The sequence below is a fragment of the Dermacentor andersoni genome, chromosome 2, assembly GCF_023375885.2.
Source record: "Dermacentor andersoni chromosome 2, qqDerAnde1_hic_scaffold, whole genome shotgun sequence".
NCBI classification, from domain to species: Eukaryota; Metazoa; Arthropoda; class Arachnida; order Ixodida; family Ixodidae; genus Dermacentor; species Dermacentor andersoni.
This window is the reverse complement of record NC_092815.1, coordinates 155714809-155786897: the sequence shown is the minus strand read 5'-3', so window position 1 is coordinate 155786897 and position 72089 is coordinate 155714809. Positions and strand designations below refer to the sequence as shown.

At 45.4% G+C, this 72089-nt stretch overlaps 1 long non-coding RNA gene across 1 annotated transcript; it reads left to right on the top strand.

Annotated features, from left to right (window-relative positions):
- Window positions 1-33393: 33393 nt before the first annotated feature.
- Window positions 33394-44743, top strand: LOC126540092 (uncharacterized). Its single transcript, XR_008614546.2, has 5 exons — window positions 33394-33828; window positions 34591-34681; window positions 38826-39011; window positions 40830-40991; window positions 44638-44743. It is a non-coding gene; the product is annotated as an uncharacterized lncRNA (long non-coding RNA).
- Window positions 44744-72089: the final 27346 nt, after the last annotated feature.

The window sequence follows — 72089 nt, the reverse complement described above, 5'->3', positions numbered from 1 at the left end:
GCCATTCTGACAGCTTTCAAAGGCTCTTGCTCATCTTATGAAACTTCTGTAATTTGCCTCGGTGCGGAGCCTCGGAGAGATATTTTGAGGCTAGTATTTTAAAGTTATAATGACGCGAGAGCTTGCTATGCTCGTCAAATTTCTGTATCTTGTGCAGAAGCAGTTGGATCTTGTCTTGCAAATTTATTGTAGCTTCAAAAAATCGGATTTCACTGCCTGTACTGGTAATTTTTCATTGTAAAAAAATTATTTACCGCAGACATGCTAACTACAAGAACTATTTTTCGTACATTGGACAATCTGCGTATAGATTTCGCTACTATATTCAATTCATTCTCCTGACATCGTAGTAATACTAAAGAAAAATACGTCATGAGGTTTTACGCGCCAAAACCACGATCTGATTATGTGACAGGGCGTATTGGGCAACCGCGGATTAATTTTGATCACCTGGGGTTCTGTAAGGCGCACATAAATCTAAGCGCACGGGTGTTCTTGCATTTGGTCCCTATGGAAATGCTGTCGCCTTGGCTTGATTTGATCCCGCAGCGTCGCGCTTAGCAGCGCAGCATCACAGCCGCTAAGCCACCATAGCGGGCCGTTGCAAAGATAACAACACCTCATACACTTTTCAGTAGTCTCTTCAGCGGATCAAACTGCGTATACAATAGTGTTACGCGCGTGCTCACTGTTAAAGAGGTAAATATGTTGAACCAGTGACGTATGTTTCTGAGGAGCTAGAGTTTTCTATCAGGCAGATTGGTCTTCGAGACGAGCAAGGATGCCTCAACGGCTTAGTTACAGTTTACTTGTCCCGCTAATTTACAGTGTTGCGCCCTCTGCAGCATTACGCAGGGCGGCCATTTCAGTTCTTTTTGCTCGACATTACGATAGTAGCACTCATCCAGACTTCCCGTGCGGATCCCTTGCAGTTACGCCCTTAGAGATGCGTACGCGGCTTTCTGATGGATCACGGTATTTCGACCGAGAAAATCGTGTGTCTTTTAAGTGCCTACGCAATAATGCATGGCCTGTTTTAATGAACAGTGAAACCTGATCGCGTAACTGCAATAAAACTTTCCCTTTTCTAATGTTTGCTTTCTAGCAGTACAGATATATATATATAGTAAGAAACGTCTTGTGCAACCTTTAATTATTCATGTTTACTTCAACAAACAAGTAATCCTCGTGCAACGCTGTCATGGCGGTAGAACAGAGGATAATTCCAGCACACTATATACTTCACTTGAGTTCTGGTGACATTTTAGTAGCACAGAAGCTAAAGCGTTCGTTGTTGTCACTCGTGAAGTGGTGCTTCTTATTACACTAGCAAAGAAGCAACCAATTCGTAAAATCAGGTCGTAGTGTTCCTCACTTTCTAGTGACGAGCGTTGACGAATGTTTAGTAAGGGCAGGTAAATGATCGCTACGTCTAGTCTGACAATGAGCATGCCCTAATGAATTCTCACACGCAGTCCAGCGTCCCTACTGTAAAATAATCGCTATAGGAAACGATTCTGCATGTCCTGGCGGAAGTCGTATCTTGGCCGCCGTGGTGTCGTAATCGCTGCTGCGTTGCGCTTCTCAGCCCGAAGACGCGGGATTTAATCTCGGTCATGGCGACCGGATTTTAATAAGGACGAAATGAAAATACGCTCGCTTACCGTGATTTTGGTGCCCGTTAAGCAGCCAGGTGGTGAAAATTATCCCGAAGTCCCTCACTACGGCGTGGCTCAAAATCAAATCGCTCTATTGGCATGCAACACCCCCAGAATTTATTAAACTCATATCTTCCGCAAGTATTAAGAAGGCCTGCGCAGCAGAGATCACAAAACAGATATACCAGTTCAATTAAGGGATTAGGCGTCCCTAACGGCTGATAGGTGCCGTGCGAAGAGCGCTCAGAAAACACCTGCGCAGATCACAACGAAGCTGGTCCTCATTGGCCCTTTCGCCACAAAACACCACAACAAAGATCGGGAGAGAGAATCTGTACTCTACTGTGCCTATAATAGCATTTGCTACCGGTATATAAAATCGTAGCGGCCCGAAGGGCCGAATACTTTGATCAGCGTCAAAAATAACAGCCTGCTCGCAAATAGGAAACCACTGGCATAGCTATTTTCGGCTTTGGAACCAGATATGGAAGCGAAAACTGCAAGCTCTGTAACCAACCTAGTCTAGCTGGTCTCGAATCACGCTGAATATCGCTGCCAACCTGTGTTTCTTTTTCAGATTCATTCTACATGCTGTCTCTTTACGTACAGATTCTTCTGAGTCGCACCTACGTTTCTTCTCGCCGCGACCCCGCATTCAAAGTTCATATTTCAGGAAAGAACGGCCCAGCAAGAAATATATTCTTGAAAGATCTCCCAGAATAAGATGGTCCAAGTAAATATCACCCCGAAGGGATAGGTCTCGCGTGCAAAGTAGGAAAAAATGGCCCCAAAGGCGAGATGAAAGCAGTAATAAATGGTGTAATTTCACCTAGTCTGACAATAATAGAATCTAGCACATCGCCATACGTAATAAATTCCCATGCGAAAAATCTTTTTCTGCGGAACACTAGCCGAAAGCACGGAATGGCAGAATGGCATCACGGAAATGCAGAAAGATAGATCAACTTTTCGAATGGCGTAACTTTGTGGTGAATACCTCCGCCTTATTTCCTATGGTGTGAAATGTCCAATCGGCTACTGCAGATAGAGGCCTCTGTTGATTCCCGACGGCGAAAAAAAATAGAAAGAAAAGGATTTGTAGGCGACCTGACGCCATCACAACCAAAACTACGGTACCATTCTATACAAGAAAGTTGATTCTCTTCTTTTTGGAGGACATTAAGCTTCGTCTTTAAGAGTGGAACTCGTTAGCATGTCTGTCTCTGTCTGTCTCTGTCTGTCTCTGTCTGTCTCTGTCTGTCTCTGTCTGTCTGTCTCTGTCTGTCTGTCTCTGTCTGTCTGTCTCTGTCTGTCTGTCTCTGTCTGTCTGTCTCTGTCTGTCTGTCTCTGTCTGTCTGTCTCTGTCTGTCTGTCTCTGTCTGTCTGTCTCTGTCTGTCTGTCTCTGTCTGTCTGTCTCTGTCTGTCTGTCTCTGTCTGTCTGTCTCTGTCTGTCTGTCTGTCTGTCTGTCTGTTACGCAATTCCAGCAGCCCGAGTTGTCTTCCTGCTTGGGCCACTTGGTATGTGCTAAGGATCGTGATGCCGTCGTGTTCGTTCCATTGCTGTCATTCCAGCTCTTGATACTTTGCTCTCGTCGTGCCGTTGTCGTCACGACTTCTACCCCGACCATGAGGCCCAAGGTATTGCACGTAGCGCGAGAATAGAACATGCTAGTGCACTCTACCTGAGCGAGTCTGCTGCTGCCGAGATATCGCTGCACCATAGTCGGCCGGCCTATATAAATGGTGGCTACAGTGACTACCTCTTCGCTCCGCTTTCCATTCGGGGGCACCTCACTCATCACCGATGCCAGCAGAGACTCCCACCGGCTCCACTAGGCGCAAATTTCACTTTTACAGGCACCGCGACGCTACAAGCACAACATTCGCTATTCATTCAGCGACCACTGCAACCATGATGCTAACGGCATTGGGGAATTCACCGCAAGCACCTGCAGGGGAGCCTTCCGATGTTCTGTGCTCGCACTTTCCGCTGATGCATGACCTACCGAATTTTTACAGGAGCAGCTCTGCCATCAGGTTTCTTCAGCTCGACATCGCTTCTACGTCTACGTCATGAATTGCCAACACTTGCGCTATTTTCACGCAAGTCCCGAGGGGCCAGATGGTGTGCTCTCGGAGCTTCGACTTCTACGGGCCCGAGAATCTGGGAGAACCTGCGGCAGGTACCGATTTCGCACTACGGCATCACTGTCACTGTGCCTGGCTCACAACCTACGCTGCTGGTGCTGCCTGCTGGTACATCTCTCTCAGATTGCATGAACCCGACACTACCAACGACGACACCATCTACACACTTTACCTGGACTTTACCATTGAACGCTATTTCAATCGCGTTTCGCTGTAGGAAGGGAGCCCTGTAGCGGCGCGACTATCGCCTCCAAAGCCGGCGGACAAGAACGCACACGTGCAGGTAGCGCAATAACAGAACATGCTAGCGCGCTGGACCTGAGCCGGTCGGCCGCTCCGGATATCTCGTTGCACCATATGGCTGGCGGTCTATATAAACCGTGGCTACGGTGGCTCCCTCTTGGCGCCGCCACCCACACCATGATGCCAGCTTTGTTCTAAGGCACTCGGAATGCCGTCGTCGAGACGTCATCGTCATCATACTGTCGTCATGCATCCGTTGTAAAACATCCATAGTGATGCCGTTGCGGTTCTTCATCGTCGCCATTCGAGCTTCGTGATCTGAGTGTCGTCATGATGCCGTCGTGATGCCTTCTACTATCGTGATATCCGTGACACTCCGCCCAGCATGTTGCATCGTCGTTATTCCTGCTTTTTCATCCCACTACCGTCATGCTATTGTCATTACACCATCGCTGTCACGCTGTCGTTTTAAATTGTCATCACTTTAGTAACGTGATCTCATTTTAATTATCCCGCCGTACTCATACCGCCTTCGCCGTTCGATCGACGCCAATCTTTATATGTCCTTGTATGGTAATCATACTGTCTTCATTCAATCGTGATTGTGCCACCTTTGTCTTGTGGTTATCCTGAGACAGTCGCTATCACGCCTCCATCAGACCGTTGTCAAATTGCTGTCGTAGACGTGCACTCATCGCCACTGCAGCTTCGTCCTCAGAGACTCCTCATGCCCTTGTCATGATACAGATTTCCGGTGCAATTATCTTTACTTCATTGTCACACACAGTCGTCGTCATTCTATTGTCCTCATGATGTTGTCGTGCTATCGTCTTAACTGCGTCGTCACCGCACAGTGGTCATCATTTATCTGCTGTCGCACCGTCGTCAGGACGCTTTCGCAGTCTTTCCATCGTTATCATTGTAACTTCAACATCTGACTCTCCTCATGCCGGCATCGTTATATTGTTGTCGTCATGCCATCGTCGTCAAGCTTTTGTTTCGCTGTCGTCATCGTCATCACTTCAGTAACGTCGTCCCATTACTGTCATGCCGTCGTCGTCATACTGTCGTCGTCATGCTTCTGTTTCACGATCGTCATCACTCCAGTATCGTCATCCATTGTCGCCATTTTATTGTCGTCATATCGCCTTCATCGACCAATCATGGTAATGTGTTTTTCGTCATTGTACCGTAATTATGCTGTCAACATTCAGTCGTGATCATGACGCTGTTGTCGTGCCATCGTCGTCATTGTGTTGTCGCACAGGTTCTATAGTGCGCCTGTTGTAATTCCGTCGTCACCATGCCGTTTTGGTTGAGCCATCTTGTCATTCCCACTTCTTGATCCGGTTGTCATCATACTGTCGTCGTCTCGAGATGGTCTTCATGCAGTCATCATCATCTCGTTGTCCCCATGTCGTCGTTATTCCGTCGTCATAAATTAAGAATCAATATCTTTCTAATCATGCCGTTGTTGTTATACGCATTTTGCCGTTTGATCGACAAGATTCTTTTTTTTTTCATTCCATCCTCACTGGATCCGTGTCGTAAATTCATTGTCATGCTACCATGCTCATGGGCAACATTGGCAAGCTAGTACCAAAGCAAAGTTGGATGATATTGGAGTATGTGGCATATAGCCGAAGCAACGAAAGTCTCAGAATTACCACTGCACGTGGTAAATAAACTTCACTTCAGAAAGATTGTCGCTACATTGCTCTGATGCTACTCGCGTTACCCTACACAGTCATTGTAAGATGCGTTCTGCCGTAATTTTTTCTTTTGATAACAGCACGAGCTGTGGCTTCTTGGAGCTTTTATTGTGACTGCGCGATGGCCGCACTTGTAGTTTGCCCTCCTGTCATTATCCATTAAGCTTTTCCTAATTTAAGCAAATTAAAACCTAGGGCTCTACGTGTCAAAACGACAGTGTGATTTTGATGCGCGCCTTAGCAGGCGACTAAAGACTAATTTAAAACACTCATTGACCTTCCACGTGCACCTTAAGTGCACGAGGGTTTTCACATTCCGCCTCTACCAAATACAGGCGCCGCGGCCATGAACAAACGAGAGACCTCTAATGGCCACTAGGTTAAGGCCGCTCTCGCACCAGTCATGCCACCGCCGACTTGAGTTCACACCCAATTTGCGTATTCATTTCCTGTAATTTACTAATTGGTTCCTCGACGAGACATTTCTTTTCTTTTTTTTTTACTTCGGGTAATTTTTTCTACAACTAGGTTTCTCCCGGAACATTTTCTCCCTGGAAATTTTTTTCTGGGGACAATATTTCAGGGGCACTTTTTCTGAGGACATATTTTTCCGACACCTGAAGTTCGCCTATGTCATACAACTTTTTTGTTTCAAATTTCATATTATAATGCAGGACCAATGACTGGAATCATCTACCTTCCTTTTGATGTTTCAATTACTGATGCTTCCAACTTCAAGAAACCCCTGCTCGAAGCTTTCTGTGTATGAAAAAAAAAAGAAAAGGCACCCAACTCCTATGTCTAAGCGTTTGGGCCTTTGGAGTACTGAACTAAAGAAATAAGGAAATGGCAAGCACACAGATGAAGCCTATGTGTGTGCTAGGTTATTTTGCACGATTTCAACCGAGTACTGATGAATTGACGTAAACTAAAGTGAGCATTTGCCAACCTTTCTTTCGACGAAGCTAGGGTGCAGGTTGTTTGTAGCTGTCTTGCATTTTTCCTGCACTGCGTTTCCAGCACGGCTCGGTGCAACTTCACCTGATTACCGCGGTCAATACAAGCAGTGCAACAACTTCGAAGCGCAGGACAGTTCTCCCTCATCGAAAAGTTGCAGATTTCAGTGCAGTCGCGAAAAAGATTAACAATGGTGAACGAATAATGGAAACGTGAACCGATGCAGAATGTAGCAAACAGTACAAACGCCCTATTAGTATTAGTATTTTTGAAACGTTACACAGAAATAAAGAAAAATGATATGCAGATCCAATGCACATCTTGGAATCTATGTGAAGCGAAGCTTTAGTGAACCGATTAGTTATTTGTTTTATAAGTAATGGCGATGTGTACAATAGTGTTTACTTTCGTCCTGTGTTATTTATTGTTTTATTCCACCACAAAGGTCGGAACTTTATTCTCAAAGAATTTTGTGATATGTGTCACATTGGGTCACAGTGGTACATTACCCCTCTCAAAGGTTGGCCAATAATTTGGGACATGCCCAAGGGTGCATACCAAATGATTTAATCAAATAAATTTGAATAAATAAGAAGACTCTTTATGTATAATGCGCTATTCCTTAACAGGTCTGTGTGCTATAGAGATGCCGGTAAGGCGACATAATATCTTCAGGTTTTGTGTAAGAATCTTGCGTGTAAGAATCTGTCTTTGTCTTTACGTCTTGATGTAAGAATCTCCAGGTTTTATGTAAGAGCTTTTTGCGTTTCGTTTGCAGCTTTAAATAGTACGCTATGCGCCGCACGGACTGCGATAATATTATCGGGCTTACGTCTATGTTGACATCGGCTGCCACTAGTTATCACTATGCCGCTTGCGCGATTCGTAATTTTCAACTTTTCTGAAAGCTAAGACTGTCCTGCGAAAATATACATCCTAATACTCTTCTCGGAAAGCGCCTTCATGAATGGATCCTCAAAATAAGCGTGTCTTCGGAGAACTTCACTTGGTGTAGCGACTTGCCAAAGAGTTGTTAGAGTGCCCACTTTAAAAAGATTTCAGTACTGTGCTGTTGTCATAATGATGAGAACAATGTTCAAAATAATGTTTGCGAGGCACTCCCTGTCCCACCAGGAGTGTTTCAAGACATCGACGCTGAGCAGGACGGACAACGAGAGAATCTTTAAGACAGGCTTTCAGGTCTCTGTTGAAGTTAAGAACTAGAGGAAAGCAAGGACAAGAAAAAGCAAGGCATTCGAGACGCCTTCGGGAGAAAGAAGTTCTGGAGAATAGACTGCAGGAGCGTTCTAGGCTGCCTTCATTTGAAGAAAAGTTCTATAGTGTTGTTTTTCAGAACCAAATTGTGGACACATATGCCACATTTTCTCTGTAAGCGCAAGTCTATCTAACCATAAAAAAATACAAAATAGCATGTCTGCTCCGAAACATTTCTGTACACAATAAGCTCGCCAAAATAAAGAAGGCTGCTTGAGATTTCAATGGGCAGTTAAAAAATTTTTTTTCTCAAGGAATGACCAAAGCCACAATTATTCTTGTGGTTCAAAAGAAAGCCGAATGCATCTACAACAAGCCAGAACAATTTTCAGCAGGTACCTTGAAACTTTTTCTCAAAAATGTTCCTTAACCAAAGTAAGAAAGGTTTACAATTGATATGCTAATATCTTCAGCTAAATATATTTCATTATTGTCCTGTGAAATTTGGTAGGTCAATACAACAAACTCATCAAAACCAACCTCGAAATTTATTTATTTATTTATTTATAGAATACTGTCAATACTCCATGGGGATCTTTACAGGGGTGAGCAAGAAGTCAATTCAATGGAAACTACTACAACGTTTTACAGAAGAAGAGCACATAATGATTGGAGACTATACAAGAATAGCAGTAGTATATTCATACATAATAAATACACACAACGAAGTCAATGTACATCAACCAGCAGGGAAACTAGAGAAAAGAATGCAGAGTAGAAAGCATCATTCAAACACAAAATGCACAGAAAAAAAGTGTAGGAAAGTGCTTTCCTATCCCAAACTTAATCGGGATGGATTGCATGTTGAAAGCAATTTAATGAGTTATATGGACAACTTATACGCTAATACAGCATGCTCAAATAATTGCAATATTTTATCTGGCATGCGCTAACGTAGCACAGTTAGAGGCAACTAAATTCGAACACGCCGGTCAACTGCTTAACTGACCGAAAAGGAAATGAACGCTTGTGGAAATGCGTAGCTTTACATTAATAAACAAAGAGAACCAACGCTCAATTACTGTAAGCATTTATGTCTTAGTAAACAGAATTTAAGGGGAAATAAAGAAATAACTGCACGGTCTTCGACATACAAAAGTAAGGAGCGTGTGTCCTGTTTGCTTGCATAAAACTCGGTGCTCATATTCATTCTACACTTATTTATCTATATCAGTGCAATATGGACTTACTAGCGTAGCCTAAGCAATGATGAAAAGCATGTAGACGAACAAAGGATTTTTATGATAAGGGAGCCAATAGATTCATGCGAAGCTTTCCGGCTGTGCCTGCGTCGCTCCCGCTTTTGGACGCAGAACACCGCGTGAACATTGACGCTAAAAGTCAGCTGCAGTCGCACATTCCTTCTTACAAATTGTCTACAAAAAATTCTGCAATTGTGCCACTCATTATCTCTTGAACTGACATTAGGTCAACGTCTTCTTATGCTGAAAGTGCCGAGCCTGTTCGATTGCGAGTAGTAGTACATCGCGTGAAGCCACCAGTTTAAGAAAGAATTTTGGAGGTCCCAAGTTCTAATTTACACAGGCGTTTGGCATTATGTCCACATACAATATTGTCACAGCTAGACAAAAGGCGTATTAGGTCCAGGCAAAAATGTTTCACAATCATGATTAGAGAAACGAAATATTTATCTGGGAATAATAACGACATAGCATAGCTCGGTGACTGCAGTGATCACTTCGCCAAAGCATATTAGGGACGTTAAGCTTTCCAGAAATAAAAAAATAGGTGAAACTACGCCATACAATGCTTGCGACCTCATGTTTCCGATGCTGTTCTTCCCTTAAAGAAATGTCAGTTAATTCTTGATATACCGATGGGGAAATGTTCCCTCACTATGTTATCAATTATGTCTTATCAGTTTCTATGCTCACACAAGATATATTGAACAACACTACTGTTAATTATTTCGCAACAAAACATCATTAACGATAATATTGTGGCGCACTGCTGTGTAATGGTTGATTGTCAGAATATATAATATTGGTGTTTGCATGTGTGTGACTTAACGGCAGCTGAATCAAGAGGTTCGTTTTCTCTGTTAGTAACGACCACAAAATCGGAGTCTGCAATCAGTGAAGTAAAAGAAGTGGAAGGGTCCACTATGGGGGGGAGGCAACCAGCGCCAGTGCGTGATGCTATCTCAATGTGACGCATCATGCATCAGCGATGATGCCTAAAGAGTTGTTGAACATTCAAAGCAATCGTTCAACAATATTCGTGTTAAGAATTTCGCCACAGAAAATCGGTAACATTAGGTTGACGTGTCCATATCGAACGAATGGCAGCGCGAATTCACGAGGATGAGAAAGCAACACACACAGCGCATGTGCGTGTCACCTCCTAGTCAGTTCACGCTGTTATTCGTTCAGTATGAATTAAACCAACTAGTCCACCAACAAACTTCAACAAAGGCGTCATGTCGCTTTGTAACTATTGAGCGTGAGTATATATTACACGTGTGTGTGCGAGATTATCCGAAAGAACGGGTCGTTTTTTCTTGTTAGTGCACCGACGCTAAGTCAGCAGTTAACGGCACCAACCAAAGTATTGAGGAAGCGCCCCCTCAGTGATAGCAGCCGACCAGCGCTGGTACCCGAGGCTCCCTTTGGAACACGTGCTGTCTACATTCCACTTACTCTGTTTAAGTCGAACCCCACCACCGATCACAGCACCTAAGCCTATCTGATGCAGCGAAATTGCTTAGGCAAGCTCTGCAGTAACCGAAGTAGTGCAAAACAAGTAACCTCCGTTCTATATAACTGAGTGATACCGCCTCAACATAATATGCTGTTCGAATCCACTAAAAAAGCTTCGATTTACGGTAATACTGGTCCATAAAGTGCCTTGAAGCACGTATTCTGCATGCACCACCGAAAACCCGTGTCAATAATTGATGTGACGTACATAGTAAATCTACCCATTTTATCTCGCACAGGGATGGCTGACACCGCGGCTTGCAGCTATTGCGGCGACGAGGAAACAATCGCTCATGTTCTAATTCCCGCAGTACAGTGTGCCAAGACAATCGCTTTCCGTCGTGCTGAACCCATTGAACGATCGGCCTCTCTAAGAAGAAATAATTTTACAACATCGAAGGGGCTCCAAATCGCAGCAGAAGGACGTAGAGTACGGCTGTGTCCGCTGGCATGCCACCCAGGTAAATCAGTACTGTGTCCCGAGCACCAAAATACCCCCAGGTGCCTGATAGGCCATGCCTTTGAGAGAAAAAAAAAATATAAAAAAGTGAAGCCTGCTGTTGTGAAAGCGGTTTTGTTTATATGCGAGGGGAAACGCCGTTCCGCTTGTCTGCTATGCGTCCAACGAGCGCGCGATTTTCTCTGTAGACCCAAGAGGAAACTAGCACGCGATGTGTTTGCTATTGCAGTTTGTGTCATTCTAACAGCTGCCATTGTCAGCCTCTTTCTTGTGTTGACAATTTCGTTTTGTGTGTGTATGTGTGTGCGTGAAAACTTTTATTGTAGTGAGGCGCGGAGGCTCGACTTTTTAAGCCAAGGCTTCCACGTTGGAACTGTCAGGCCAAGCCCTTCAGGGACATTATGGGGCATCTGGACGGCCCTCAGTTGGTCTTGAAACAATGGGCTTTGAATCTTTTTTTCGCACTGTGTCCATTCTTCAACGAGGTTGGGGAGAATCGCGGGACACCTCGCCAGCATATGTCTGATTCCAATGATGCCATTACAGTCGTTGCAGTACATCTTAATCTCCCTCTCTGGATATATTTTATTAATGTGGTACGGCGTGGCATACGAGCCTATTTGCAATAAGCGCAGTGAGACTGCCTGAGCCCTGTTCAGTTTTGAATGTGGCAATGGAAATTGCCTGTGTGCTAAATAGTAATATTTGGTAACGTCATTGTAAGTTATTAAATGATCTCTAGATTCTCTGGCTTGATGGTGAACGGCTCGGTTGTGACTGCCACGGTTAGCAAGTCCTCGTGCCAGGTCATGAGCAACCTCACTGAGGTTTACCTCAGTCGTCGACTTTCCCCATCTGCGCAGGAAACTATCGGATTTCAGTTCTCATAATTCCAATGTTTTCGAAAAGTTTAGCCGCAACTCTAGCTACGTGGCCGTTATCAAACCACTTTATAGCGGATTTCGAATCACTGTATATGCAGGCCCACTTCTTACCCCTGATGGCTAGAACAATTGCCGCTTGTTCCGCCACCATGGGGTCCTTGGTAAAAATAGTAATAGCGTCTTGCACCTTCCCTTCATAATTTTATACCATGGCCGTATATGCTTCTTTTCCTTTCACCCAGGCAGCATCGACTATAGCTGCCAGTTGGTTCTGCTGCTCTATTTCCTGCAAGAGTAATTTAGCTCTTGCCCTTCTCCTGTTGATATTATATTCTGGATGCACGCTTCTGGGGGAAGGTTCGTTCTGTTCTTATTCCTAACTTCAGTCCTTAATTCATCTTCAGCCTCTATTGGGCTCCTTGATATATTCAGTTCTACACCTATTGCCCGTAATATCTTCCTGCCAGCTCGTATTTTTGTCAATCTTTGGTGTTGCGCTAGCAGCTGGGCCTACGCGATTTCTTCCATTGTGTTGTGCACCCCTAGACTTATGAGTGTGTCAGTTGCAGTGTTACTGGGTATCCCTAGGGCCACATTAACAAGCTTCCTGAGCATCACATTAAGTTCCTTAAGTTCTGACTGCTTCCATTTGAATAATCCAGCCACATAAGTGAAATGACAGAAAGAAAAGGCGTGTATATTAGCCTCAAAGCGCTGTATTCTCCTAACCCTCTGTGTCTATTCGTAATTCTCCATAGTAACCTACTGACTTCATCTGTTTTATTCGAGATATGTTGTATTGTTGTATAGTTAGCATTGTTTCCTTCTATGTGATACCAAAGAACGTTGATTTTTTCAACTAGCCTGATTGTGGATCCTTCATTAGTGTATAAGCACACACTTGGCTCATCTTCCAGAATGTAACCTCTAGGTTTACGACCTTTTCTGCAATGTTTAATGACCAAGCGTTTTGATTTGGCTGCCGAGCATTTCAACTCCATGTCTCTCAATGTGTTCTTTACAACATATAATCTTTCCTGTAATCTGGTCTCTGTCTGTCTTACTTTACCCTTGTCACTCCATATGGTTATGTCGTCGGCATATACCACATAATGCATACCCTCAATTTTCTCCAGATTTCTTGCAACCTTGGATGTTGCTAAATTGAATAGCATGGGTGAGAGCTGCAACTGAGTGTGTGTCCCTTGTGTGTGTGATTTGACGTAATAGCAGGGCAACCATGCGTATTAAAATTTACCCTATACTGTTTAAAATACGACAGCCAGCACGCCATAGCGTGCGGCTACTGCATTTCGGCAGGGGGTTATTAGGCAGAGAAATTTGCATCATCGAAATTTTATGAGCAAATTTGCCCACAAAGAAATACACTACAATGAACAATATTACAGAGCTTGGTATCTTGTCTCTGCAGTATAGACTGCACGTTTTATTGACGCATCCGTGCACAACAGACCTTCTTAGAATTTCTGATAGCAAGAACGTTTTCCTTTTTCTTGCCTCCAAAAGCAAATTGCAAGCCAAAACAAGATGTACTCTTCCGAGGAGCCAATGGGTTTGACGTACGACTCAAGCTTATCGGGGAAATTGACCACTGACTGCAGGGGGGGTATTCCGTAATAGTCCAACTAGTGGACTGTCCATTTCGGCCGCTGCAGATTGGATGCAGCTGTATCAGGGAGGAAGAGGTGAGCGGTCCTAGCCAATCAGAAGCGGCCGAAATGAATAGTCCACTAGGTGGACTCTTGCCGAATAGCCCCCCTGGTCGCGATAAGCCATGTACTCGTATTGAGACAGTTCAGCGTGTGGTTGCAGTGGCGCCAGGTAACTCGTTAGCGAGGGGAACCCGCTGCCTTGCGCGAGTGTGGCGCGAGGAAACGCCCTATACAAACATTTATTGGTGATTTATTGAGAAATTTCTTTAGTGCCGTGAATCACTAGGGCCATAGACGCAGCTATGGAGAAGCTGCCACGCTGCATGACCTTTAATTGTGGACCTACATGCAAGGGAATTTCAGTGGAGTGGCTGGTGCGTGGCCGGAAAAGAGGCCTAGAACCAGAAGTTCTCCTGAGATAAGGAAACCAAGGTTGCTTCTTGCATGCATGACTCGCTAGAAACTTACTACTTGCTGTCGAGATGCAGGGATGAGCGCAGTCATTGTCATTTGGTATTACCTTTCTCTCGATGTGCTGATTCTGTGCCCTGCAGCCCTTTGAACTGTCTGAAGCTATGTTTATAATTTTCGCGGTGTCCTCCGTACTCTAACACAATAAAAAATGAGGGCTGAAGTTCTGAATCTATCTTAAAGGAGCTTTTTGTATGTATATTGCGTGTTCCATGCGCGACGTGTTTCTGTAATATGCGACTCCGTAATTTGTCTGAAGTGTATCATTCAGCGACCTAACAGAAACGTACGATATCATTTCTTTCATATTCGAAGGTTCTGATTTGTTGCCAGGCTCCTAATGGAAAATGTTTCAGAATCGTCTCTATTAACTTGGATGCTCAAGTGCATGTAGGGCTGTGTTTCGCACCAGTTGCGTGGGCCACGTAATGTCATTGCACAAATTACGATATAGTTCATGTCCTTTGTATGTTTCGCCCTCCGAAGAAATGAGTGAACGTGAAAACAATTCTAGAGAAACAGGACTGATTTGCGGTCACCTGCATAGTGATGGCTGTAAGCAAAGCCCTGCCGCCGAGCAGCGGCCGCACATTCGTCACTTGAACTGTGGACTCTCCCATGATCTTCGTCATCGGCTAGCCTAGTCGGTGTGCGCAGCGCTTCGCCCGCTCTCCTATTACTTACGAAATTTTCAGTTGAGTGCAAGTTTGCGCTTTGCGGAGTGCAGTTGTGTGTGTGTTGCCCTTCCGAGTCAGCGTAGTGCGGTTCCCTTTCCTCTCCTCCTTGTCCACATGATTGACCGATGTGCAGCTGTCGCCACGCGCCAGAAAGTTACGAAACCGTCAACAGGCTCTGCTGTTTCCTGTAGAACTTTCTTTCACTCTACGCTGCACCGGCACCGCTTGCTACCAGCAAGAATATTCTTGCGACACGTGCCCTGCACCTGCTTGACCTTAGCATGTTAGCGGCCGCTGTGGACAGACCGCCTTATCGAGTTTTCGCTTTTTAACGAGTCTTGCCTAGCTGTATGGTTTATTAAGTATTGTTTTTTCTTATTTTCTTCCCAGGCAAGATTCACCCCAAGTATCCCGGGCGTCATCTCTAGTGGCTGTATATAGGGTTCTTTACCTATTTTCGCGAAGCAAAAAATAGATGGCAAGAAATCCAGGGCATTTTTTGGTTTTGTTTTGTTTAGACGCATTATGAAAGCCAAAAAAACAATCAAAAAGAATACCGGTTGCGCATCAACCAAGTACAATTGGCAGTTTGTACGTGTACAACGTGTTGTACAACGTGTACAACGTGTACGTGTAAGGGTGGTATATAGCTCAGCCATGCCCCTTCGAATATTTATTCCAACCGATACTGAATGAAACAAAAAAGACATACGCTTAATAACTTTGATTGTCTAAACCGGAATGATTCGCTGAAAATTGGCAGTTGAGCTATAAAACAATCAAGAGTTAAACAACCTAAACGAAGCCGGAGGTAAAAGGAGAAATTAAGGGTAACAATTTAAAGAAAAATCTATGTATTGCCACTTCACCACCGGGAATGTCATACACAGGAAATCGCAGGTTGAAACACGTAGCCTACTGTGCCCTTAATATAAATTATAGGGTTTTACTTGACAAAATCACGATTTGATTATGAGGCGCGCCGTAGTGAGGGACCGAATAATTTGGACCACCACGGGTTCTTTAACATGCACCTAAATTTAAGTACACGAGTATGTTCGCATTTCCCCCTATCGAAATTCGGCTGCCGTGGCCGGGAATCGATCCCGTGACCTAGAGCTTAGCAGCCCAACAGCATAGCCATTCAGAAACCGTGGCGGGTAACTGGCACTTTATAACGTGCTCGAATATTGACATTGCACAAACCACCGGGAATTAGACTTTTTACTTCTCTGAAATGTTCAAGTTCCCTATCACCGTTGAATTCTGCAAGATGAATGTGTCGCACAAAGCACAGTTCGAGCTTCCTGAAATCAATGAAGCGGTGCGCTAAGGCTCTTCTGCTAATTAATGCACCTGTTTTCGATATTTTTAAAGGAAGTCAGCGCGCAAACAGGGTGTTTTCTCATCCAATTCATCCTTGAGGATGTAATTTGCCTCATTGTGTGGTTCGTTTACAAAGTGAGTGTGAAGTTAGCAAAGAGAACTTCTCGTACACACAGCAATAAAGCGTAACCTAAAACGGCAGTATCACACATGACTTCGGACACGAATAGCCTCAAGCACATCATGCGCAGCTCGGAAATGAGAGAGAACCTATTATCCTGGAGAGCAAACTCCAAGAGCGTAACTTACAACTGCACGCACCGCAGCTCTAATTGAAATCTGCACTGAACCGATTCCAGGCACGCAATATATGCAAATAAAGTTCAAAAGAGAAGTAAAATTTGTGAGGCAGCTTTTCATCGCCTACGCAGTGAAGCCCTGCAGCTTCCATGCACTTTAGCTTGCAGGAAAGCGTGGCACGTGTCAGGAACGACGCGGGTACTGAACGCAGTTGTTCACTTGTCTCGTTTGTTTGTTTTGCAATGGGGGTGTTCGCCTAGCAGAAGGGTAACTAGATATAGGTTGTAGCACTAGGCGTAAACAGGTCGGCGCTATATCGTAACGGGGAAGCAAGCTATCGTAACGGGGAAGCAAGTACTTCTCGTCGTCTTCTCTTGCACCAGCACACCAGCACCATGCCCACTGCCCAGTGCCTTCAGTACAATCACTCCCCACCGAAAGAGTAGCCATCCTGGCGACTTAAGGACAGGAGAACACAGGGGGGTCATGGCACTGCTTTTGAGCCGGGAGACGTGGACAATTTCCTGGCCCCGACGACGCTGGTCGGAAGGCGTTTCCAGTGGCTCGATGAGGTAGTTGACCGCGGATGTTTGTTTCAGTACCCGATAAGGACCGTGGTACTTGGAGAGCAGCTTGGAGGAAAGGCCTGGAGGAGTAGAGGGCACCCACAACCAGACCAGCGAGCCAGGCGCAAAGCACGGAGCCGTAGTGGATGAATCGTGGCGAAGTTTTTGGCGCCACTGGTCCTGGGATGTGAACGAACGAGCGAGCTGGCGACATTCTTCGGCGTAAGCAGCCGCTCTAGAAACAGTCGTACACTCCGAAGCATCTGGCCGGTAAGGTAGAATCGTGTCCATAGTGCATGAAGGCTCGTGTCCGTAAAGGAGAAAGAAAGGGGAGAACCCAGTGGTGCTTTGCGTGGCGGTATTGTAAGCGTAGGTGACGAAAGGTAGAATGCGATCCCAATTCGAGTGGTCAGATGAAGCATACATGGCCATCATGTCACCAAGGGTGCGGTTGAAACGTTCGGTCATCCCATTAGTTTGAGGATGATATGCTGTGGTAGTGCGGTGAATGATGCGACACTCCTTTAGCAATGCTGAAAGGACGTCAGAGAGGAAAACGCGACCGCGGTCGCTCAGTAATTCTCGAGGTGCTCCATTGCGTAAAATCAGATTTTGAAGGATAAAACTGGCGACGTCTTTTGCTGTGGCAGATGCTAGGGCTGAAGTTTCAGCGTACCGCGTGAGGTGGTCGATAGCAACAATAACCCAGCGGTTGCCGCTTGGAGTGTTGGGAAGCGGACCGTATAGGTCAATGCCGACGCGGTCGAACGCGCGCGCGGGGCATGGTAAAGGTTGCAAGGGGCCGGTGGCATGTTGAGGTGGCGTCTTGCGCCGTTGGCATATGTGGCATGACCGGACATACTGGCGAACGAAGCGGTACATACCGCGCCAGTAGTACCGAAGCTGCAGGCGAGAGTATGTCTTTAATACACCAGCGTGGCCGCATTGTGGGTCGTCGTGGAACGTGGCGCAGATGTCGGAGCGGAGGTGTCGGGGTATAACAAGCAACCACTTACGGCCGCTGGAATTGTAGTTGCGGCGGTACAGCAGGTTATCCCGAATGATGAAGTGCGTGGCTTGGCGACGAAGCGTCCGAGAGATCGGTGCTGGCGACTGGCTGGACAGGAAGTCAATAAGCGAAGAGATCCACGGGTCTTTGCGCTGCTCTGATGGCATGTCGGAAATGTTGAGGGCGAAGGCACCGCAGGTAGAAATAGACGAGTGGACAGGGCCAGAGGGCAGGGGTGACCGGGATAGAGCGTCTGCGTCTGAATGCTTTCGGCCTGAGCGATAAACAACGCGGATGTCGTATTCTTGTAGGCGCAATGCCCAACGGGCAAGCCGACCAGTTGGATCTTTTAGTGAAGATAACCAGCATAGGGCATGATGGTCGGTCACGATGTCAAATGGACGCCCGTACACATAAGGACGAAATTTGCCGATAGCCCAAATGATGGCCAGACATTCCTTCTCAGTAACTGAGTAGTTCGCCTCGGCTTTGGTAAGGGTGCGGCTGGCATACGCGACGACGTACTCTTCGAAGCCATCCTTGCGTTGTGCAAGAACAGCGCCGAGCCCGACACCACTAGCGTCCGTATGGATCTCAGTTGGAGCAGAGGGATCGAAGTGTCGCAATACTGGAGGCGAGGTGAGAACGCGTCGTAGTTCTTGGAATGCGTCGTCGCACGCCGAGGACCAGGCTGATAGGTCAGAACGGCCGGTGAGAAGCTGCGTCAAGGGGGCAATGACAGAGGCAAAGTTACGGACAAAGCGTCGGAAATAGGAGCACAGGCCGATGAAGCTGCGAAGCTCTTTCATGGTGGTTGGTTTAGGGAACTCGGATACGGCGCTAAGTTTTGTGGGGTCCGGAAGGATACCGTCTTTTGAAACTACATGGCCGAGAATAGTAAGTGTACGAGCGCCGAAGTGGCATTTCTTCAAATTTAGTTGCAGTCCTGCAGTAGAGAGGCACGCAAGTACCTGCTCGAGGCGGTTGAGGTGCGACCCAAAGTCGGTGGAAAAAACCACAATATCATCTAAATAACAGAGGCACGTTTCCCACTTCAGCCCTCGAAGAATGGTGTCCATCATTCGCTCGAAAGTGGCAGGCGCGTTGCAGAGGCCGAACGGCATGACAGTGAATTCATATAGCCCATCAGGCGTTACGAAGGCTGTCTTTTGACGATCGGCCTCTGCCATTGGCACTTGCCAGTACCCGGAGCGCAAATCGAGCGACGAAAAGAATTCCGCTCCCTGCAGACAGTCCAAAGCATCGTCGATGCGCGGCAGAGGATAGACATCTTTACGCGTTATTCGGTTAAGGCGGCGATAGTCGACGCAGAACCGAATGGAGCCATCTTTTTTTTTAACGGGGACAACCGGAGATGCCCAGGGACTGTTAGAGGGCTGGATGATGCCACGCTCCAGCATGTCGTCAACGTGCTGGTCGATGATACGGCGTTCAGCAGCCGACACACGATAGGGACGCTGGCGCAATGGTGTTTGCTGACCGGTGTCGATACGGTGAACGACTGCGGACGCTCGACCCAAGGATGGTTGGTCAATGTCAAATGAGGAATGAAAACGTTGGAGGAGTTTGATGGTTTCTGTTTGCTGCGCAGGTGTGAGTTCTGCGTCGACGGCGCGAGCGAAGACGTCTACAGGGGCATCAGTCGCGGCAGGATTAGTGACGGAACAAATCGGAAGTGATGCCGTGTCGCCAAACATGGTGGCCGGGAGAACGCTATCGAAAGCTTCAGCGGTACCCAGGCACTCGCCGCGGAGTAGGGATGATGGGCAGGCGGACGGATTGCACACGTAAAGGGCAGCAGAACCGTCGCAAAAAGTGACGACAGCAAACGGAAGTAGAAAGTTCCGGCGGCGCGCACAAGTGGCCGACGGTGTAAACAGAACAGATGAGTTCGCAGCAGAGTTACATGACACAGGAACCAGAGCGGCGGAGAAAGGTGCGATATCGATGTCAGAGGCGGCAACAACTTTAGGAGAAGAATGGTCGTCATGGTCGCAGCACGGCACGGATAACGTAAGTTCGGCACGAGCGCAGTCGATAAGAGCTTGATTGACAGATAAGAAATTCCATCCAAGAATAACGTCGTGTGAGGAACGAGGTAGGACGACAAATTCTATAACATACATAACGCTTTGAATGACAACCCGGGCTGTGCACGACGCTGAAGGCTGAATGCGATGCGAGGTTGCCGTACGCAGAGAAAGAGAGGTAAGGGGAATGGTCACTTTGTTCAACTTGCGGCAAAGCTTCTCACTAATAATAGAAACGGCGGCTCCGGTGTCGATAAGTGCGTGTACGGTGACGCCGTCTACGGACAGTTCAATTTCGTTCACCGGGTTAGAATGAGGCCTTGAAATGTTCGACGTAAACGCAGTTCTTGCCTCTGCAACTGCGACTGTTAGTTTTCCTCACGGGCCGGGCTGGGTCGGCGAACCATAGGGGAAATGGATCGGCGACGTGGGGAAGGTGACCGGCGTGCATCGAAAGGGAGGCGACTGTAAGATGAGTCCGGAGGAAGGCTAGATGGGTCCTGACGCGGAAGTCGAGCAGGCCTGTAGCTTGAGGCGCCCCCACTGGCAGGTAAACGGGGGCTGCGACGGCGGCAGAATCGTGCTACGTGGCCCGGAAAATGGCAGAAATAGCATATTGGCCGGTTGTCAGATGTACGCCACGGGTTGACGACAGGGGTTCCAGCGGCCGAGTAAGGGACGGCCATCGGGCGTGAAGGTGGCGGCGGCACATGGAAGGTGCCAGTGGCCCGGTAGGCATCAGGAGCCGGAGGAGCGTAAGGCCGGGCAACAACGTCAGCGTAAGTGAGCGGTCCAGCTGCAGGCTGCGGAGGAGGGGCAGATGGCAGCGCCGCGGCAACTTGGGTCTGAATGACGTGGCGAAGCGAGGGAGCCAAGGTTGTCGACGGCTCGGGTGTGCTGTTCGCCAGAGAGAGTTGGCGTGCCACTTCCTGACGGATGAACTGCTTTATCTCCGGCATTAAGGCAGAGATATCGGCAGCGTCGCGGCCGAAATCCAACGGAGATAGATCCGTGGTGTCCTGCTGAGCAGCGCGCGTTGATGCACGCTGCTTGCGCAGCTCGTCGTAGTGCTGACAGAGCTGTACGACCTCGGCAATCGTCCGCGGACTCTTCGCCACGAGCATCTGGAAGGCTTGGTCATCGATGCCTTTCATGACGTGCTTAATCTTGTCAGCTTCGTCCATAGATGAGTTGACGCGCTTGCATAGCGAGAGCACGTCTTCAATATAACTAGTGAAGGTCTCTTCCTGGCGTTGAACTCGACCACGCAAGCGCTGCTCAGCGCGAAGCCGGCGAACCGCGGGACGGCCGAAGACCTCCGCCAAAGTTGCCGTGAAAGCCGACCAGGTGGTAAAATCGGCTTCATGATTGCGGAACCATAGGTTTGCCACGTCAGTCAAGTAAAAGATGACATTTGTGAGCTTGGCGCGGTCGTCCCACTTATTATAGGCGCTTACACGGTCATATTCGGCGAGCCAGTCTTCCACGTCGTGGTCGTCTGTGCCGCTAAATATAGCCGGATCGCGCTGCCGGATGACGCCAGAACAGACGATGGCGGGGGGCACGGGAGCGGCAGCCTGGGACGGTCCCGGTTCATCCATTGCAACAGCTGGTGGTAGCGTTCGGCTGCGGAGTTCCAGGATGTCGAAGAGAAACCCAGCAGCTCCACCAAATGCAATGGGGGTGTTCGCCTAGCAGAAGGGTAACTAGATATAGGTTGTAGCACTAGGCGTAAACAGGTCGGCGCTATATCGTAACGGGGAAGCAAGCTATCGTAACGGGGAAGCAAGTACTTCTCGTCGTCTTCTCTTGCACCAGCACACCAGCACCATGCCCACTGCCCAGTGCCTTCAGTACAGTTTATACATTTATTTGTTTGCTTCTTTCAATTATAGGAAGCTTTCGGCGGCATTGGTGAAGTATAAATTTTACCTGTTTACATTACAAAGTTTTACGAATTTGTATTAGCAGTGGGCCACGCAAAATCTTTCGCAAATATAAAATCACTTGTAAAAAGGCTACACGAAGTGCCTCTGTAACATCTAAACGCGCGCAGCTAATGTCAACATCCCTTGATCTTTGTGTCAGGTGCAAAGCATAAGGTCGGGCCCAAGCGTCCATGCCTTGGCTTTGTTAAAAAAATACGGTTATGCAAATTCTATGCGCTACTCAAAAACAGTCAGTTTTCGGCGAGTTGTGTGTGTGAAATATTTTTTACAATGGAGCTGTTTGAACCTCGCTGGGTTTCTCTTGACGTCCTCAGGTTCGCTGGAGAGAGAGAGCTGAGAGAGAATGAAAAGTATTAAAATAGCATCATGCACCATAGCAACGTGGCGATGGTGGGTAGAGCCTAGTGGGGGAGTAGGAGCGGCGCGGCGCATACACAGGTGGTGTGACATCATTGCTCTCCGATAAAAACATGTGTGCTCGATTCGCTGGTCCTCTTTCACCCAGTGGAACAAAAATTATGCGTGGCTCTGCTATCGCAAACATCAGAGACCAATGGAGCTGGGGGAAAGCAAGTATTGCTAAACCGCACACTTTGTCTAACATTTGCTGGGCTTCCCCCAGCTCAGCTGGTGTCTGGTGTTTGCGATAGCGGAGCCAAGCATAAGTTTTATTGTAGCTGCAGTGGAAGAGTACTTGTTCTTTCCTTCACAACAGAAAACCTAAAGAACTATCTGCAGCATAATCCTTAAAGCTGCAAGCAAATCTCTGAGTGGATTGACCTTACAAGTCTAAGAACATTTGAAATCCTCTCATATTGAGCGATAAATTGAACAGAAAACATTTCTTTAGGACAGAGAGCTCTTGCTAAGAAAAAGAAAACTATTAGTTAACTCAAGAAAGCCACAAAATTTATTCAATTTTGTAATCCGCTAATCATGGAGACAACATGCGACACGTGAAAAGTTTATGCCCACGTTGTTTAAGTATTCACAGGGGAGCAACCTGAAGCAGCGTTCACTTGTTTTCTCTACACTTGCCAATGGATATTTCCTAGACACCTGCCGCAGGGGATGATATTGTTTTTGTCCGCACACATCCTACCATGTAAACACAAGCACTAAAGGTCTTTGTGGAATATATCACAAGTGATGCTTCAGCAGAATATTTTGCACAAACTTTTGCATAAACGAAATAGTATTTGAAATAACCCTAGCCTAGTTACCTGGATCTCTAGTCTTCTTTGGGATAGGTCGCAATACGCCTGTTTTATTTTAGTCAAATCACATATGGTGGTCCTTATCTCCAGTGTTCCGCAGGGTTCTCTTTTGGTCCACTTCATTTCTTCGTGTATGTAAATGACCTGCCTGACAACGTCAACCAAATTTCCCCTTTGCAGCGGTGACTGCGTGATCTATTACACTATTACCAGTAGTGAAGGTCATGTCGTTCGGAATGGAGAATTTTGCAACTTTTGTACCTGGTGTAACAAGTGGCAGATGAATATTACTTTTCTCCAGGACTGTCTAAATGTCCTTCTCGACACGTACTACACAAGTGGGCCTTTGGTGTTGTTTCAATGGCTTTCTTCTGGAAAGAGTATCTCAATATACGTGCCCTGGCATGTTCTTCGCACACGATTTATCATGTGTAAACATTTTGAAACAACCTGTTATAAAACTCTAGCACGTCTAAGTTACCCAAAGCGTGTGTGGGCCAACTAGGAATACAATTGTGCCATGTGGAACCCAGATTTGAAATTCGACATAACAAATCCGAATAATCTTACACGTCTGCATGCCAGGACTGACAGACAAAAATGTAGCTTTCTCCCCCGATACATCAAAATGTGGAACCAGCTGCCCTTTCACATTCTAAATTGGTCATTTGACAACTTTGTTAATGCAAGCACTGCTTGCATGTGTTCTGATTCTGAGGACTATGCTTAGTATATATCGTGTGTGCGTGTGTGCGTGTGTGCGTGTGTGCGTGTGTGCGTGTGTGCGTGCGTGCGTGCGTGTGTGCGTGCGTGTGTGCGTGCGTGCGTGCGTGCGTGCGTGCGTGCGCGTCCGTGTTTGCGTGCGTGCGTGCGTGCGTGCGTGCGTGTGCGTGCGTGCGTGCGTGCGTGCGCGTGTGCGTGCGTGTGCGTGAGTGCGTGCGCGCGTGCGTGTGCGTGCGCGTGCGTGTGCGTGCGTGAGTGCGTGCGCGTGCGTGCGTGCGTGTGTGTGTGTGTGTGCGTGCGTGCGTGTGTGTGCGCGTGCGTGCGCGTGCGTGCGCGTGCGTGCGCGTGCGTGCGCGTGCGTGCGTGCGTGCGTGTGTGCGCGTGCGTGCGTGTGTGTGCGTGCGTGCGTGTGTGTCTGTGCGTGCGTGTGTGTGTGTGTAGTTGTGTGCGCGAGCGCGGACGTACATATACATACATATATATATATATATATATATATATATATATATATATATATATATATATCCATGAAACAGAAACAAGAAAGACGACAGGACAAGGCGTCTTCGTCTTTCTTGTCTGTTGTTTTGCGCTAAACAAAGTATTCATGGATTCGCACCATCTAGCCCACAAACGCATTGTGCTGAACTATATATATATGTATTAACGCAATGCATTTTAACTTATATTAATTGCGCTTGTGTTTTCTTTTGTGTTAGCTACCTTTGATTTTCTTGTACCCCACTCGTGCAATAACACTCTTAGGGTTGCAGTACGTATAACTAAATAACCCAGTAAGTATTTAAACCACTATTTCCGCTGTCTAGATATCAGCTGCACTTCTTGAACGCATTAGTAGCACTCTTGAGTGGTGCTAATGCCTAGGAACATAGAAAAAATGAGAAAAATGTTATCCGGAGCAGGCCTGCTTAAGCACCCCGCAATTGTTACACAGGCAACTAGAGATAGTCGCACTCGCTAAACTTGATTCGTATTGCTACTGCAATAAAGGAAAGCAACTTCCCAAGTTCCTAAGCTGAGAAGAAGCACTTTTCGTCTTGCAGGAGAAAAGATGCAAATAAAGAACCGTCATTTCCATTAAAAGCACAGCAGCTGCAGCCCAGAAAAGAAAAAAAAAACAATTGCGGAAGCAGGTGCTCGTCAACAACTTTATATGGATAAAACCGAAACAGCCGGTTGCACGACGTTTCTCAACCGGACAAAAGCAGGTAAAGCATTACTGAGAGGTTGAACGAACGTCCCCATGGCTGCAGACGCCTTCGCACCAAGGCCTCATGAATAATGTATAGACGAGCGCCGTGTGGAGAAGCGGGATATATACGTCAGGGATGAAATGAAAATGAAATGTATATATGGACACTGACATGAAAGGCACCGGTGTACAACAAACGGCGGAAGGCGCACAACACAACGACATGAAGCCAGCTACCAAAACCTCTCATCATCTCTGTCCACTTCGAATACTTAGGCGGTCGACGGCAGCCGACGTCCTTGATGCCATCGAGTGTGCATCGCCAATCTGCCGAAATATCAAAGGGCTGTGCTTCCGGCATATCACGACATTTCCGGCTGGACCCTCTCTTTCGGTCCGTGAAGATTTTTAGTGCGTAAGTGGGCCCTGGATGAGGAGTTGTCCGTAATCTATGATGAAAAAATGCCTGCGCATTAACGTGTCGAAGTAAGAGAAGTCAGTTCTCAAGAAGCCCGTGTAGTGTTATTTTATTCGTCAGCTAATTTCTTTATCTATATGAGAAGCTTCTGCATTCCCAGAAAAAAATATATACACTAACATGCACACTTGCATCAATGAACGAGGTCATTGGTTGTGCAAGTCGACATTTGTTATTCTTGAAAAAAAAAAAGACGGCGCTAGCGAATGCAACCCCAGGAACTGAAGTGTCCACTGCGTGGAAACGTTAGCGATCCAGTGCTCGCAGTTATCGATTAATTCACGCTCGCTTTACGACCTGCCAGCCTCCTAGCAAGGTCAGCTGGTAAAGCGGCCGTACCGGTAAGGCGTGGGCCCCGGTTTTGAATGCCAGACCAGGACTAACTTTTTTCAACTGCGAATATTGTTTGCCGAAAAACCCGTACGAATTTCCTATGCAACTTCGCGCTACAAATCTAGTGGATGTGAACTTTGCTCGTTCACGCGTTGAAGCAGTGTTACAACCTGAAAAAATCAGTTCTGCGGGAAGCAACTTGCCAAGTCCCTCAGTTCAGAAGAAGCACTTTTCGTCTGCTGCTGCCACCGTTCCAAAGTTGGTTCCAATGTCTTTCACGGTGGCAAAGCGTGACGGACTGACTAAGACGAAAAGGAAAGACCAGGACAAGCACTTGATCTCGTCGATCCTTTTACGTTTTCGTCTGCAGGCCGCGCTGGGCGCATCATAATGGAACTCCAACTAATGAGATCGTTACCATTGTCATCAATACTGGGTCTTGGCTACAGTTTTGGTAGTTCGGCCGCTAGCGGACATAGTGATAACTTTAGATTTGAGTGAATCGAGGCGCATATAGGTTGTGAAATGTGTGCGCAACGTGTTTATTTCGTAAAACGCGGTCATAATGAAAAATTGATGATTATATCGCGGTTACCGTGAAGCTGAGTCAGCTTTTAGGTACACAAGTTTTCATTAAAAGATAATTTACACAAACCTGTTGCGCAACACTGCACATAGTATGGATGCTCGCCATTATTTAGTTATGATGATATGGTTGGCGTACAAAAAGATGAATTCACAAGAAATATTTGAAGCATATCGCATAAAGAAACGCTCAAATGCGTGCATAATATTGCACCATTCTTGGTCGAATAACACAGAATATACCGTTGTTGATATTTCTAGCAGGTACTCGCACCGCAGTGTTGACATAGTACATCGAATTCAATGCACTTTACCGTTCATTTCTTACGATTCCGTCCGTTAGCCATTCAAGATGATCAATCACCAACTTACACAACAGGTGACCTTGTGTTCTTTCTTTTCCTATTTTTGCTTTTTTTCCGCATGCGCTTCCCATGTATATAATAACGCACAAACAAGAAGTTCAAGAGCTTTTAGTTCGGCGATTTTTGCGTCTGCTCAGTGGCGTCCGCGCTTCAAAATAGTCCGCAAAATAGTCAAGAGGGCTCTCGGGCTACCCATCAGGACCCATACCGAGGATCTCTTGAAGCTAGGGGCACATAACACCGCCGAGGAGATTGCCGAAGCCCAAGAACGCACGCAACTCAGTCGCCTGGCGACCACAGCGGCAGGTAAACGCATCCTCGAAGAGCTGGGTTACCACCCTGCGGAATTCTCGATGGTCAGTACCCCGATCCCTAGGTGCCTTCGAGACAAGTTCGTAGACAAGTTCCGTGTGCCCCGAAACGTCCATCCCGTCCACAACGAGGGCAGACGCAAGGCCAGAGCAGCAGCCATCCTCAAACAGATCAAGCGACACGACATTAGCGCAAGCTTCGTCGACGCTGCGGAGTACAGTGACGGGAAGACCTTGGCCGTCGTTGTGGTCGACTCGAGCGGAAACATTTCCAATAGCGCCTCGATTCGCACTTCAGACCCCGGAGTCGCCGAGCAAGTCGCCATCGCCCTCGCCCTGCTAGACGGTCGTGGGTCCGAAATCTATAGTGATTCCAAAACGGCATTTAGGGCTTTCCAAAAAGCCTGCATCGCCAAGGAAGCTGTTAGTCTTCTTAGCGGCTCGAGTCCACATGCTCTCAGAAACCATTCAATTCAGTGGCTTTCCGCTCACGTAGGATCGGTCGAGGGTGCTCCCCCGAACCTCAATGAGTCTACCCACGAGGCTGCGCGTGACCTCACCGACCGCGCTTCCTCTATAAGGAGCACTGACTCCCCTCCTCTCTACAGTCACAGGGACGCTCCCGCTACTCACAACGAGATTATTAAATATTTCTACACGTCCAGAAGGGTCTTTCCACCCCCTCACCCCAAGTTGAATAGGGCGCAAGCCGTTTCGCCTAGGCTCCTACAGACCAGCACATATCCGTGTCTGTCCGCTCTCCACGAGGCTAACTCCGACGTGTATCGCGACGACGCCTGCCCGTCCTGCGGCCAGACCTCCACTCTACCTCACATGCTCTGGGAGTGCGGGTCGACATACCCCAAGTTTATGAAAGAGGAGTGGGACTCGCTTTTGCGTAGCCCCGCTCTAGAAAAGCAAATCCTGGCCGTCCGGCGCGCCCGCGACCGAACCGGTGGGCTAGACCTGCCGGTCCCGACGTGGGACTAGGCGGGTGCGCGACGAGTTCGCGTCCTCGCCGGACCTACAATAAAGTTTATTCACTCACTCATTCACTCAAACTCATGGACACTTATTGAAATTATGAGCCTATCTATCTATCTATCTATCTATCTATCTATCTATCTATCTATCTATCTATCTATCTATCTATCTATCTATCTATCTATCTATCTATCTATCTATCTATCTATCTGTCTATCTGTCTGTCTGTCTGTCTGTCTGTCTGTCTGTCTGTCTGTCTGTCTGTCTGTCTGTCTGTCTGTCTGTCTGTCTGTCTGTCTGTCTGTCTGTCTGTCTGTCTGTCTGTCTGTCTGTCTGTCTGTCTGTCTGTCTGTCTGTCTGTCTGTCTGTCTGTCTGTCTGTCTGTCTGTCTGTCTGTCTGTCTGTCTGTCTGTCTGTCTGTCTGTCTGTCTGTCTGTCTGTCTGTCTGTCTGTCTGTCTGTCTGTCTGTCTGTCTGTCTGTCTGTCTGTCTGTCTGTCTGTCTGTCTGTCTGTCTGTCTGTCTGTCTGTCTGTCTGTCTGTCTGTCTGTCTGTCTGTCTGTCTGTCTGTCTGTCTGTCTGTCTGTCTGTCTGTCTGTCTGTCTGTCTGTCTGTCTGTCTGTCTGTCTGTCTGTCTGTCTGTCTGTCTGTCTGTCTGTCTGTCTGTCTGTCTGTCTGTCTGTCTGTCTGTCTGTCTGTCTGTCTGTCTGTCTGTCTGTCTGTCTGTCTGTCTGTCTGTCTGTCTGTCTGTCTGTCTGTCTGTCTGTCTGTCTGTCTGTCTGTCTGTCTGTCTGTCTGTCTGTCTGTCTGTCTGTCTGTCTGTCTGTCTGTCTGTCTGTCTGTCTGTCTGTCTGTCTGTCTGTCTGTCTGTCTGTCTGTCTGTCTGTCTGTCTGTCTGTCTGTCTGTCTGTCTGTCTGTCTGTCTGTCTGTCTGTCTGTCTGTCTGTCTGTCTGTCTGTGATAGATAGATAGATAGATAGATAGATAGATAGATAGATAGATAGATAGATAGATAGATAGATAGATAGATAGATAGATAGATAGATAGATAGATAGATAGATAGATAGATAGATAGATAGATAGATAGATAGATAGATAGATAGATAGATAGATAGATAGATAGATAGATAGATAGATAGATAGATAGATAGATAATCTGTCTGTCTGTGTTCATGTTTAACCATATTACCTGACCAACGCCAGATTAGGCCACCGGTACTCCATAAGTTCATCGGTAGAGCACCGGACTACAGTGCTGAAAGAACGCGGTTCAAAACCAAACGTTGGACCGACTTGGGGCACTAGGTAGATTAAGTTGGAGTAATGTGCCGCTATACAATGAACTACTGGCACGGGAACTTAGGTCCCTGGGTCAGGGCAATCAAGTGCTTGCGCACTTCTGTGAGCTGTTCGATGCCAATGGATATGTGCAGCTCTTCAACGAACATCTCACAAGCCAAATTCGCTAACAGATTACGTGCCTCTCTTGAATGGCAAAAAAATTATTTACAATTTCTCCTGTACATGGTGGGATCCAATCCGTGTCATAAAGACTTGAACGATCTTGCTCGGAATTACTTTGCGTGGTAAAATTAATGCCATTTTATGCCTGGCTGGATTATTACCGCAAGAAAAAAACTGAGCAGCATTTTTCATTGCTCCCATTGGTAATTAAGGTAGTTGATTATTGCATGGTTTCACCTGGGACGATCGGCGGCCAGTCTTTCTATCGTTCGGTCGCTGGTCGGCTTCTCGCCGAGTAGATTTCCATTGACAAAAAAGTTAATAAAGTACGTCCGGCGGCGGTATTCGAAGCTCGGTTCTTAGCGCAGCAGCCCGAGTCTCTAACCATTCGGCCTATGCGGCACTTCTTTTTCTGCATTTCATGTATATATGAATATTTCCATGCGAACATTATTTACAGTACAATTAGGTACACACGCGAAAAACAAACGCACATATGCTATGCAGTGCAATGAAATTTCAAAAAATCGGGCAAGCAACGAGAAGCGTGCAGATGCGAAATACGCTTATAAACGGGAGAGAAGCTTCCAACCACACTAGGAACTTGAGCAGCTAGGGATATTATAATTATTTTTCATTCAGTTAACGACTAATAATTCATCATTTTAGCCTTTAGTCGGTTAATCGCTTTCGTTGCAAGGGTTTTTATCGAATAATTGATTAATCGAACCTTTTCCCGGGCACTTTTCAAAAGGTTGAAAAACAGTCATCTACTTTTGTAAGACAGTGTTCTAATGTTTGAGAGGTGGAAGCAAGTTTTAAACACAAGTGGATATAAGTTTGATAAAGTACAATTTCTAACTTGTTAACGATTAGTTATAATTGGCACTAGGGGCGTTATAAGAGATAAACAAATCATGCTATAATGTGGCGCTTAGTGCAGAATCCGATAACATGCATTGTGCTAGTGAATCCCAGTGCAGTACAGGTAAACAAGCAATAAGAAATAATGACAGATTTAATCAGAGGTGGAATCCACTGAAATTTGCAAGCAATTGCAATATGCACAGTCGACAATGAATTTACTGTGTTAGGATTTTAAGCGACATACTCTTTTCTGCACGGCAAAAGAATGGCAATCGAACGCGACGTTTGGGTGAAACCGAACACCTTTTATGAATGGCCACCCAACCAGCGCGTGAAAATAGGCGCTCGGAAGGTATAGATTTGCTGCACTCGACACTAACTCCATCGCTATGTCAGATAAAAGCTCCAAACCGATACGCATGCTGAGCCACGTCTTTAGTGTAGTCGGCAGTGGCCCGACGATCAGTGGCCCGGCTGCCTTTCTATAGTATGCCTCGAATCGCGAGGGCGTTTCAAGCCTCCGGCCTCGGGCGGAGTGGCTGCGTGTGCGGGAAGAGCGGAGAAGCGCTCGGCTCGCAAGCACTGCGGGAAAAACAGTCGACAGTCTTTCTCACCCGTCGCAGCCGCGCCGTCGCTGCTCGTGGCCCGCACTCTATACTACGATTTCAAAGTTTTCGCGCCACTCCTGCCAAACTCTCCGAAACGAATAATCGAAAAGGTATAATCGATTAAGCCTATTAAATCAGACGTGAACACCAATGAAGATAAATGGTGCTGCGGGATGCATTTAATCGACTAATCAAATAATCATTCATCAAAAGAAGTATCTGTCAGTCATGCGGCTTCTTCGTAATCACATGGTGTATTACTGATTGTTCTTTTGGAAGGAAGGAAACGGTTACCGTAAGATGTTCACTTCTGTCGCGCCAATGCCAACAAGTGCTTTGAGATGATGGCCGCGTGTTCACGATTGTGATTTTCGTACTATGGTACCTACACTGTAAAAAATTTCCGTAATTATACGGAGGATTTCCGTCATTATACGGAGAACTGCAGTGTAAAAATACGGAAACTATGTCATATTTCAAAAATACGGCAAAATCTGCCGTTAATATACGGAAAGTGCTCTCCGTTTTCACCTTTACGGACATTTTCACTGTAATCATATGTACGGCTATACACTGTTTTGGACGAAACAGACGGAATTCCGTATTTTTGTTATGCGAACATCCGTATTATTGTGAGAAAACTTAAGCTGTCTGAATGAGCGCTCGTACTCGTAAAGTTTCAGCTAACAATATTTTATTGAACACGCAAACTGTACGCATTATGAAGATGCGTACAAAATGTGAGAGCTAGCCTTCTACCAAAAGCTGCAATAACAGATCGTATAAATATATATACGCATCTTCTATTGCGGTCGCAGTTTGCCGCGCATATGGGCCTCGCTGATCATATGCGCAAATATATGCGTGTTCTCGCAATGTTCTCAAATTAAGCGCTTTGTAGTTAATAACACAGCATATATGTTTAAGTGAACGAAGAGCCGTGGACATACGTGCATACGTAAACAAGCTTGCAGCATTCAGGTGCTGGTGCACTGGGAATGACATTGGTGCTCTGTATACGCCAAAAATTGTGTGCACTCTAAATCAGTACCGAAACGCAGGGAGTGGTATAATGACCGTAACGGCATTTACATTTTGCAGCAAATGGTCTCGAAGGGGGCTGGCGGCCTATAGATCCAAGTACAACGGTCGGATGAAATTTTCGAATGCGGCAAGCAATTAACCCAAGTGTCAAAGGGCATTGCTGAACTGCAATGTAGTTGGTTTAACTCATTCCCATAATATTTACAAAATATCTCGTCTCTGACAATAACTGCCCATTCATTGAGACAAATCAATTACGCATAATCTTCACTGTTCATGTTTTAATTCTTGCGATAAGATGTAATCGCAAACATTTGGCGCTTCATCTTGAACCAAGACCGGTATAAGCGCGCTCGTTCATGTACGGTAGAATAAAGAACGCGAACATGCACCGACATGTGTGTAAACTACTGGAAGGTGACTGAAGATGAAGGACCTATTACCGTGCTAGTACTGTGTGTACTGTCAAAAAGAAGAAAAAAATAATACGGAAAGAAAGAATGCCCAGTGCCGAGATGTAACGATTCAAGCTTTATTTCTTTTTGACCTAGAATACAACACCATTAGTTCCATGTGCTTTATATATGGGTAATGTTATGACACAACTCATTATTTACCCGTTCATTACATGCACCAACCAGCCCAAATTATCACTATACTACTTCATTGCAGCACAGGGGTTAGCTATCCCCAGTAGCGAACGCTTTGGTTGACCTCCCTGCCTTTCTGCTTCTTGCATTCTCTCTCCCTTTGTATAAAACGCACTAACTTGTGGGAGAGAAAGTGTTCTCCTCTTTTAGAATTCAATTGTCAAGCAATTATATTGCAGTTCCAGTAACTGTATCGACCGGGTCCCGGTCGAAGAAACCAACAGCAGGCGTTTCAAGACAACAGTGAACTGTTATGTTTATTGCGCTGGGCATTTTATACCAGAGCGAGGGAAAGGGGGTAGTGGAAATAGAGGGCAAGGAAAGGCACGTGTCGTTCCAGCGTGCCAAGATAGCTTGTGCTCGTTGAACTGATACGATACAGTAACTAGAGCACAAATGCGAAAACGAAACCGATTCTCCGCGCTCACAGAGTGCGGCACCAGGGGGCAGCGCGCGCTGCGCGTCCGTTAGGAGTGGCGAACGGAGCTGCACATGTGTAGTTAGCCGGAATTTTTCGTGTCGTGTTGTAAAAGTTGTTAATTTGCCGTAAATATCTCTTGATTTGTACTCAAGAGTGAAGCAAGACTCCGAGGAAGAGAGATTGACGCATCGGGAGCGAAGGACAGAAACGATGGATGGTTACGCTGCTTGGGTCTCGGCACGTTCGAATTGGCAAAGTTCCGAATTTGTCGCTGTGTTTTGTACGCTTGTGCGCTCGTCATTCGCCGTCATCGCGCGGAGATATTTGCGCTGTATGTCTTTCACTTCGTGTACAAAACTCTGCACGCTGCGGCATCGAAGAAGTTGTCCTGTGTTTGGGTGCACGTATGCGCTTGGACACGGATATATCCTGCTTGCTCTCAACGGGTGTTCAACAGTCTACGCGCACTCGTAACTTGCTCATGAGGTAAGTCCATTTTAATCTTATTTGGTTTGCATAACGTAGGTGTTAAAGTGATGTGTGGTAAGCCGGGGTCGCGAACAGAAATATTGTTCCAAAAGACCACTATGCAACGTCTTAGGGCAAAACTGACGCATGAATGGGGAAAGGGATCACCCTATCTTTTCAGATCGATTCCAGTCGTAGCGCGATCGGCTCGATCGCAATTTCCGTGAGGTACTTCTAACCTTTTGCTCACTCGCGTTAAAAGCGTCGAATAAAACCATATAAAACTGCGTTCAGTTGCGCACTTGTATTGACGCTTGTATTGGCTTGAGAGCATACTGTATCCGATACAAGAACTTCTGTTAAAATACGGAAATAAACGTTCGAGGCAATAGCAGTCGCTCACTACCTGTGATCGTTACTTTCTTGCTTGGGTGCACGTTTTAATTGTGACCAGAAAAAAAAAAGTTCTTTGCTCTGGCTGCTCTGCTGTGTTTCCTCGGTGCAACTTTTTGCAGTGCAGCAAGACGTGTTGCTTCGAATGATGTCTGGGCAGTCAAGGCATTCGTGTCAGTAAGCAAGCAGTAAACGGGGTATCAGTGCGAAAAAAATTGGACATACAAGAGAAGCGAATGGTATCATCATTGACTCTTTTATTTTACGAATAATGCAGTTGTATTACTAAAGCGGAGAGTGGATATGCATGAAAGTCAGATTGTATTGATACACAGCAAAAACAAGGTAACTTATCGTTACTAATCAATCCTTTTCTTTTACTGAAAGGCAAGTTGCTGTTGTGCTGGAGCTGAGAAGAGGTCTGCTGCCTGCAATGGGTCCATCTCTCTCAAGTTATCGCAGTATTGTAGCTCTCAAAGTGAGTGGATTTTTTTTTCTCTTAGCTATTTGCCACCTGAATCATGACTGCCACCTGCCACCTGAATCAAGCTGTGTAGGTGATCACTGTTAGTGACATTGGAGTGCTGGTGGACAAGCACTCTTTTATGATTGCAACGCATATGACAGAGTGTAGCTGTGGCAGTATGCGAAGGTGTTCATCTATAAGCCAAATTAGGTTCTTTGAGGTAATATGTTAATATATTGATGACATTGGATTGTGGTCTAGCAGGCAAAAATGCTAAACAAGGAGAAGTAATTTTAATTTGCACTTGGTAAGATGTGCAAGCAATTCAGGCTGTTACACATGAAATGGGACATTTGTAGATGTCTTCTACAATGCTGCAGTCCTGAATAGCTTCAGAGTTTAGTGATACCACTATAATTTCTCTGTAAAGCATGCAGCAGAGTTTAGCATTGGGGGAGGCTGGCATCAACAGGCGTCTCCTTACTTAGTTAGTTAAACGGGGTTTAATGGCGCAAAAGCGGCTAAGGCTATGCTGCGCCAAAAATGAGGTGTTTTAAAATCCAGTTAATGAAGGAAAAGGCTTTGTTAATAATCTATATTTTATGTAAAAATCCAGTGTCGTCTACAAATTTACGAACGTCACATAATGGGACTAGCGGATCATCACCTAAAATTAGAGCAGGGTGTAAAGGTATGTGTAGTTGACATAATTTGTGCAAAAGTGTTCGTCTGTGTGTTTCAGTCTGCGTACATGTGAGTAATATGTGCATAACTGTTTGTGGCTGTTGACATTTCTCGCATGTTGGTGTGTCTTCTTTCGTAAGTAAGTAATTGTGTGTGAGGTGTGTGTGCCCAATGCATAGTCGGCATAAAACTACATTGATGAACCGCTCCTGATGGTAGCATGACTTCCACTCGCCATCTATGGGTTTCGTGAGATGTAGTTTGTTGTCAGCTCAATGGTCCCATTCGCGTTGCCATTTCGCCGTTAAGGCTTTTCTAATCGCGTGGATGCTATCTTTGTATGGAAGTGTTGTGTTTGTTATCTCTTTGTTCGCTGCCATCGATGCATATCTATCGGCTGCTTCGTTACCCAGTATCCCAACATGACTTGGTACCCAGCAGAAGTGGATTGATCTCCCATATTTGTTAAGCGCGACCATGTTTAGTATGTCCCCTAACAGGGGTTCACACTCATATTTTAGGTTTAGAGCCTTCAGTGTACTTAAGGAATCAGTGTAAATGACTGTGTTTTTGTGCTTGCCAGTTATAATCTTTTTAACTACAACCCATACAGTGTAAACTTCAGCAGTGAAAACAGAGGCATGTTTTGGTAGACGAATACTTCTTTCCCAATTTTCTGTTACGGCCCCTACACCCACGTGTTCTTTTGTTTTGGACCCATCAGTGTAGAATTGCATGTGATTTTGATATTGGTCCTGAAGAGCACGGAATTCTTGTATAATGTGGTCGTGAGGAGTGTCTCTTTTCCTTAAATGTGTTAATGTCCAGTCGCACAACTGCGTGAAATCCTACCACGGGGCCAACCATTCTGGTTTCTTGGCAACCTGGAGGACTTCGTGGGGAATTTCATAATCCCGACACTATTGCTCATGCCGCAGTACAAGTGGCCTAATCATGTTTGGTTTATTTGTGTAGTGCAAGCATGAGTTGCACTATGTGGCGATGTTGTAGCATATGTGTTGCGGTGATGACTGAATTCTGAGTACGTAAGGAAATGTGAGGAATGCTCTGCGCTGCTGTAATGAGGGTTCGTTACATTCAACATATAAACTTTGAATAGGTGACGTCTACTTACTGTGAAGTTCAAATGAGGTGTTACTGTTAGGGTGACTATATATAATTTATGGTTTAATTCTAATCTTTTATGAGGCAGACATAGTTTACCCACTTCGTTAAACAATAGAGATGTAATATCTATGTATACAAGTATTACCCATTCATTTATGCCATTTGGACAATGGCAGAAATGCATGGGTAATACTTGTGTACATAGACATTACATCACTATTGTTTAACCAGGTGGTGCCCCTGCATGCTAAATTTTACAGGGCTATTATTAAGTAATGTCAACTTTTGTTGTAACATTAAGGCACCTTTTATATTATTACAGATTACCACCATTGTGTACCATCATAGTGTGATATTTACACTAAATGTATTTGACTTTGCTATAAAACCCTGCACAGTGGTGCATCATGAAATGTTTTTCTATAGTTTCTGGCCTCAGAATGCACTTCACGTTATATTCTTGTTTGCAACAAAACTATAATGCCGGTTTCTCTCCTTATATTTTGTGGCACTTCAAGCTGCGGCAAACTAAACCACTGGGCAGCAATACTGGAATCGCTACTGCGTGTGGAGCTGTCTTCAAACACACACAAGGAATACATAATTGCTTTTTTAGCGCAAAACAATGGACACAAGAAACACGACAGAACAAGGCGCTACTCTCAACTGACATCACTTTATTGCGTCCCTCCTTTGTAGACAGCAGAATCTAGAAGAACATGCGCTGTGAACACCATGTGCAGGAACCACCAACATCTGATCACAAGAGCACACTCATACGACAGAATCCAAAAAAAAACCATATTGAGCACTGTACAAGGTTAAAGAAAGCGCACTAATGCACTGCGACCCCAATGACTGTATGAAGAAAGCTTCCGATAACTCTCTGGCGGTGGTATCACGGCTCTTTTTCAAAATCGTAGTATCACGAAACATTGCGAACATAAGCGATCCATACCAACAGGCACAGGTTCCCATGTGGCTCAACATTGTAAAATATGGAAGTGCAAAGCCATGTTTTGTGATACTATGATTCTGAAAAAGTGCTGTGATACCACCGCCCGAGAGTTATCGGAAGCTTTCTTCATACAGTCATTGGGGTCACAGTGCATTAGTGTGCCTTCTTTAACCTTGTGCAGTGCTCAATATGGTTTTTTGGATCCCGTCGCATGAGTGCGCTCTTGTGATCGGTTGTTGGTGGTCCCTGCACATGGTGCTCACTGCACATGTTCTTCTAGATTCTACTATATATAAAGGAGTGACGCAATAAAGTGATGTCAGTTGAGAGTAGCGCCTTTTGCTCGTCGTCTTTCTTGTGTCCATTGTTTTGCGCTAAACAAAGTATTTATGGATTCGCACATACTAGCCCGCCAATGCATTGTGTTGAACGCAAAGAAATGCTGCTTTGCCTTCTTTGACTGTGTTGCGGGCACTTCTGAAGTACTGTCTGTCCAATAACCTTGGTGGCATGGAAGTGCCGTCCACTTCTATGCGTTGCTTTCTGTTTCATTGTGGCATCACATCACATTATATTCATAATGTGTATGTACTTTTTCTAAGAGACCCATATTCCTATCCTTGTGTTATATTTGCTGTCGCATTATTCATGTGCAAATGACCAGTGCTCCAAGTTCCATTTTATCGCAAAGTAAACTACTGGTACCTAAACAGTTCTGTATATCAGAAAACCAAAGCCGAACTGCTGAACACTATCAAGCAGCAGCCTTAGTACAGTGTCAAGTAGTCAGATTTTATTGGTTATGCAGAGGCGCACAGCGTACCTCTTTATTACTTGCTGAACAATTAAGCTGTGTGAAAACTGAGTATTTATGTAGCTTCAACCACATGCTATTGGCCATTGTTTCTGCCCTCAGCAAGTGTGGAAGATTATCATGGCATTTCTTTTTCTAACTCTTTTTCCTTATTACAGTGGGATTACTGCATGTGTAAGTAGGAAACGGATCACATAGGCAATCAAAAGCCAACAATGTGTAAACTTGGAACATTGATTGTACAGTTTGATGACCCAGAATAAGTAGAAATACACCATAAATGATTGACGATTAACTTTTACTTGACACAGGGCTAGAGCATACAGTAAGCATACTGTATGCTCATACGGTGTCACATCAATTTAAATTTTAGTGTAGCTTTACAGTGTACGCTTCTATTGTTGCATTCTGTCAGAGGGATGGTAATGTTTCGCGTGTCTAGCAACTAGACTGTCTATATACCGTAGTAAAAATGTGCGAACTGTATTTTTTAATGATTTGATAGAATGTGTAGAACAATAAAGCCATACAATCAACGCACAGTGATGTGACTTTCTCTGCACATGTTGCAGGTTCAAAAAAGTATGGTGGAAGCTGTTGCCAAGGTTCCGACCAGAAAAGACAGCCAGTATAAAAGGGTCCACACCACTGATCTCTACTACAGGGGATGGACAGCACATCGAGCACCCTCGACTGAAGCCAACCTTGTCCCGGAAGTTGGTGCTTCACAACTTTGCGGCAGCACTTCGTTTACACGGGTGTGTGGCATTTCTTCCCCTAACATGCCTGCCTGATGTGCCATAACCTACCCAAGCAGTGTTTCGAGGTGTCCAGAATTTTTCCATTGCAGTGTCTGCAGTGTAGCTAACATAAGTGGCGTGCAATGGGGACACTGGTAAATGAGAAAAAACTTGATGTAAGAGAACACTATCGTATACGGGTTCAGATTGTCATAAAAGCGCTTACCAGACATGTAGAGATCTCCTAAAATGCAAAAAAATCACAAAGAAAAGTTTTTCGGCAGCAATATTATCTGATCGCACGCACTAGTTAGTCCACCATATGCCCTGCTTCCAGGACAAGCACCTGCATGACACCGCATTTCCACTGGCTTCACCTGCATCCGGTGCGGTATGCTGCATCCAGCAAAACATTAGAAATCACTGGTGCACAGTGTTTTCTGTCCCCTTTCTCGACACCTACTGAACACATGGTAAACTGTTTCCAAAGCAAAAAAACAGAGGGAAAGGGCTCTGAACACATTGCATTTTAAAGTGGCTGGTACTGGGTAACGCAAGTACTGTGGCATAGTAGATTTGCACCAGGCAACCTGGGCGCCCAAAAAGGCTGCTGTTTACTTGCAAATGGCCAACGTATTGTGAGCATGTTGAAGTTCTTTTTTTATTCTCATCGCTTATTTAGCTAGTGGAGACAGCTTTCACAACTGGAGAAGAAGCCTTGGAAGCATGAAACACTTCACAAAACCAGCTTCAATATAACGTGTCTGCATCACAATTTCATGGCTGCATGAGTGAACCCTCTGGTTAACATGTAAGAGTGTTCATGATGTTTGCCATGCATTATCCACTTTATTTACAGGTCAACCCTATCTGGAGATTTAAGCTGATGTTGCGTTTAGAGAAATTATGGCCGAGAGCCAGCTTTTGAGAATAGAGATTGAGCTCGACAGATTAAACGCCAGAACAAGTCGTTGAGGATTTCAGATCAAGAATCTTCAAAGGCCAGTTCATTTAGTGGTGTTAATATTCTGCTCAAAGTTGTTGATTGTTACGTTCATATGGTGCCCAAACATTGCAGTAACAACTTCACTTGGAGTACATAGCAAGGGTGTATTCGACGTAAGCTGCTGGCTTTTTTCTGTGTTTTCAAAAACTGGTTTCTTGTTCAGTTTAAATTTTCAAATTTTGCATTGTTTATTAGGTGTTGTGTCCTGTTTCCTTTTCCTGCAGCTTCTTAGTTAAACATCTGAATAGTGAACACAACTTGACCTTTTGCTTGATTTTCTAGATTACACACCCTCGATGCAAAAAAATTTCACTTCAAAACTGCTTGTACTGTACTGAAAGAATAACTTGAAGCAGCCATAGCCACCAATAACACGCAAGAGATGATTATGAAAATTGTAATATTGTTTTTTGATCTACAGGGTGTCTTAACTATCGTGCACCAAGATTTAGAAATATGTAAATGCGATGTAACTAGACAAAATGAAGGTAATGTTGTTTGCCGTCGCTTGGAGATACTCTGATTATATTTTGCATTCTGCCTAATTACATAATTCTTAATTAGTTAATAAATATCTCAAATAATTAAATGAAATGTGTCAATGAAAAGTTGTAGAGCAATATGAAAGCCTCCTTATACACTTTTTTGTTACTGTTACTCATTGTGTGCTACATAAAAGTGTTTTTCCAAGGAATAAGCCTGCAAATACACATAAAGTGTCTTGAGTGGCCAGTCATGTGTCAGTTTTGTGGTGCAAAGCCACGAATACACCTTAAATGGGTTCTTTTAAGAAAAAGACTTGGCTCAGAAAATTATCCTTCTTTATGCAGCCTGTGGAGACAAGGTTTCTTAGACATGGCCATGGCCCTCAAGGAAGATGCCGAGGCCACAGGCAGTTCCTCCAGTGACCGTGAAAAGGTCCCCTGGGGCACAAGTCTAATTTGGCACCCCTACCTTTCTCCTGCAGCTTTTCTGTCTACTTAGCTAACCAGGTGGGTCAGTGATGGCAAAGGTAAAAAAGAATCAACAGCTTCAAACGTAGAACTTGCTCAAGCTCAACGCATTTTTGATGTGAAGTTTTTCCCTTATCATTTATCAAAAAACGGGTAATAAGTATATGATATGGTCTTCATACGGACACCTCTTTCCCACAGAGAATTAGCAGTAAAAAAAGCAGCTTATGAAGGCTTGAATATTAGCTAGGATGATGTGGCATAGATAGGATAATGATTATGAATGTTTCTGGTAAAGGTAGTGGTAGTAGAGTGAATAATCAGTTTATATATAGATTAAAAGACATTTCGTTCCAATGCCAGAATTTTAAATCATCCCAAATAATTCTTGCGTTTGATAGTCTATGCGCATTGAGTGACAGTGCTTCTTGATGCTTGCTTCTTGCTGACATCATTCTTATGCTGCATAATTCACCTGTTTAAATTCCCTATTTCTCCCGTTCAAGCAACTTTACATTCATCATAACATACCTTGTAGATGAGTTCCAGAAACTTGCTGATGAGATTAGGGGGCGGCGTGCACCCCAGGCTTAGATATGCATTCAAGAGCCTCATATCTTGCAAATGTTATAAATACTCCTGCTAAGCAAGTTCTTGGTGTCATACAAGGTTATTTGCGAATATGAATTTGCCTAAATTTAGAAAACAGTCAATCTAAAGCATGTCAAGCAATATCGCTGACAGTACACACACATTCCAACGGAACTAAATACAAATAAATATAGCACCAAATGCAGCATCATTGGCATGATGCCATTCTTTCAGTGGAATAAAATCTGTCCTGCGTTGTAAATCTGGAATCCTTTATAATCCAGACTACTAAATGCCTCATGAGGGTTGTGACGTAAAATATGCATGTATTTATTCCTCGTTTTTTTACTTTAAGACCCGATAATGCTTAAACAGCAATGAAAGAACTGAGATCACGGTACTTAATACTTTATATTGCTCCAGAAATCCGTTTTTCTGCCGATCGCAGCATTTGACACTAACAATTTTTGACAGAAAATGTGAGACAGAAGGCACATAACACTTAAGGTGGTGCTATTCACTTTGATTGTTTGGGAACAAAACTCATAATGTACATGTTATGGCCCTACGTGTCATTGCCTTTGAACAACAAAAAGGTAGGGGGTTTGCGTTTTGCAAAACTGCATGGAGGTTTTTACTGTGTGCAATTAAAATTAGAAACCTTCACAGCTGATACTAAATGCATTCTCCACAGCTTTAGGTTATACAGGTGCACTACTTTACATAGAACACACTCTTACCTCATCACTGCCCACACTCTTAGGCAAAGTTACACCCTTTGGAGTGCCCCTTCTGCCACACAATGATAATCGTCATCTGCCTTGTTGCGTTTCCTTTCTTTAACGCTGCGAGCCCTGTACTTTCCAGTAACGAACGGCATGCACATTATCAGCATGATAGCATTCCCGAAAGGAAAGTAGCGGGCGTGGCGTTTTAAAGAAAGGAAACACATCAAGGCAGATAATGATTATTGTTGTGTGGCAGAAGGGGCACTCCAAAGGGTGTAACTGCCTAAGAGTGCAGGTGGTGATTCAGATTCTTCAAAGGTGTTTCATTGTATGGGATGGCACATCGCTCTTCACTTATTTGCAGAATATTGCATTCCGATTGTGTCATATGAGATGAATCCATTAGAGAGCTTTAACTTGCCCTAAATTTATTACAGCTCTGTACTGGCAAACTGGCAGCAGCTTGCAGTGCTTGTGGAAAAACAATTGTGACTGCCATATTATATGTAACTGCTAGTGCACAGGCATCGGCAGCAGCAATGGTTAGGGTACACTTGTTTCTTCTGTTCTGGGGTATGCATCCTCCACGAGAAAGTAGTTTTTTTCGTCTTCCTCTTCTACCACATTGGAATGTGAAATGGGGTGTAATTTGTAGGGTATACTCTTGCATAAACTTCATGAGCATTTATTCTTGTCTGTGCCACAGATCATTGTTGCTACCACTATAAAAGCAGTTTACAGCACCCGTAGGGAACAATCTGTGAATCTTTAACGAACAGTAAGGATAATGAATAATCGAATAATTTTTAGTAATTTTCAACAAATTTAACACTCTTTGCTTTCCACTGTGGTGTTTTTCAAACTGTAATGTTGGCACAAGGTTTGTCTGCAGGATGTCATTTTGTGTGAATGAGTGCACTTGTGCGCATAACACCTCATCGTCAACAATCTGTTGCACAGAATGTCATTAGCTTTCGTATGCATTGGTCACTATCGGCTGCTCCTTTGTTAGTTGGAATGTAGCATTTATGTAATGCACATTTGATGTTCTAACAAAAAGCATTGTGCCCTCTTATCTTCTAATTCTCCTACTTGATGCCTAGTGCTATAATAGCATGGTTGACACCATGAGAGTCAGTGTGGTGTATAATTGTGTCTGGTGAGGGGGGGGGGGGTGTACATTAACTTCAGCAACTTTTCCAGACGACTTGAATCAATATTGTGGAATGCTGGTTTTTTTTTTCAATCACTGTTACCAAGTTTCACTTTGGTTGTGGCAACAAGTTTAATGTAGTTCGCTAGCACTCCTGCCAACACATATAATGTGCAGGCATCTGTGTTGAAAAAAAAGACCAGCTAATGGTTTGCGAGGAGCTAAGGTCCATTTAGACCATTAAATTTTGAGCTTGCACCGGTGGAAATAACTGGTGAATGAAAGCACACCCAGGAGAACTGACCATAATATTTTCTTTCAATATAATAATGCTGAAGCTTTGAACTGCATATGAACTGACTTGTTTAAAAAATGACCCATTTCCTTGTTCAAGTAAGACAAAGGTTCCACAGGAAGACAGAAACTTGAAGCCGTCAACAGCAGCATGAATATAAACAGCGCTCGACGTTTTGCAATCTTGCACCTGGTTATCATATTGTCCATCCCATTTTTTTCCACAGGCTGTTCTTTACTGTTTTATGGTCATACCCAGTTTAATTTTAATGTCCCTATTTTTTAATATTTCGTTAATATATCTTTTCTTCATCGCCTTTTAGCAAAATATATATTCGTAATGTGCCTTCATTTACCATTTGCAGTGATCTTAACCAGATGCATCTTGATACAAAATTTATTTTCCTTAATTCTTCGTTTTCCTTTTCCAAAAGTGCAAACTGTTTATCTTGATACCTATTTTGTCTTCTCGGAAGATTAGGTCTACTGGATTAATGACTGCTTACATGTGTACATCATTTTATGTTTTGGTCACCCCTACTCTTTGCAAGAACTGACAGTAGTGCTCATACCCGCTCCATCACAATCACCACTGCTAAGCACACCCTTCCTTCCTTTATTTTAACACTTTGGCTTCTCCTGACCTATTATATGCACCAGTTTCTTCCCCAATGAGGCTAGGGGCCAGTGAGCTATGCACAATCCAAAACAACACAGCCAAGGAAAACATTTGCTACCCTAATGACAAGCACCTATGTCGAAATGTTGGCTATAGCAACATCCCTTGTTCCAACAATGTTGGTCTACTTACATGTTTTTCTAACACAGAAGTTACTGCTTTGTCGTGTTCTGTGATTATACTTTTTTGCCGCTTTCTTTAGGATGGATATTCACGAATACTATTTGTTTCTCCTAACAGCAGCAAGTTTATCCTTGCAAGCATTTTGGGTCAAGAACAACTTTCACCAGGAAGAAGTGCAAGACGAGTGATTGAAGAAAATAAAGTTGCTTCTGTGATCTAAGAACTTGAGGACTGAAATGTTGCACCTTTGTGTATATATGCTATGCAGTGCATTCATATCACAAAGTGCAAAGTGTTTTATCTCTGCGGCCATGTCAGTGTGTTGGCAAGACAATTTTCTCAATGGTGACCTGCTGCTTTGTCTATGAGCTGCCTTCATGACATTTGCATTTAAGGCGATGTACTGTCGTGGACAAAAGTACCCTGGAAGTGCGAGCGTTGACCAAATTGCATTTCTGTTCAAGACCGCTGAAAACAGTGGGTCATGTATGCACATTCCAAACGCAGATGGTAGCACGGCTGATCCCAGCAAATAGTGCGCCATAGATTCGGTCGACTCTCGCACGTCCTGGGCAATTTTGTTCCCAATGGCACATTCTTCGAACAATGGATATGCTCTGCAAGATGGAATACGGGAAGCACCTGTACTTTAACGTATATAGTACAGATTTAGCATACGGAGTCTTTCGTTTTCTGAATACGGCAAGCACCTGTATTTTAACGGTTATAGTACAAATTCAGCATACAGTGTGTTCCGTTTTCTGAATACGAGACGCACCGTACTTTTACGGTTATAGTACAGATTCAGAATACAGAGTCTTCCGTTTTCTAGATACAGAAGCACTCGTATCTTGTATTACGGTCTCTCTTTTACAGTTCTCCGTTCTACGGAAATGACCGTTCTTAATTTACGGAAGAGTGTTCGGTCACAAATTACCAGCAAATTTTCTGTAAAGTAAGGAAAATTTTTTTTACAGTGTACCTACAAGAAGCGGGAGCTACATATCGTACGCAAACCGACTAGCTCTTCCAGATGACTGCCACGTGTTAATGCATATGATTTCCATACAGTGGACCTATTCCCACCAGAGGATCACCCAAGAAGCTTGTCCGCGTGTTGATTATGACCACGAATTGCAATCAATGAACATATTCAGAACGGGAGGTTGACCCAGAAGTCGGGATAAAATGACACAAGCACGCAACTGGTTATTGGCCAAGAAATGGGAGGTGCATACTGTGCAAGGACGTTTAGAAAGAAAAATAAAACTTGTAGGACGCTTGAGTTTCACCTTTAAGAGTGGAACGCGATAGCGTTCATCAGTGCACGTCTATAACGCCCTTCATTAGGTTAAAGACAACCACCAACTAGCTAGGTAACCTTAGTATCCACACCCAGCGTCCGAGGCCACTAAGACAGGCCTCGGACAATGATGGCAGATGAAAACGGCAGATGGAAAACGGCAGATGGAAAAGGAGCTTGTGTGTGAGATTCCACCTAAAAAATTATGTTTTATCGTGTAATAAATTAAAATCCGACGCTACCATGTCTGTACGTTATGTGGAAGTCGCACTTTACCAATTTTCTGGCGCATCAATGCAGTAGCGCCTCCGCACAACTCGGAGGGCCTGCATGGTTTGGTGTGCGTGCTTCGGTATGATTTTTCTCCAACGGACAACGCCGTCGACACAGGGCCTTTAACGCTGTGATATCAGAAAACTTGATATAGTGGAAACGCCAACTATCGCTTTGAGATAAGTCCCTCGCGCTGGTGATGAATTTGATTTCCGCACTATGGCACATACCCATATCGAGGGACTGACCATGAAGCGGACGGTACTTTTAAAATATTAACCAGAAATTATACATACAAGCCCCTATAAGATTGGCCCCATTGCTGAACACTGGTATACGAGAGCGGAAGCGCGCTTCGGTTTCTTTTACTACAAATACACGGATGAAATGGGCAAATTTATGGCGCATGACTGAGTGCTTCACAAAAGTTTGGCTTCACATAAATTTTGACATGCGCGTGGGATCTGCAAAATTTCTTGCTGTTACGAGCTTCACTGGCGTAAGAACATTTCGGTGAATACGGGCCCTCATTTCTATCTGGAACATAGGTAGACAAAATGCACCCTAGCCTTCAGCTGGCTCATTGAATATGATCCACTGTTTTATTCCAACATGTGCCTCTAGGTTTGCATGTGTGCCTAAGCCGTGTGCTTCGCCCAATTGACGTCGACTATAACAAGCCGTGTTCCTTTTCCGCACAGTTTCATGCAGCGCTCATTAAAATGTCATTTTCTTCGCATACTTTTCGCAAATGTCCTTCGCCATATTGTACGTAAATAGGACGGAAACGTCGCTTATGTTTTATTCATAAAGGAACTTTCGTGCGGAGGCACACAAGTGGAACTTTATAAAGTTGTTGAGGCCAAAACCAAGCCAACTAATAAGCCAAGCGGAATAGGCACGTGGATGGGATTTTCTCAACTATAGAAACTAAACTGCCTGCCCTGCTACCTATGATAAACCACTCATGTAGAAAGGTGCACTTCAAGATAAGAGATGAGCTCTGTGGTCTTATATATACTACTCGAAATTTTTGGCCACGCGCACACAAGCGCTTCATCATAAAGTCGATGAGACTAAAACCAAGCCGCCTAATAAGCCAGCAGAAAAAGGCGCGCCTATGGGCTTTACACCTCTTTAGAAACTGCAGTGCCGCTATGCAACGTATGCTGAACCGCTATAACATCATCATCATCATCATCATCATCATCATCATCATCATCATCAGCCCGCTGCAGAAATAATGGACATGCAAGCGATCTCGAATTAGAGCTGGCTTAAGCGGTTTCATTCTAACTTGCGGCTGCAAATTTCTTCACTTTAATTTTCTGCCGTCCTGGTCTGAGCTTCGCTACGCTGCGCACTCAATCTATAACTCTGTTGGTCCACCAGTTGTCTGCCCTATACATTATGGCCAGCGCAGCTCCATTTCTTTTTCTTCTTGTCAGCTGGAATATCGGCTATCCCCGTTTGCTCTATAATTGACGCCGCTTTCTTACTCTCTCTTAACGTTACGCCGAAGATTGCGCGCGGCTTGCGCGATCGTTAACTTCTTCTCGAGCTGGTTTGTTAACCTCAGTTTACCGGTAGAATTCAACGACTCTAAACTTTTTTTTTAACGACAGCGGCCAGCTCCATAAGGTTTTTGTAAAGTCTGCAGTATGCACTCCAGCCCCCTTATATTCTTCTGTAAATTTCCTTGTCGTGAGCAGGGTCCCGTGTAGGCAAATGACCTATATAAACGTACTCCTGAAAAGACACTAGGTGCTTTTTGGCGATCATGAATTATTTTTACTTTGCCAGGCTATTGAGCACTTCCATTATCTTATGCATATTATTCTTCAACGCTACTCTTACACTTTCTCAGTTAAGGTCCTCAATCACTTTCTGCAAGTCATCCCCATTGTTGATGAACATGACAATTCGATCTGCAAACCGAATGTTGTTTAGATAGTTCCCGTGGACGCTCACTCATAAGCCCTCCCAATTTAAAAACTTAAATACTTCTTCTAAGCTAGCAGTCACTAGCATCAGATAGATTGAGATTTTCTGCGTGACGCCTGTCTTGATAGGTTTCTTGCTACTTTTTTTTGGGAACAAACAAGGTGGCTGTGAAATATTTGTAGATATTTCACGAGATAGTCACTTATGCTTGTCATACTCCTTGATACCACCATCACTGCTGGTATCTGTACGGAATATAGTGCCTTGGCACGATCTATTAAAGCGCTATAGAGAGGTTGAGCGTACTTGACAGATTTCTCAAATACCCGGTGGATTACATAAACTTGATATATTGCAGAATATTCCTTCCTGAAGCCAGCCTATTCTCTTCGTTGATTGAAGTCAAGATTCTCCCTTATTCCATTTGAAGTTAACTTGGTGAATATTTTATGCAATAGTGAAAGTTAGCGAAGGTTCTACAGTTATTGAATTCTTTAACATCTGCCTTCTGATGCATTACTATAATGTTTCCATTCTTCCAGCTCTCTGGTACATTGGCAATCGTTAGGCATTTCGTATAAAGGGCTGCAAGTTTTGAGAGCCTAATATTGCCTCCATTTCTTATTAAATCGACTGTTATTCCATCTTCTGCCGCTTTCGTCAGGAGATGCCTTGCAAGGCCTTTCAAGCTTCATGGATAGATGTAGGAGTCTCTGTATCCTGTTCTTCACAATTTTTAATGAAGGTATAGGCTGGTTCCGCTGGCTGTTGTATAGGTCCGTATAGAGTTATTCTGCTCCGCTTACTATATCATTGAAATTGCTGATGACATCACCCTGCTTATCTTTCAATGCATACATCTTGCCTTCTCCTACGCCAAGTTTTCTCCTTATTTATTTGACGCTTCTGCCATGTTTACTGCTTCCTGAATCTTTTCGACATTATAATTTCGAATACCGCTTACTTTAAACTTATTACGCTTGACAGGCGAATTCGATCTCATCTCTTCAGGGAAACACTTGCGTGCTTTGTCGTTTCTTTAATAGCTTCTTTGTTATTTTGGAGAGCTTACCTACTGGCTGCCTTGATGCCTTACATCATATTTCAATGGCTGCTTATTAAATTGCCCTAGTTAAACTTTATTATTTACCCATACGTTATCTTTCGCCTTCCTGTTCTTCAGCTACGTATTTGGTTTTGAGCTCATGCCTGAATACTTCTGACTTTATCATTACTGCATGAAGGTTGGCGTTTTTCTTCTTGACTAATATCGCTCTTTCTCTTTTCAAATTGAAGGTAGTCTTAGATCTCGCTATGCTTTGATCACTGCTGTTTACCCTACCTAACATTTCTTCATCTTATCATTAGTAGCCAACAAACAAGGACACCAAGAACAACATAGGGTAAATTACTTGTACTTACGAATTGAATGAAATAAATGAAAAAAATGGCAATGAAAGTGGATGTAAAAACAACTTGCCGCCGGGGGCGAACGATGCTACGTCTTCGCATTACGCGTTTGATACTCTAACCAGTTGAGCTACCACGGCGTGGGTTCCCCCTCCACTTTCTTGGATATTTTTGTCTTACTACTAGAACTAACCATGGGAGTGTTAGCCAGCGCCACCACTCACAAACGTTGGTGGCGGATGTGGAACATCTTTTTTGCCACAGGCGTCGCGAGTACGTGATCTTTCTGTGTGAAGGCAACTGTTCAATGAACCCGCACATGCTACCTGAAGGCATCAATGTTGGCGGATTCAATACCCCCGTTATGTAAAAACTCGAAGAAAGTGGGTTAACCGAGGGCCCCGATATTTATTAATCATATCATGAGAAGCAAACAAACAAAGACATCAAGGACAACATAGTGGAAATTACTTCTGCTTACTACGCGTAATGCGAAGACGTGGGATCGTTCCCCACCTGCGGCAAGTGGTTTTGCGTCCACTTTCATCGCCATTATTTTATCATTTCTTTAATTCAATTAGTAAGTACAAGTAATTTACCCTACGTTGTCCTTGGTGTCCTTGTTTGTTGGCTACTCATGATAAGATGGAGAAATGTAAGGTAGGGTCATACATCACATCACTGCAGATACCAAATCTTCAGCACTTACAGTGCATTCCAAATAAAATAGAAACGGAAGAAAAAATGGTACACACATCGAGTAGGAAGGCAGATTCCGAACCCACTCGCGATCATTCGGGATTAAAAACAAACTGCATTAGCTCAGCGTCTGATGTAACGATACGTGGTATTGGGAAATTGTGTGTGAGTGAATCCGCGCATGACTAGCGCCCAAAACCACCTTTAGCTCGGACAAAGGAGACGCCCGCCCAGTCGGTTCAAGTGGCTCCGCCGAGTTTTACGCTAGCGCTCGTATTGTGGGAAGCCGATGAGCACATCCTCTATAGATATGTATACTGAGTTGCGAGCAGCGGGCAGCCTTTTTGTGAGTGCACACAGGAAGGCCGGCTTGGAGCACCCTGAGTTCTCCATCTGCCATTCGCCACACAATCTGTCCAGTTATCTTTTTATCTGCGCTGGCGAAACATGCATCGCTCCTGCTATATAATAATAATAATAATAATAATAATAATAATAATAATAATAATAATAATAATAATAATAATAATAATAATAATAATAATAATAATAAAATTAATAATGATAATAATATAAAATTAATACTACTAATAATAATAATTTGATTAATAACAGTATTTTTCACGGTCGGCCACCTCAGCGCACTTCATCAAATATAATCAGGTAAAAACGTTCTTATTCTTTCTTGTAAGCAGTGTTCTTATTATTGGTGTGTTGGTCAATTACAAACTAGCCATATATGTTCCTCCTCTTCTTCTTTCCTTCTCGTTAATTGCCCAAGCTGATATGTTGTTTTTTCTCTTCATTGTTAGGTTCAACTGCATTTCGTTTGTTATTCGCAGCGAGAATGCCAATCGTCACCAACCGTTGCTTGCTGTAGAAATGATAGGAACCTCTTCAAGCGCACTCACTTTTTTTTCAACTTCTCCATCTTAATGCATTGTTGTAAATGAAATTGTAATGTACAATATTGTGTTGTGTTGCATTGTGCTGTATAATAAAAAGAAATATGCGTGCAATACGGACTGTTGCGACGCCGGTTACTTAAACCTCGACCGACGTTACTACTGGGTAGCGTGGCGTGGTCGGCAGGCCGCAGGCGTCCGGAAGACCATCGCGACCAGTCAGGGGCGAGACGATTTTTAGTGCGAAGCTTGCACTGTTTATTCTGTGGTAACGAAGTAGGAAAGAAAGAGTACAAAAAGATACGTTGCGGGGCAGCTTAATTAGGGGCGCTAAAACCGTAGGCGGGATTTTGCTACCGCCAACGTCACAAAGTGCGTACTGATTCCCGTCCTTTATTGGGGGCTGCTTCCTCTCTCCTAGGCGTTGTTCCTCCTGCTTGCCTCCGCTGGCGGTAACCCGTGGGTCCCCTTTGGTTCGAGGAAGGAGGGCCTCCCGTTGCCTCGCACAGTTCGCAGAAGGCGCCCTCTGTTCCCCCCCCCCCCTCTCTGTCGCGCACACACACAGGGGGATCCATAAACACTGCGGGGCGCCAGCCAGACAGGGAAGCACCTGAGTCACCCTCAGGAATTTGGGATCTACCCTGCGCTTTCCAATTTGGCATGGCTTTTGAATAATCCCATTTGCCCTGTCGGCTTCACGCCAATCGTCACGATACGCTACGCCTCTCCCACTTTGCGGAACTTCTCCTCCTCTGTAGTTTATCCTCGTCGTTGAAAACCCATTTGTTTGTCTTGAAGTCAAGGCGGCTACATGTTGTCGGTTCTCACGAACTGCTTGCAGTTGAAAAGGTATGTGATAAGAAATAAGGTTCCCAATTCGAAGAAAGGCACTAAGTGGCGTCTAGAACCAAAACAAAGCCATGTTGGCTTCAGTGTTGGGTTGGAGTTTTAGAAATGCTTTTTTATATGGAAATCATTGTGTATATGATTAGGAGAGATAAGCAGTACATATTCGCCCTGTAAAAAAACATCAGAAGTAAACCACAGACGCATGACAAGCAAGAAGTATAACGTAGCACACATAAATTACGTTCACCAAAATATAATTCTAAATTACACACGTATCACCGAAGCACCGCGCGGGTACGTTGTTTCAGGAATCGATTGAAACTAGGTGGCTTCCAAGTAATTCACTTAGCAAACTGCAAAATGTTAAATACATGACGACATATATTTCATTCTTCGTATTCGTGCTGAACCAAACTATTTCCTGTTGTTTTTGTTCCACGAGGGCAATCACAATAACACGACCTATTATTATTTTCATCGTATTCACCATTATCTCAGCAAATAGAACGTTTTCTTTTTCTTCTTTTTTTTGCGGCAGGTGTAGATAAAACAGCATTCAATCACTCCACAGCCACGCTACTGCCATTAAAATGACATCACACTCAGCGTCCCCATTTCGCGACACCGCGTGGTCGCGCAGTAATGGGCTTCATTCTCTAGAAAATCTACAAAGGCGCTAAATAAAAACATATTTTGCATATAATAAAGAAAACGAGAAGGACGTGTGCATATTTTATCAAAGCAGGAAGCCGAGAATAAAGTGAGTTTTATGAGGCCCTAATGCTAATTAATTATGTATGTGCGGAACCTGCGGCTGCTTCCCTGATTGTAGAAATTTCCAAGTGCGGGCTACAAAAAACATGCAAAGCGTTTAACGAGAGAATTTCCTCATCCTCGCAATTTAAGTGCCCCCATCGATCACTGAAACAAGATTATTTTTGTTGAACGTTTCTGAGAACGATAAGGTCAACGTTTGACAGTTTTTTACTGTTTATTGTTCTTTTCTTAGGATTACGATAAGGCCAAGTTATTCCTTTCCGTTTTTGCGCTGACTTTGCGCCGATCAAAGCGATTTTCACTTCTCAGAAACTAAAGCTCCCTGCCTTTGCGATTTGAAGCATGTGATTGCCCAGCCGCCCCTCCGATGTCTGGAATTGTACTTAATTGGCCTTGTCTTATATGACATCACCATTTCACGTTGTTTTTGTTCAATGTAATGCTGGTGAGCCGGTACAGACCTGTATTACCGGCATACGCTCCGTGTAGAGAAAGAAAGTGCGCTTCATGTAGGGAGTCGAGTTATAGGGCGGCCCAGTACAGAAGAACATAAAGAAACAGTTGCCAAGCGCAAACCAGAAAAAAAAAACAAATTCTCTGAAGACATTGGAATAATCGCGACACTACGAAAAAGGTAGAAAATTATTGTATTGGCACGAAAGAAAGATTTTGGCATACATATACGGAACGGGCTTTTCCTTGGCTCTTGGACATGTGCTATAGTTCCATATTTAGCTTTGCCTACTTTTGCACATCGTTTTTGAACGAGAAAGAGCAGACGAACCGTTAATGCACACACAACGAGATTGTCACGTAGCAGCCAAAAGAACACCATGACAAGATTTTTTTTTCTGCTAATGTACAAGTTGTACCACAGAGAATCCAACAAGCTGCTGTCGCCCCGAACGTCTGTTTTACTTCTGCTTTCTTCTTTTGTCCTCTCGCACCGTGTCTGTAGCAAGGTACACGTTTCTGAAAATTTGTCCCGCTGCAATTGATTCCCTGGCGATAACGGAAGAATGTGACAGTGTGAGTGTTAGGACTATAATAATTTGGCTGGTGCTGAATAAATCCAAGTACCTGTATGACTGAAGCGGTGACATCACTTTCTGTTCGCCTTGAAAAGCCTTAGTGTTCAGCAGCTCACTTCAGTGACATGGACGAAGACGAAGTGTCTTTTGATACAGCGCTGTTCTTTCTAGCTCCGCCTTATTTCTGTGAAAACCTAAGTTCATCCGCTGGTCTTCGCTCCCTGCTCGGTCGTAATGGAAGTGGACGACCCCGCACGTCTGCCGGCGATGGCGGCGTCAGCGGCGGCCGCCTCCAGGAAGCGGATCGGTCAGCAGAGCGACACCGACAGCGAGGACACCCATGTCTACTCTCTCAGCAGTGAGGACACTTCCGATGATGACTTCCAGCTTGTGCAGAGCCGCAGAGCGAAGAGAAGGAGCACCAGGACGTCCTCATCGTCAAGCACGCAAACAGTGAGACAGCCGCAGAGGCCGGACGCCAATACCATCATATTTGTGCCCCTGCTTCCCAACGTCAACATGAGGCTACTTAACAGGCAATCTGTGTCGATGTCACTGGAAGCCCTGGTGCCAAACGAAATATCGGACATTCGAATGAACACCCGAAAAAATCTTCTGGCGGTTGATGTCCAGCATGCGGCTGCTTTGACCACTCTACGCAGCGTAACGGACCTCGATGGCATTAAGGTGCGCTCTTACATCCCTCTGGGATCTGACGTAGTCACCGGTGTTATTTATGACGTAAACGTTGCTATCCTTAATAACGACTTGCCGATTCTTATCAAGCCAGCCAATGATGAGGTCATCGTTGATGTTAAGCGGCTAGGCAGTTCACGCTGCGTGAAAATAGCATTCAAGGGTAAATATATACCCTCGCATGTTAAGGTGGGACACTTCAGACATGCAGTGCGGCCTTTCATTGCGAAACCTCTTCAGTGCCGCAAATGCATGAAACTGGGACACGTGAGCAGCGTCTGCGAAAATCAGGCAGCATGCCCCCGCTGCGGAGAGCCCCACGCTGCAGATAAATGTGGTGCGACTGTAGTGAAGTGTTCCAACTGCGGAGGATCACATGAAGCTTCATCGAAGAAATGCCCACATATTAAGAAGGAAATGGCCATCTTGAAAGAGATGGCGAGAGATCATTCATCTCATCGCGAAGCCGCCGAAAAAATCAGGAAGCGACGTTCACGTCGCCGGCGCTCCTCAAGGAAGGCTCCTCAAGGAAGGCGCATGCCACTTCCTACGACACCACCTCCTCCTCCACCGCCCAGGCCAGACAATGTGGACAGGACCGCGAAGAGCAGGTCCACTGAGAAGACCGCATCTGCCGAATCTTGGCCGGCTCTACCGAAACGACAACATTCACCAACAGACACACAGCAAGCTTTCGCTGGACAACCCCCGACGTCTACTGTCGGCGATTTGTGCGACCACGACAGGCAGGTGGCTGATATGCTGCAATCGCTAATTAATACAATGCGCATTATACTGAACAAGCTGCAAACACCAGCAGCTCGAAGCGCTCTGCAAATACTGGATGCACTAAATCCAGTGCTTGCTAGCATCGTTTAAGCATCATGGCTCGATCAACAGTCCCCTTCCGCACTGAACTTAAAAGTGCGTCGATCTTTCAATGGAATGCCAGGGGTCTAAGGACCCGTATATCAGACTTTCGCCAATTCATTTTCACACATCGCTTCCCCATACTGGTCATTTGCGAACCAAATACATCAACTCCACTCAGATTGTCCGGTTATGAATCTTTCGTCTCGTCCACATGCGGTGCGAGCACGAAAGTGATCATCTACATCCGCACGGACTTAACATATGTCGCTAATGCGATAGAGCCTCATGACGACAACCAATATGTCTGCGTAAATGTCCAAAAGAAGAATGTGTCATTTACACTAATTGGAGCCTACATATCCCCAGCGGGTCACTTTGACGGTGAACGACTAAAGAAAATATTACTAATGAACAATGGCCCCTGGGTTATCACAGGTGATTTCAACGCGCATCACCAGCTATGGGGAAGCACTAAAATTGACTCCAAAGGCAAGAGCCTTGCCTCCTTTGCTGCCGACCATGATTTGTGCTGCGTGAATGACGGCAGCCCTACATTTCTGCGAGGGACGACCTACAGTAGCTGCTTGGACTTAACTTTGGTGTCACGGCGCTTTGCCTCGAGCGTCCAATGGTTTACAGACATAGAAACACATGGAAGCGACCATATTCCAACATACATAAGGATTAGAGGAGTTGAGCAACGCTCCTCTACTGCCTTGCGTACAGTTGATTGGTCAAAATTTCAGAAGGATATGGATGACACATGTCGGGAAGGCCTCTCACACACTATCGAAGAAGCAATCGCAGAAGCATTGAAAACATCCATCTGCTCGCTTCCAAGGTCAACAAGGCGAACAGACTTGGATATGGAACTGGAGAGGCTGCGTGCAGCACGCCGACAAGCGGAGAGGAGGTATCGGCGCACGAAGTCCGTCTTGGATCTGAGGGCTTCACGACGCATACAAAAGAAAGTCCAGCGTCGCATGGATAAATTGGAAGATAAGAGATGGAAAGCATTCTGTCAGTCGCTTGATCCCCGCAAATCGCTCTCGCACATATGGAGAACGGTTAGGGGTCTTCGCTCATCTCCGCATCAAAGGAAGCCCTTCGCTGCTCTGGCCCTCTACCAACTCCGCTCGGAACTTCAAGTGGCTGAAGAGTTCTGTGCACGGGTTGCTGGGTCCGTGGCCATCATTACTGACGTAGCATTGAATGACATCCCTGAGGCACGTGTACCAGAAATGAACGTGCTATTTTCACTCGAAGAGCTCGATGCTGCGTTGGCGACCTGCCGGCGTTCTTCGTCACCAGGACCTGATGGCATCACGTATGCTGCCCTATGCCACCTTGGACATGACGCACGTGATGCGCTGCTCAACTACTACAATGAATCTTGGCAGAACGGCGCCGTTCCTAAACAATGGAAATCGAGCCGCTTGATCCCCATTCTGAAACCTGGAAAGTCTCCGCTTGAGATCTCATCATATCGTCCGATAGCGCTTTCGAGCTGCGTCGGCAAAGTGATGGAAAGAATGATTCTTGCTCGATTGGAATGGTACCTAGAACGATTCAACATCTATCCGGACGCCATGACAGGTTTTCGTCGAGGTCGCACGTCCATCGACAACGTCATCGACATCGTAACATGGGTCCAAAATCAAAAAAGCATCAAGCGCCTATCTGCGGCACTTTTTCTGGATATAAAAGGAGCATACGACAACGTCGCCCACGAGGCCATACTAAACTCACTTGAGGCTGTTGGAGTTGGTGGCCGGATGTATCAATGGATTCGGGACTATTTGACTGAGAGGCGTTTTTTCTTACAGACCGAAGACGGCCCAACTTCAGACCATTCCATCTGCCGTGGTGTGCCGCAGGGTGGAGTGTTGAGCCCTATTTTGTTCAACCTCGTCCTGGTAGGACTAGCGGATTACCTACCGCAGACAGTACATGTCTCAATATACGCCGACGACATTTGCATCTGGGCCTCTGCGGTGACTCGCCCTCAGCTAAGAGCCAGGCTTCAGCGGGCGGCAACCATGACGGCTTCTTATCTCCGAGAGCAAGGCCTCAGTGTGTCTACTGAAAAGTGCGCATTACTTGGTTTTACGCGGAAACAAATGTCATCGTATCCTGTTACGATCAATGGTCAAGCTGTACTCTATGTTAAGACGCATCGCTTTCTGGGCGTCATCATTGACCGCAACCTCTCGTGGAGCCCTCACTGCGTCTATCTGAAGAAGAAGCTAGTCGCCATTGCTCAGGTCTTCCGATTTCTATGCGGGAAAAACTGGGGTACACCAGTCCATTCTATGTTGCAGCTGTACAGGGCTTTGTTTCTCGGACTCCTTCGTTACAGCCTACCAGTATTGTCAAATGCATGCAAGACGAACTTTCGCGCCTTGGAGAGCATACAAGGTCAAGCCCTACGCACGTGTTTAGGGCTGCCTAGGTGCACCTCAACAGCAGCGACAATCGCCATCGCAGGAGACCACACAATCCAGACACATGTAGCTGTCGACTCTCTCAGAGCGCACATTCGCCATCTGTCAAGGATCCCCGACCATCATTTGGCCTCCCTACCAGCCGAGAGACCTCAAGCGACCTTTTCACGAGTTATTAGCGCTCATCATCAGTACATACCGGCATCATTTACACCGGCGGCGAAGCCTTCCTCTCCCCTGTGGTGCCTGCGACAGCCTCAAGTGAATTTTGCTATTCCTGGAATCACAAAAAAGTCCAATCATCCATCGCCGGCTCTGAAGCAACTTACGCTCACATTACTGCACCAGACGTATCATGACCGCATACATATATATACCGATGGTTCCACCTCACCTACCAGCTCAACTGCCGCATTCGTCGTTCCAGCCAAGAACGTTACAGTTAAATTCAAATTGTCGCACACGACTACATCTACATCGGCAGAACTTGCAGCTCTCCATGCCGCTATGATGTACATCACCGAAGAGCCTACAGAGAAATGGGTCGTATTTTGTGACTCAAAGGCAGCCCTTCACAGCATCAAGTCCGCATTACGTCACAGAACCTACGAGCAAATGACATCTGAAATCAGGGAACTGCACCACCATGCTCTGGAAAGTGGACACCACATTATATTTCAGTGGATTCCTGCTCACTGTGGCATCGTCGGCAACAACCTAGCTGACAAGGCTGCCCGGTGTGCCCACGAAGATACCAAGACGCGTCCAACACCTTTGGCGAGGTCGGACGCTGCCAGAGAACTTTGCCAACTTGCGCGTAAGAAATCCCAAGATCTCTGGATTTCAAGTGGCCTAAATTGCAGATTACGTAAACTGGACCCCACGCTACGGCTACAACTGCCATCTAGCCTTCCCCGCGGCGAAGCAACCTTGTTGTGTCGCTTGTGGCTGGGAGTGGCGTTCACGAACGCATACTCCTACCGTATGGGAATGGCCGAGAGCCCGATGTGCGACTCCTGTGGGTGCGAGGAGACCATCGAGCACCTATTGTGTACCTGCCCTCGCTACGATGTCCAACGCCTCTCTCTGCGGGCAACTCTACGCAGACTGGACTCGAGATGTTTCACCGAGTCAAAGATACTCGGACCGTGGCCACACCCGTCACTGGCTCGAAAAGCGATTCGTGCACTAGTGCGGTACTTGAAGTGCACGGGCTTAACAGACCGTTTATAGTGTCCTTGTGTATGGTGTCGCTCCCACACGTACTCAGTGCTTCCTCTCTCCCTTTCTTCCTCTTTCTATTCCCCTTTCCCCCACCCCCAGTGTAGGGTAGCAAACCGGATGCTGTTCTGGTTGACCTCCCTGCCTTTCCTACCCTTGTTTTCTCTCAGTGACATGTTGTAAAGTAATTCATAAATGAGCGTGCTAGACAAAATCGGGAATTTTAAAGTTGTCTAGGAGTATATGGTATCTGTGTTCTCATGGCAGAAAGTATGTTGTCCTTAGGCTTGTTCGGACTGGATTGAACCTACAGCTTCACATTTACCATCTAACGAATCTCTCTTACAAATAAAGCGCTTACGAGCGCGGAAAATTGCCAGCATAAGCCATGCGGAAATATTATTATGAAAGCAACTAAAATGATTACAAAATCGTTTCTTAGCAATTCAGATAACTGCACAATCCCATGAGAGAAGCAAAATGACTTGTTAAGCTGTAAGCGATATACACTTTGTGGGAGCATGAGCTAAGTAGCGCGAGTTACTGAGAGAAATGGGCATGGGGCACATGTGGTAAAATAGCAGAAAAAATATATATACCGTCGCAAAGCTGTGGTATAGCTGTCATTATTGCTTGTCTGCGAGCAAAACACGTTCGTCGCTAAATCCTATCTTCCATGGACGAACTAGCCTACGTTTTAATGACTCAGTCGTTAAACAGGATGTTACACAAACCCTCGAATGTCTTTGAGGATCACGGGAACGATTTGCACTAACAGCGGATTTTAATAATGTTTAGGCAGAGAAATTGCTGCACAACGTGCTCTAAATGTAGACATACATGAACGCTTCAGCGGTCGTTATTGAGAATATAAAGATTTCGAGGACTCTTAAGCTTCGCCTTTCAGAGTGGAGCGCGATAGCGCTCTAAGGCCCCTGACTGCTTTTAATGCTTCCCAGCTACTACAGCTTGTGTAACCATAACGTTTACCGGGAAACGCTGGCGGCGAATGTTATGCACGAAGGCAACCTTTCTGGTAGAAACGCGACCTCTTTGCGTGGGCTGATCTCCTGTCTTTGTTTCGTACTTTTTTATTTCAATCTGAGAAGAGATAACATAAAAGACAAGCGCTGTCGGTGCTTTTTTTACTTCACATTTGTTTGTGGGCTGCCGTTCTCAAACTTCCGAGGAATAACTTCATAAGGAATGAAAGACAAGGTATGAGCGACTTTGGTGGCAGAAGAGTGGTTGAGTTTGCGTGGTTCAGAATACGGTGCGAAATCCTTTTTGCCGAAGCGACGTCGGACGCCAGCGCCGTATTTTATGCGACACTGGTCCCTTGACGCTATCGCGTTAATCTGTGCTCAATATTTCAAACACCTTAAATAACGTCGGAATATCACCTCTTTAATGTGGTAGCCTGTTTTCAGTAACATAACAAAGCTAAATTCATGAGTACACCGACAGATTTGTTTTTTGTAGGATGTCCAATATGCAATTGAAGGAAGGTACGCGAATCATTCCAGCATTGATTGCAACAATGGTACAGAGCTGTCGTCAGGGGAGATGGAAGCCGCCCGCTGGTAAACGACGGCGCCGTAACATGGATTTTCTTCGAATGATCTGTGGAATATAACTTTTTACTCAATCGGATGTCTGGGATGTTTGACAACTTACGCGGACCCAATGAAACAATAATGTCTGGCATTTTGAAGGCGCAGGAATAACACCAGTAGTTTTGTCTATGATCACCACCATATTATGCCCTTGGGGAAACAAATGACACAGGTTACAAAAAGCGCTGGAGTACGATTTCACTAGCTAGTGCCTTTCCGCCTGTGATTATTTTTTTTTTGGTCTTTAGAAGCTGTAGCACTAGCTTTCCGGCATTTGCACATGTGACAATATATTGCAGTCATGCTTGTTCCATCATTAGAGTAGCACTTACTACGAAATCTGTCGCCATATGGTGGAACACTACAGGGTTGGCTGTCGGTCGAACAAGCCTTCAAATATTCATGTAGGTTTCATTTCAATGGCTTAGACATCCATGTGCACTCAGTGCAAATGTGAAGAGGCTGTCGATCATCTCCTCGATCACTCTTCGCGCTTCGACAAGCAATGCCAGACTCTCCATTGTACCCATTTACGCTGGTATATCCATTTATTATACCCAAGCGAGTGTCCTGGGAGCCTCATCTGAGAAGTCCTCAGCGCAGAAAGCTTACTGTAATGGTTTGTGGACCCAGAGACTCAGATACAGGTAGCAAAGTTGTAGACAGGACAAACATTTATGAACGACAGACAGCAACAATTACCCTTATGATGAGCTGGCAAGACACTCAACTATTTCTATAGTGGGGCACGCCGTACACCGTTCATGCGATTTACAGCGTTGGCTGACCGTACACAATGAGTATTCGTAAGATGGTCACTCACAGTACTTGGTGACGACGTCGCAGGTGTCGGCGCTTGCAGACTTGCAGCGCAGTTTCTTCGACGAAGCCGTAAAGGCGGCTAGCGCACGAGCAGACCCTGAACTGCTCGCGCGACAGCACGGCAGGCCCACGCTGACAGCAGCGCTGCACCGCGGCCATGACCCCAGCTGGCGAGTTGTGCCGGGCCGTTTCACGTGGCTCGCCCGAACATCGCACTCTCGACCAGGGTCACCTGCTCTCGAATGCGCACTCGAATGCTCTTTCACCGCAGGAGCAGCACCATCCCGTTCTGTCAGGCCCGCACCTTGACTCTAGCCTGGAACTCTGGTTCACCGCACTACACGCCAGTCTCTTCCTGATTGGTCTAGTAGCATCGGCTGGGTCCGTGTTGTGCCTCCGGTTGAACCCGTACGCGTCATGGCTAGTCTGGCAGCGCTTGCTCAGCCACGTTCTGTTCCAAGAGCCGCAAGCTTCCACATTCACTTCTTCGTGGCTTCCGTTAGCTTCTTCCAGGTTGCCATACTTGTTCTTTACTACACTTACGTATATCTTCTACAACCCCCTAACGTGACAATCTTAGGTGTCTTGCTGGGAACACGCTGAGCGTTTTCTAGAGTGCGTGATTGATGTTAACTTTTGCCTTCTTTCACTCTTTCCTTCCCCCTCACACCTTTCGTCGCTTGGAGAGTAGGAAACTGCAAAAGACTGCAGGAGGCATCGGCGTCTCTTTCGCTCGCTTTCTCATAGGCTCTCTTCTGTCAGCAAGCACTACATCTGATACAAGACCCTTCCCCCATGCAAATTGGGTAGGTGATTGCCGTCGTCATTATAAAAGGGTAATGTGGTATGACAGCTTTAGAAAGCCTGAAACCAGTTGAGAACGCTGGTGGCACATATTTTATTAACGTCTCTAGCTCATATACTTATACGACGCCCGGCGCTTTTGTGTTTCTTAAGGACCACGGGTTTGTGCGACCACCTGTGACTATTAATGCAATTTCTTTAAAACCACACGCGTCACCGAACTTGCCGCAATTTTCTTCTTTCCTTGCCTCCTGTCTCTCCCTGTGATCTTTGCTTTCCCCTTTCCCATTCCCCCGGTGTAGGGTAGCCAACCGGACGTTATTCTGGTTAACCTCCCTGCCTTCTTCTTTTCTCTTTCCTCCTCCTCCCTACGCTTTCAGTGCGTCGTGAACGCTGTCTCATCTCATTATGATCAACTCTCAACACAATAATGAATGTTAGCCTGGATTGTCACGGATATTTAACTTCATGCATATATCACACGTGTTTTTCTTTTGGGGGGGGGGGGGGACACTTTAAGGACATTACCATATTTAAGCCACTTCCATTTTCTCTGGTCGGCGTGGGTAAGGGGTCATTACCAGCAAAAAGAAAATTGAGTGATAACTTTGCGAATTAACTAAAATCGACTGTATTTTTAAATAGTAACTTTTGAGTTATGTTGTCGTTGCGAGATTGAAGCCGAGGCTTAGTGAAGTAATGTCTGCGGGAGTAAACACCCTATCATAGCACCACTTTCTAGATATGCAACTTCAAGTCTTCCAAAAGCCTAGAAAAAACATGGCCGATCCTAGCAGCGACTAATAAAACACGTTGTTGTACTAGTTGGTGTATTGTATTAAGAAACGAATAGCAAAAAGAGAAAGGACACACACAGAAACATACAAGAAGACAGGTGAGGGGCTGGCTTGTGAAGGTGAGCAGGGTGCAGGGTTTCATGGACGGTTTATCATGATTACTCGGCAAAATATGCATAAATCGCTGCAAAAAAAAAAAAAGCTCCATGTTTTGTGTTGTAAGCTGTCTGAAGGTCATGCTTTTCTTTCGGTATGACGAGATTGTCCTTTGGGCACGTGCAGCGGATCTGCCGCATCTTGAAATCGGAGGTTTTGAGGCAAGTTATGTTATTATTACGACTGGATCCGAATACTGTGCGGTGCGCGCAACCCAGAATGGATCGCCGGAAGAAAAATGAAGACCTTCAGACAGCTAACAGCACAAAACACGGAGTTCTTGTGGCAGCGCGCTTTCTGCATATTTTGCCGAGGAAGCCTGATAAACCGCCCGCGGAACCCTGCAACCTGGTCGTGCCTGACTAGCCAGCCTCTTGCCTGTCGTCTTGCTTGTTTCCTGTGAACGTCTATTTTTGGGCTGATTTTTTCTTAATACTAAGAGCGACAAGCCGCCAATCATTCTGAAGTAAAGCTTTCCTACAATACAATGCGAGTGTCTTGCATTTTACATTTAAATTTTAGTCTGCTTTTACAGCAATAGCATCTTTGACGGCCGCCGGGGTCCGTCAGGAGTTTTGAAGTCCTTAGCGATAAATTTTTAGATATATCTAAGAAATAACGGCGCCCCACGTGGGTTTTGACTCCCATCCAACAGAGTGGGAATGAGAGGTTTTACTTTTCCGCAATGCCAGCGATGCTGCTGGAGAGAAGAATAACGCACTATGAAAGCGCCGTCACGCCACACGCTTCTACGAGTGGCTGGCGAGACGCTCTGCAGATGAAAAAAAAAAAAAAAAAACTGAATGAACTCAAACAAAGCCAGCACGCAAAAAGGAAATGGTGAATGGAAATTGAAAGATGAAAAAGAACTGTTTCCCCCTCTTCATCATTCAGAGCGCCACCTTCTCAAACGAAGACAACGCGGACTAGACTTCACGTTGAATCACATTCGAAAGCATTTTACACGCGCGAACCTCCGAATATGTACACCGACCAATACCAGACGAAACAGTACAAGGGTCAGGGCCCATTATATTCCACTATAGGTATAGAATTCGCTTCGTCGCATTATGTGCGATAATGCCACCTTTTCGTCTTCATACAGTGCAATCTGCCGCATATTGAAGAGCGTAGGCTTTTCAGACAAGGGTAAGCCAGTGCAGCCCTAATTTTCTTATAAAATTGAAATGAGGTCAAGTCTCGCAACTCTAATTCAAATGGCCTTGGTGAGCGGCTTGGCTTTACCGGACGTAACAAATACAGAAAAAAAAAAAATGAAACGCCTGATCCGTGCGTGATGAGCGCTCACCCAGTGCATATCAATGTGTTCTTTTCAAATCAAGATGAGTTTCATTGGACCTCTCAGCAAGTAATGCAGCGGAACCATCGATTGGTTTCTCAGAAAAGGGTATTTTCAATATGAGGGATTATGAAGCCACATGCACGCGGTAATCAAGTGGCAGAGAATCATGACGTAGGAAGCTAGATTGTCTTTGCGGTGAGAAAGCTGAGCGTTGATGACTACGAACCATCCATACATGCGTGCCAGAAATGTAAGAAATTGAAAGCAATCAAGCAGACCAAAAGTCACGTAAGCAATAAAATATACGCTTAAGTGGAAACGACAATACAAATTTAACGAACAAACGTGGCAAGCGATCAACAGCGCCTAGTATTATATTTCAGTTCCAACTCCGGTGCGCCAAAACTTTTTGCATTGGCACCCATAGAAAATTGCGTGTGGGCGTTGTGAGAATAAATCAATGCCACTGCACGGTACATCACAAAACAACATAGTGGAAGGCTGCAGCGCTAGAACCTACGGAGACAAATGGAGCACACAAAGTACACAAATACAGCGCTGACTTCCAACCAAAATTTTTATTTTGCCAGTGTGCAGCTAGTTTTAAAGCGAACACTTGGTAAAAAAAAAAAAAAAAAAAAAAAGATCACGCATGCGCACAGAACCCGCTCATATCGCTATCGCACCCTGGGATTTGAGTCAAGGTGGGTCAGCTCCGTTTGACACAAGGCTATCGAGGGACAACTGACACTGTTATTTCCCGCACGTGAAATTGTGACAGCCTCAATAATTTCTCTAGTGAGGCTTGATTTTTTCCTAGATGTAATCTCGCATTTGTCGAAGTCATGTTTGCACCCACATTCGCGACAGTGCATGCCTAGATGTCCTTAAATAGCGTTGTTAACATTTTCCTTCTGTTCCCTTAGTCGATCGTTAATGCATGGGCTGGTTTGCCCGATGTAGACTTTTACACATGACATAGGCATCTCACAGGGCACACTGTGTGAAACACGGTCTGTAATTAGCTTTGCACTGGGCATTTTTTTGGAAGGAAGTGGAAGTCTGCTTGCTCAGTGACACCACTTTTCTAGGCGTGGAAAAAACAGCATCAACATTAGCACTCAGGCCAACCTTCTTAAGGTTGTGCGAGATTGCATCAAAATATGAAAACGGGCGAAGTACCCGTTAATTGTTTAGGTGTCGAAAAAGTGCAAGCACGTTTCTGTGATTTTGGTTCAATGTTGACGCTCTGCATAGTCCGTTGTTCGAGTGTGCGGCGCAGCGACCCGTGCAGTCGGATACGTCTCGTCGGCGACTTCAGGTGTGGCAAAAATTTGCTGCCTGTTCAGTAGCGTTTCCTACAATATTACTAGAGGGAACTCTGGCGCTGCCATTGTTCTGCAACCATGATGGCAATAATAGGTAGTCATAGATTTATCGGATTTCCGTGCTTGTGGATTGAGACGTTCTTGTGTATTTTTTTATTACTGTTTAGCTGCCTTCACTGCCCTACATTTCAGAGTAATCTACACTTCTCTAAGTTTAGAAGACTCTGCGAATACGCAAAATTACTGCTGATTGCAGTGGTTCAGCATGTTCAGGTCGCCAAATTGAAACATGTCAAGCGTCCGAACGCTCTAGCTCGGCCGAGAAAAAATTCATAATAGGTTTTTATGCCCTTTGTAGATGCACGTGGCCGCGGCATAATGGTTACAATATGGGGATTTTGTGCTAAGTATACTGTGTTTTAATCCTGCAGTCAGAAAGCTTTAACATTGGTAAATTTATTCTTCTGTTACAGTGTATTGCTGAAAATGACGAGTGTGGGAAGTCACGAAGCTGTTTGAGCCAGAAGGACAAAGCTTAGGTAAATCAATTAACTACCCATCTTTCCCGACCCGATTGCAACTCCCGTAGACACGAGCGCCGGAGCTAAATCTAGTAATTGTTGTATGAAACTCTATGACCTGCACAGTTCGGCATGTTTAACATGGCCCGCCGCAGCGCAGCGATCAGCTCGATGAGCTGTTGGCTCTGCGTATGTGCATAAGAGCACGGTGAGCAAACGCTTTTCATTGCGTTCGCAATTATATGGATATTCCAGGTGGATTTATGCCGTCAGCGTGGCCGTTATGTTCCATATAAAGTCCGAGGGTGATAACATTGTCACCGCGCAGCGTATGCTGTATGTGCGAGTGCAAGCGTGCGAGGGTGAGCCGACGATGGCTGCTCAATCTCCCGTGCGCAAGGGAGGAAAGCGGGGAGGAATCGTGTCTCTTTCCTTCGCGCGGGGCACCGGGGAGATGGGAGAGAGTGCACCGAGGGAGGGGGGGGGGAGTTGACTCCGACGTCAGCTGCATATGGCCTTTTCGCGCGGGCCCTATTTTGAAAGCGATTTGGGATGGGGACAGAGTGCTCCGAGTCGTGATAGCTTCATGTACGCTGTGCTCCCGACGGTTAGTTAGCGTTTAGGCGAGAAGCCACACGAAGGTCACTTCGCTCGCTGATGCTCGCGCGCTTTCTCAATCCAACGTTTTGACAGTGGGAGTGCGCGGTCATCGAGTAAGATGTGTTCGTGTTTGCTTGTGCGTGCGCAACATCTTGTTTGTTAATTTATTTAGTAAGCGAATGTTTACAAGTTTATACAGCCGATAAAACGACTATCGTTTCTTCGTATAGCTGTCTACAAATTTGCCATCTCAATCGACGCTTCACCTATTTGGCGAAACTGCGACTTTATTTTTGTTTGCATACTCCGTTAGTCGAAATAGAGAGCAAATCTAAATGCGTAGTTTCTCTTTTATTACGAGACCTAGTTCGGCAGACGTGACAAGGCTGTGGCGAAGATTTCACGAAAATAACGTTGTCTCCTTTACATATAGGATATGCGCAGAGTGACTGCTGCTTCGCTTAGCTGTGGTTATTGCGATAGGTTGCCCATTGTTCCTCTCGTAGATAACAGAAATAAGAAAGAAGAAACCGAGGGATCTGCCTAAAATAAAAACAGATGTTTGCACACCATGTGCAAGGTCGGCTTGTGGTGCGTGGCCTGATCCTAACTAAGTAGTCGCCGCTCTCTTCGTATTACTTCCTTACGCTGCTGCGTAAACTAACGAAAAGAAAAAAAATTGCATTGGAGTAAATAAATGTTAACTCACCTTCTTTGTGAATCTAAAGTAAATTGGAGTGCTTCTCTATAGTTGAAGTATCCTCAATGGTGGATGATCGCATCTCTTGGCGCCCTGCCATTCAATTTGTACGACGCAAATCGATCTCTCTCCTTAATTATGTGGCCGCCTTGACTTCTATAAGTGCTGACTGCAACCAAACAAAAGCTTTCCAGTTGTACCAGTCATCAGTACTCTCAGGAATGATGTATGCGTTACCAGTCCTGAACGTACGCCTAGTTTGATGACCCAACCGGAACGAGATAATCGCATTGCCCTTCGACTAATGCTTAGATTACCTCGTGAGGCGCAATCTGTTGCATTACTCACTGACGCGTATCAGTTACCCCTGATGCTGCAAGCAGACCAGAAAGGTGTATATCATATTGAGCGCCTGCACAGCATATCGAATGGTCAATCGCTCCTTCATCGTCTCATTCCCCGCCCGTCATCTCGCATGGAAAAAATGGCGGTGTTTTTATGAATACCATTGATATTTCTGAACATGCTGCTTCACATACGCCTCCGCCTCAAAATGATATCACTAAACTCATATTCATCATTTACCTGACAAACCCTGACATACACAGAATGTCTGATATGCTTGCTTTGGCAATATTCCATTTGGCTCCGTCTCACATGTTCGGAAGATTTCCAGATTATTTCAAGTATTCACAGATGAACCTGTGCACAGTAACGGTCAAGGCGGCTCTGTAGCTTTTTTCTGCCCTGTGACTTAAGTATGTCATATCTTTCAAGTACCTCATTCAACTTCGTCAACAACGGCGGAGCTAGCAGCGAATAGTGTTGCACTGAAATACGTGCAAGAGGAGTTAACTGCATCGAATATTGACATTTTTACGGACTCCTGTGCTGTCCTTAGCAGGTTGCAACGCAGTCAGATTGACTGCCCAGTTGTGCGCAGCATTGCTGACTCTGCAAACAAAATTTCATCACGTGGGGTATCTCTTTACTCAATGAATACGTTCATACGGAGGAATTGCCGGAAATGAAGAGGCTGATCGACTGGCTTCAACATGCGCTCATAACAACTGTGTCTGCCCTGAAAATTTGTGAAAGCTTCATGACGCTCGTCTGCTGATTCGTCGCCACCTACTCAAGCAGCATCCAGATCAGCGCGTCGCAAATGGAGCATTCCCGCCCCGTGTTCGCGGTCGAGGCTTGCTTCGTCGCGCTACAGCACAACTGCTCAAGCTGAGGGTTGGCTGCGTGAACGTGCGCGAGCGTTCATACAGACAAGGACCTGTGGCCAGTCCATCGCGTACGTCTTGCGGTGGCTGCGAAACACTTCAGCACCTGATATTGGAGTGTCCCGCTTTCGGTGCGCAGCGCATGTCGGTAGTGAGAGGCTATCATCTCTTTGGCCGGCGGTGTTCGATACTAGACGAATGGTTGTACGCCATTCGTTGTGCGTCTCGACGCGATCAGGCAAATCGCGCTATGCTTACTTTTCTAGCATTAATTAACTTTGGTTCACGTTTGTAGCGTCGTAGCTAATTCTTCTATTTAACATTCTGTAGCAGCGTGACCTTCAGTGACCAGCCCTACTGTGTGCGATCTGTACTGTGTGTTCTACTTTATTCTTTTAGATTTGTCCTGTTGCTCTTTCTTTCCTCTTTCCTCCAATCCTTCGTATCTTCCATTTCTATGTTGCTGTCACCTCCCTTCAGAAGAGTAGGCAGGCGTTGTGCTCCTTCCGTTGGCAGTTGCCAGCCAGCTCCTCGCTTTTCCTTTCCTGTTAAATGTATGTGTGTTTTCAGAACAGAATAATAGTAATAATAATAATAATAATAATAATAATAATAATAATAATAATAATATAATTATTATTACTTTCCTTGATTATAACTAGGCAAATTGTGTTCATCTCGTAACTGCCCCTTTCATTCAAACATCTATGTGAGGTGCAATTCGTTCGATAATTACGTATCATCAAACGAGTGCCTACGAATTTGCCCTAATTGTTTGGGTATGGGGCCTATGTTGCATAAAAGACGTATTCCTATAGTACTCCATGGTTGTCTCTTTATTGAGGCGCGTACGTCTTGCGCTTAACCAAAAGATTTAGTGACGTTACTCAGAAGCACCTGTAATTCCGGTGTTCAGATTTTTCCTGATGCACCATACGCGGTTGCCGCGCGTTGTGCGCCGCATGCATCCGATATAACAGCCTCGTTCCTGCGCGCAGTGAGACTGCAAACATATCGATGAAAGCAGGAACCTTGACGGATGACGCAAGAAGCACCGATACGACGTAAACAAGCACCGCGTGACCTCCAGTGCCCTTGCGGAAGATGCTGACTCCACGGATCGGGCTGGGACAGCGCCTGCGTCCCAACAAGAGAAATAAATGTAGTCAACGGCTGTATATTGAGTCGGTTCTTATCCGCACAACCACGCGCACTTTGAATTGTAACGACGGAAATCTTAACCCGATCTGTGCCCGCACCTTACGTCGAGTGCTCAACCGCATGTGACCTCGTTCTCTTCCTGCTTGGCTCTTCATTGTGAACAAGCCTCTCGCGTGGGGTCCCAAATGTCGGTTAAGAAAAAAAAATCACCTTGGTCGGTGTCGGTTCCCTGTTCTCGCCGTTATTTTTTCCCGGCCAGAAGATATTTTGCCAGACCCATGACTTCAAGATCTTTCGTCTTGCTCTCATGGTTCCTATTGTTCTAGTGCCCTCGCTGGGCATGCGCTTATCACACAGCCCAGTAATGACTGGGACCACGGTTCATTTATTGCCAGGGGAAAGGAACTAGTCACAGAGAAAATATATGAGATGCTTCCCTATCCAGACAACCGTTAAAAAATTAAACCGGAATGATAGTAATCTACCACCTGCCAAGGCAAGATGCCTTAACCGATTACTCAAGCGGACCTAAGCGCGACCTTAAGTTTTGTGAACAAGGTTTCTGTGTGCAAACCAAATTGTCTAACGCTTTGGACAGCATTGCTGGGAGCTCAGTTTAGCGGAGGCAAGGAATACACGCTTTGGGAACCTGAGAACGGGGAGTCGTCTGGCTTTATTGAAACGTAAAAGCATGTTTGCGGAGTGGCAGTGGTGGCGCCCTGGTCGGGCAGCCGCTTTAGCAGCCGCTCTTCGGTTCCAAGAAAGCGCAAGGGATATGACGCCTACGGCAGGGCTAACTGGATTTCCGGAGCAAGGAAAAATGACCCCCACGGCAGGGGCAACGAAGTGAACGACGGTTGCTACAAGGGCTGCCCGCCTACCCCAGTATGCTGGAGTGTTAGGCGTGAATGGCGGACGGAATGAAGAGTAAATGTTGAACACAGGCTGCTTTCACACGGTCGAACGACACTGTCTCTTCTTCGCTGCGAACGTCAGTCCTCAAGGTTTCTCTGATCGCGAAACAACGCGAATGGGGTCTTCACAGCAAGGAGTCAATGGTGGCTTGGTAGAGTTAGCACACTGTAGCAGAGTTGCGCCACAGAAAGACGTGCGTGGTTGTGTCCATTGTTGGGAAACTAAACACAGACTGCCCGCGGGCGTCACGTGGGGATGCAGGTCGAAGCTGGTCGAGCCCGGAATGTTGCTGCGTGGTAGCTGGTGGAGTCCCTTGCTCGGTGCCGAAAAACCGGCCTGGAACGCGGTTTGCTAACCCAGAGAGCAACTCGGGTGCGATTACTCCGAGGTCATCCTTGACTGTTGTTCGCAGCAATAATAGTACTAGGGGTAGCCTTTCCACCCAGTTCTGTCTGTCAAGCGTGGCGGTCAATGACGCCTTCATTTGTTGGTGCAGACGCTCGACTATGCCGTTGCTATGGGGGTAGAAAGCCGTGATGTTATGAAGGCGCGGGCCGAGGGGTACTCACCAGCGCAGAAAAAGCGAGCTTTGGAATTGCAGGCCTCAGTCAGTAGCTTAATTCAGTCAGTAGCTCGGACAGCTGCTCAGTTTAATTATTATAGCTGTCTGGTAACTTGCTATCACAATCACTGCTTCGCTTTTCGGAAGCAACTGCGCAATTATTACTGTTATCAGTTCGTTTTAAAAAGCCATGATGACGTAGCGACATTCTAGAGCCTGGAGAGCTGCCTAATTTACTTATTATGGCTGTCTGGTAATTTGCTATCGCAATTACTGCTTCGCTTTTAGGGAGAAACTGCGCTATTACTACTGTTATCAGTTCGCTTGACAAAGCGATGCTGCATAATATCTGTTACTTCTTCATTGTTGTTGAATTAAGAAGGAACTGAACTGACATGTGTGCTGCAGCAGTGGTCGTGAACAGCGAGCGGATTCATTCTCCGGAAAAAGAGTGCCGCACAGTTCAGACTGTGCACATCACTAGATGGCAGCTAATCGTGCATTTGGAATAAAAACAGATTGGAATAGTGTTACGTTATACCAGAAAGTGAAGAATTAGGGGCGCTGGAATCGCCCTCGTCTGTTATGTAGAAATGGCGTTCAAAAAAAGTTGCACTTTCCTCGAAAGGC